General features: G+C 40.2%; 7 protein-coding genes and 1 non-coding gene across 9 annotated transcripts in view; all 8 read right to left on the bottom strand.

The window, feature by feature from the left end:
- Positions 1–9,274, bottom strand: part of LOC113114418 (ras-related protein Rab-28) — an 11,168-nt gene extending 1,894 nt beyond the window's left edge. Inside the window, exons 1-7 of one of the 2 annotated variants that reach the window (XM_026281354.1) lie at positions 8,886–9,274; positions 7,909–8,005; positions 7,115–7,203; positions 6,665–6,794; positions 1,945–2,048; positions 1,540–1,617; positions 1,188–1,288 (exon numbers count right to left, since the gene is read on the bottom strand). In XM_026281354.1, coding sequence (XP_026137139.1) covers positions 1,196–1,288; positions 1,540–1,617; positions 1,945–2,048; positions 6,665–6,794; positions 7,115–7,203; positions 7,909–8,005; positions 8,886–8,960 — 666 coding nt within the window. In that variant the 5' untranslated portion in view covers positions 8,961–9,274 and the 3' untranslated portion in view covers positions 1,188–1,195. The remainder of the gene's footprint in view (positions 1–1,187; positions 1,289–1,539; positions 1,618–1,944; positions 2,049–6,664; positions 6,795–7,114; positions 7,204–7,908; positions 8,006–8,885) is intronic. The other variant, XM_026281353.1, reaches the window with a different exon arrangement.
- Positions 9,275–14,216: 4,942 nt separating this feature from the next.
- LOC113114410 (homeobox protein Nkx-3.2-like) lies at positions 14,217–17,467 on the bottom strand. Its single transcript, XM_026281344.1, has 2 exons — positions 16,819–17,467; positions 14,217–15,928 (listed from the first exon to the last, which is right to left on the bottom strand). The coding sequence occupies exons 1-2, from the start codon at positions 17,132–17,134 to the stop codon at positions 15,513–15,515; spliced, it is 732 nt and encodes a 243-aa protein (XP_026137129.1). The 5' UTR covers positions 17,135–17,467; the 3' UTR covers positions 14,217–15,512.
- Positions 17,468–24,953: 7,486 nt separating this feature from the next.
- On the bottom strand, positions 24,954–38,174 carry LOC113114361 (biorientation of chromosomes in cell division protein 1-like 1). The gene is made up of 19 exons (XM_026281275.1): positions 38,032–38,174; positions 36,064–36,160; positions 35,861–35,981; positions 33,015–33,069; positions 31,470–32,807; positions 30,056–31,292; positions 29,914–29,969; positions 29,781–29,835; positions 29,342–29,391; positions 28,213–28,282; positions 28,076–28,131; positions 27,492–27,543; positions 27,329–27,381; positions 27,189–27,246; positions 27,032–27,093; positions 26,712–26,769; positions 26,380–26,470; positions 26,231–26,305; positions 24,954–25,583 (listed from the first exon to the last, which is right to left on the bottom strand). The coding sequence occupies exons 2-19, from the start codon at positions 36,107–36,109 to the stop codon at positions 25,484–25,486; spliced, it is 3,633 nt and encodes a 1,210-aa protein (XP_026137060.1). The 5' UTR covers positions 36,110–36,160; positions 38,032–38,174; the 3' UTR covers positions 24,954–25,483.
- A 65-nt stretch (positions 38,175–38,239) lies between these two features.
- LOC113114396 (biorientation of chromosomes in cell division protein 1-like 1) lies at positions 38,240–40,527 on the bottom strand. Its single transcript, XM_026281328.1, has 5 exons — positions 40,277–40,527; positions 39,258–39,382; positions 38,967–39,184; positions 38,571–38,876; positions 38,240–38,424 (listed from the first exon to the last, which is right to left on the bottom strand). The coding sequence occupies exons 1-5, from the start codon at positions 40,391–40,393 to the stop codon at positions 38,255–38,257; spliced, it is 936 nt and encodes a 311-aa protein (XP_026137113.1). The 5' UTR covers positions 40,394–40,527; the 3' UTR covers positions 38,240–38,254.
- Positions 40,528–41,591: 1,064 nt separating this feature from the next.
- trnal-aag (transfer RNA leucine (anticodon AAG)) lies at positions 41,592–41,673 on the bottom strand. Its single transcript has one exon. It is a non-coding gene; the product is annotated as a tRNA-Leu (tRNA).
- A 416-nt stretch (positions 41,674–42,089) lies between these two features.
- Positions 42,090–46,535, bottom strand: LOC113114394 (aurora kinase B). Its single transcript, XM_026281325.1, has 9 exons — positions 46,450–46,535; positions 46,131–46,169; positions 45,968–46,025; positions 45,824–45,857; positions 45,492–45,680; positions 45,169–45,307; positions 44,812–44,960; positions 43,116–43,290; positions 42,090–42,635 (listed from the first exon to the last, which is right to left on the bottom strand). The coding sequence occupies exons 1-9, from the start codon at positions 46,453–46,455 to the stop codon at positions 42,465–42,467; spliced, it is 960 nt and encodes a 319-aa protein (XP_026137110.1). The 5' UTR covers positions 46,456–46,535; the 3' UTR covers positions 42,090–42,464.
- A 3,964-nt stretch (positions 46,536–50,499) lies between these two features.
- LOC113114381 (tripartite motif-containing protein 16-like) lies at positions 50,500–59,970 on the bottom strand. The gene is made up of 6 exons (XM_026281306.1): positions 59,270–59,970; positions 58,695–58,790; positions 58,382–58,615; positions 57,136–57,341; positions 57,004–57,023; positions 50,500–51,788 (listed from the first exon to the last, which is right to left on the bottom strand). The coding sequence occupies exons 1-6, from the start codon at positions 59,837–59,839 to the stop codon at positions 51,202–51,204; spliced, it is 1,713 nt and encodes a 570-aa protein (XP_026137091.1). The 5' UTR covers positions 59,840–59,970; the 3' UTR covers positions 50,500–51,201.
- A 10,189-nt stretch (positions 59,971–70,159) lies between these two features.
- Positions 70,160–71,208, bottom strand: part of LOC113114383 (tripartite motif-containing protein 16-like) — a 16,561-nt gene continuing 15,512 nt past the window's right edge. The window contains exon 6 of the mRNA XM_026281310.1: positions 70,160–71,208. This exon is cut by the window's right edge and continues 254 nt beyond it. Within this exon, the coding sequence (XP_026137095.1) occupies positions 70,942–71,208 (267 nt within the window). The 3' untranslated portion in view covers positions 70,160–70,941.

Raw genomic sequence — 71,208 nt, 5'->3', positions numbered from 1 at the left:
TCTCGCTCGCACGCACGCACTCACTCTCGCACGCACTCTGCTGCACGCAACGCACTCACTCTCGCTCGCACGCACTCACTCACTCTCGCACACACTCACTCACTCTCGCTCGCACGCACTCACTCACTCACTCTCGCACACACTCACTCACTATCGCACGCACTCTGCTGCACGCAACGCACTCACTCTCGCTCGCACGCACTCACTCACTCACTCACTCTCGCACACACTCACTCACTCACTCTCGCTCGCACGCACTCACTCTCGCGCACACTCTCTTGCACGCACGCACGCACGCACTCTAGCACACACTCACTCTCGCACGCACGCACTCACTCACTCACTCTCGCACGCACGCACTCACACACTCTCGCACGCACTCACTCTCGCACGCACACACTCATGCACTCACGCACTCACTCACTCTCACACGCACGCACTCACACTCGCACGCACTCACTCACTCACTCTCGCTCGCACGCACTCACTCACTCACTCACTCTCGCACACACTCACTCACTCTCTCTCGCACGCACACACTCACTCACTCTCTCTCGCACGCACGCACGCACTCACTCTCGCGCACACTCTCTTGCACGCACGCACGCACTCTAGTATTCACTCACTCTTGCACTCACTCACACACTCACTCTGGCACGCACTCACTCTCGCACTCACTCACTCTCGCACGCACTCACTCACTCTCACACCCACTCACTCTCGCACTCTCTCGCACTCACTCACTCTCGCTCGCACGCACGCACTCACTCACTCTCGCACGCACTCTGCTGCACGCAACGCACTCACTCTCGCTCGCACGCACTCACTCACTCACTCTTGCACGCACTCACTCACTCACTCTTGCACACACTCACTCACTCACTCACTCTCGCACGCACGCACTCACTCACTCTCGCACACACTCACTCACTCACTCTCGCTCGCACGCACGCACTCACTCTCGCGCACACTCTCTTGCACGCACGCACTCTAGCACACACTCTAGCACACACTCTCGCACGCACGCACTCACTCACTCTCGCACGCACTCTCTCGCACGCACACACTCATGCACTCATGCACTCACGCACTCACTCTCGCACTCACTCACTCACTCACTCTCGCACGCACGCACTCACTCTCGCACGCACTCATTCACACACACACTCTGTCACTCACTCACTCACTCAGACTGTTATTGGACAGAGCAGATTTTGCTCTGATTGGTCTCTTGTCTGATTGGTCCCTCATCCTGAGGATAGTCCACCAACTCCGCTTTGACAATACGCTACATACACACACACACACACACAGACAATGGAAACAGAGAAATTGAGAAAAACAGAAGAGTAAAATGAGGTTACATGCATTAGATAAAGAAAAAAATGAAGATGATTTACAGATATAAGAGAATGTGTTTAAATGTGTAATAGCTGAACACAAACACACACAGTGTCAGATGTGAACTGATCGAAGTCTTAGTATGAATGTGTTTGAACAGAGGTGGAGTAAAGAGAAACAAACACAGATCATAGTCACCTGTGACTGCTCCATCTCAGCCTTATTCAGCTTTATGCCTAAAATCTCAGCTGCCAGCCTCTGGAAACACAGAAACACCTGCAAACACACCGAATAAACACTGACACGCAGCAGAACACCACAGAGAACCGCTCACATGTCCAACCCAGTCTCAGGAGAAGACATTTGTGCAATGTGGCAAAATCATGAGATTTCACAACTGTACAAAAACAAGCCAAGTCTAAACCTAACCATAAGACCAGAAACACACTTAACACAAGTATTAAAAACAGTCAGAATTGTTATATAAAAAGTAATAAGTACCTTTTTATATTTATATTCTGTTTATTATTATTTTTATATATTTGTTTGTGTGTGTATATAAATACATGTAAATACACGTTTATGTGTTTGTGTGTTACTCACAGAGTCTCCCGTCTTCGCAGACACAAACTGACTGACCAGTCCATTTTCCTGACAGAATCGCTGATGTTTCTCCATCTTCACTGTCCGCATGTGCTCCAGATCAACTGCACACACACACACACACACACACACACACACACACACACACACAGTAGTTGAGTGGCTCTGAATTCTGCTGGTTTGACTGGAATCACTGATATACACCTCTGGCCGACACACCACAGTAAAACCCAATCATCACGTCTGATTCTGTCTGCTGGCATGTAAATCAGAACGATGTGTTATTTCAACAAGCTGATTTTATGAGTTATTTGTGTCTCACACTGAAAACAATATTCAGCTGAGCTTCTGATCCACAGAACAATGACAGTCATCTGGAGTCTGAACAGAAGTGTTCTGAGCTGCTTTCACACACCTGCACACACAGGATACCAGACCTGAGGGCACACACACACACACACACACACACACGTGTCCTGTGATCACGCTGCTCAGCGTCATGTGTGATCCAGCATCACTGTCAGCAGGACTGTGATTCAGTGAGAGCTCAACAATGGTGCTGTGACACAGTGTGTGTGTGTATGTGTGTGTGTGTGTGTGAGGTCACTGCGGGGTCACGCACAGGTCAGGGCACAGGGGTCACGCAGGAGATTCACCCCAGCTCCATTTACACTGCTCTTACAGACACACACCTGTATTTGTGTGTGTGTGTGTGTGTGTGTGTCATATTTCACCATCTCTGAATAACCAAACAACCAGAACCAGCTCAGTGGTAATAATAAATAATTCTGATATAATAATAATAATAATAATAATAATAATAATAAATAATTTAGAAAAATGAAATCTTTTTTCAATCCTATATTAAATTGCAATTGTCATTTTACAAAAACTGAACTGAACTTTAAAATGAAATCATTATTACTACTATTATTATTAAATGCTTTTATTTTACAGTGAATGTTTCTTATTTCAAGATATTATATTAGTAATAATTAGAGCAAATTAATCACTTTTTTGGCCAAATTCCTCTGCAAATTGGAGCTTTTGAAATCTTATTTTAAAATATGTTTTTATCAGGAGAAACCCAGTTGGATCTGTTCCCCAGACAGCAGCGTTGTCTCCGGGACGGCCGTGTGCTCGTGTGCGGATCACTTTCACGTCACAGGATCTCAGTGACAGGCCTCATTCATTACCAGCACAAGCCCTGAACAGAAATATTTAGCTAAAAGCTATTGTTACCAAATATAGCGTTCAGATCCCCAGAACAGAGTTATTGTAGATCTCTGCTTACATCCTGAAGAACAGAGCAGTGTTATTCTGCTCCGAGCTGAGCGTCACGGTGAGACACACACACACACACACACACACACACACTCTCCTCCAGGGGCCGGCTGGAATCAGGGGCCACTTCTCTGCTCTCATCTAATCTAAAGCAGCGGCTCGTCTCTCTGTCAGACAGATCCAGAGGAGGCTCAAGATACTGAGAGACCGATGGCTGCTCCTGCCCTGTTTACCTGGAGCCCTGCACACACACACACACACACACACACACTCACACACCACATCACAGCTTACAGGCATCGGAGCCCCCACAGAAGAGAGAGGGGCGGGGTCAGCAGAGCTCATTAACATTTAAAGGGACATGCACCATAACGGCTCACAGTGAACAGAGCTGTTTTAACACTATCACTGAAACATTTTAACCAAAGCATGTTACAGACTTTTCATTACGACCCTGAAGAATCATATCAACTTGTGGAAAATGGGCATCCAGTGACTCCTTTAAAGTAGATCCATTGTCATGAATGTCAGCATTTCTGTCTTGTTTTCCAGTACAAATATCTAAACATTCTTGAAATCAAGTTACACTTAGCTAAGTGATGACAAAAGATATGAACAAAAACAGAAATACTAAAGAAAAGCACAACTTTCTGCAGAGCATGAGCTACAATATCCTCAAAAGCATGTTGAACTGATGTAAACCAGAAGTAGAGCTCAAGACTAATTTATTCTGGGGATGTTCCGAGCTGATCTCAAGTATCAGAGCTGATAGAGTATTCTTTTTAATTATCGGTATCATAAGCTGATCCTTATTTTAAGTCAGCTGTAATGCTGGTGTCATACAGGAGGTGTCAGTATTCTCCTTCCAGTAGATTTGCCAACCACCATTAAAACCAAAAGAAGAAAAGCAGGACCAGTGAGGTCTGTTCTAGTGCGTCACACACCTTTAACCTTCTGTCTTCAGTGTATCTGATGCACACTTCGGTAAGGATTACAGTCACACACACACACACACACACACACACACACACACGTGACGTCAGTGGCAGCTCTGGACATTTAACAGAGACTGACTTGACTCAAACACATTAGAGAGCATGAGCAGAGTTTACCGTCCACTCTTCTCCATTAGCAGGACAGCAGGCGAGTGAGAGGTCAAAGGTCAACGCCCGCTGATGTGCGACGCTAAGTGACTGTAAACACAGGAGCGTCGGTTCACGTCAACACTCGGGAGCTGTGATCTAGTGCAGATCCACACGAAGCCATTACAGGAGGAGAGTGTGTGTGTGTGTGTGTGTGTGTGTGTGTGTGAGAGAGAGAGACTCATACAGCTTTATGGATCCTCAGGCGTGTTGAAAGCCAACAAAAGCCCCAGTGCTGAAGAGGCCACACAAGACGCTCACACACACAGTATCAGACACACACTTTCCTTCTGTACTGGTATAGACACACACACACACACACACACATACACGCGTGTGTGAGGCGTAATGGCCCGTGATGTACCACACAGGCTGGTCTCAGCAGCACCATGTGCACCAATATTTACCCAACGACTCAAGCGGCACATGGAGAACTTTCCACACACACATGTCACTGAAAGAGATCACATGACCCTGATCCTGAGCTCTGATTGGTGCTCTGACTCGAGTCATCTGACTGCTGAATGCTACAACAAACATCAGCACACACACAGATACATGTTACACACACACACACACACACACACACACACACACACGTTACAAGTGCACACACACACAGTGTAGTGTTGTGGTCAGATTGTGTTTTATCATAGACGCTAGTAGTAGTTTATTTCAGAGAACAGGTGAAATGGCTTTCAGTGCTGAATCTGTGTAGCAGGTTTGAGCCGAACACAACAGCAGGGTTAAACTAGAGCTCGCTCAATCTTTCCTCTCTGAAGAGGTCCACATGCAGTCATACTGAAACACCATTACAGTTATGTTATGTTTGCAGGAAGCACAGATTCACTTGAATCGTTACGTTGATACATACAATAAAATTGAATAACATTCTGTCAGTTTAATACGAGCGAGAGATCTGTGCTGAAACGGCTTTATTCTGATCCTCAGATCGATGATGTGTGTGTGTGTTATGAGTGTGTGTGATAGATGGGGGGGTTTAATCAGAGAATGTATGATTCTGACCTGTGACCTCTGAGCGCCTCTGCTGACCCCTGTGTGTGTGTGTGCGCAGATTAAACATGACCAGTGCTGTGATGAAGTGCTGGAGCTGTTTGTGTGTTTCTTCAGGATGCCGTTCATGGGTTTAAGAGCTTGTAAATGATCCGCTGCTCTTCTGATCATGAGCAGACTCAAACCTCTTTCTTTCGTCTAGGACGCTGTGTGTGTCTCTCTCTCAGTCTTTTGGGAATCGTCTGCAGAGAAAGTGAGCACTGTTTTTCTTTCTTCTCTTTTTGTTTTAGTTGTTAAGCTTGTGTGTGTGTGTGTGTGTGTGTGTATATGTGTGTGTGTGTGTGTGTGTGTGTAGACCTACATGTTCCCATGAAGATGAAGAGTTGAGGGCAGACCTCACAAATATAGATTCATTTTTATAGCGGTCTCACACACACACACACACACACACGCACACACACACGCACACACAGTATAATGATGATTCTATTTAAATTCTAAAATGTAATGATTATTTACTGTTGTACAATAAAATAATTGATCACTGTACAGTATTTATTTTTAATCAAAGGTGGTACAACAATAACCAGGATGTAGACTGTATTCAAACATGGACGTAATGTCTGTGATGTCACCCACAGGTTTCAGAAGAGAGTTTTTGAAACCAAAAGTGGGCGGAGCGTCACCGCACGTCACTCTGGGGTGACCAAAAATGGGTAAAAAGGCGGGAGCTGGTGCTGAAGCCACGCCCACCTAGCGTGACGGCAGTGTCAACAGCGGAAAACCACCTGTCACTCAAGTGGCCACGCCCTTAATTATGCAGAACTTTAAGGCTTCATATAATTTAAACGGATGAGTTATAAAAAAATTCACCCTCCTACAGTTGTCATGAAGGGCAAAATTAGCAATATAGACCAAAATCTTTTTTTGCACCAGGCTGTAAACGTTTTTTTCTGCTGTAAAGTTGGGCATTTTAACATGAGGAGTGTATGGGAGTGACCCCCTTCTGCACCAGCCTCAAGCGGCCAGTCGATGAAATACAGCTTTAGTCACTTCTGTGTGGGCTTCACGAGAGAGAGAGAGAGGCTGACGCATGGTCTGTACGTCTGTGAGTGTGTGTGTGTGTGTGTGTGTGTGTGTGTGTGTGTGTGGGTCTGTGAGTGTGTGAGTGTTTGTGTGTGTGTGTGTGTGTGTGAGTGTGTGTGTGAGTGTGTGTGTGTGTGTGTGTGTGTGTGTCTGTGTGTGAGTGTGTGTGTGTGTGTGTGTGTGTGTGTACTCACTCTTGTTCCCGATCAGTGATATCGCCGGCTGTGTGTCAGACTCTTCGTTGGCTTTTCTCACCATGTTCAGCCAATCTTCAAGATTCTCAAAGCTCTGAGAATTAGTGATGTCATAGACCAGGAGCACACCCTGCTCACACACACACACACACACACACATTAACATCATCACCTGGGTTTCATCACAAGACATTTAGCAGAATTACACAAACACACACACACACCTTCCCAAAAGCAGCAAATGTGTGTGAGCAGCAGGTGGCGCTAGAACCTGAATGTGTGTGTGTGTGTGTGTGTGTGTCTGTGTTTGTTGTTACCTGCTCTCTGTCTGTGTGTGTGTGTGTGTGTGTGTGTGTTTGTGTGAGTATCTTTGTTTGTTGTTACCTGCTCTCTGTCTGTGTGTGTGTGTGTGTGTGTGTGTGTGTGTGTGTGTGAGTGAGTGTGTGTCACCTGTGCTCCGTAGATGTACTTGTCGAGCATCTTTCCTCCAATCGTCTGTCCTCCGATGTCCCACACCTGCAGCGTCACGTTCAGGTTTCCTTCGACACGAGTGAAACAGGATTAAAGCTGAACTCATCATCATCATCATCAGTGCTGAACTAATCCTGCTCTGAACACCATCTTCTCTTTAACATCCCGGTCACGACTCCAAGAGGAAGTTTAAATCTTACAGTTAAACACTATATAAAACAATCAAAGTGTCAGTAACACTTTATGTTGTTCAAATCAAGTTCTTAGCAATGCATTTTACTAATCAAAAATGAAGTTTTTATTTATTTACAGTAGGAGATTTACTAAATACCTTCATGAACATGATCTTTACTTAATATCCTAATAAAAGAGAAATGTATAATTTTGAGTTTTTGTGTATCCTGTGCTACTGTGTGATCATATAGAATGTAATATAATAATATATGACGATGATAGATGATGAAACTGTAAACAGAATAGTTTCTGTCCAGTCACTGAAGCTCCGAGCGTTCCAGTCAGTAGAGTCAGACTATACAGTCATGTGTAGATACTGCGGTTCACGCGCTTCTGTAAAGATGGGTTCTTTATTTATTCTACAGTTCAGTCTTGACGGTAAGAGACGAGCTGCTTCTGAATGTGCTGACGCTCAGAACACATCCAGAACATCACAAGATCAAACACAGACTGGTCTGGATTGGGCACTTATTATTATAGAAAGTAAATTCTGCTTGTGTGTGTGTGGGGGGGTGTGTGTGTGTGTGTGTGTGTCTAACCTGGCAGGGTGATTCTCTTGAGGAAGAAGTCCAGTCCTATTGTTTGTTTATACTGTTTCCCAAAAGCCTCTTGTGCAAATCGGATGGCCAGAGAAGTCTGAAAACACACACACACACACACACACACATTAGAACAGTTGAAATCGAATGACATTGTTCTAAGCTCCGCCTCCCCTCTGGTTATAAAGGGAGGGGAGTGGCTAAAGGATGAGAACATCTTTGATTGACAGGTGTTTCACACAGAGTGCCACAGCCAATCAGATCGTGTCTGTGTGCTGTGAGAGACGGCCCAGATTCCCATCACCACACACACACACACACACACACACACACACTGTGGTCAGGTTGGTGTGCTGATGATGGCTGTAAGTTTAACAGACAGCACTCTTCACAGTGAGACCAGCAGCAGATTCACTCACTACCCACAGACTTCAGCTTGTCATCTTAAGATTTCATTCAGTGCAACCCAACACAGTTAAACAATAAGAAATAACAGCATATTATCTAACCACTGTATAAAGTCAGGCTCATAATTCTAGTCTGATTTTGTCATCATATTAGAGTTGTAGGTTTGTCCAGAGAGGATTGTGGAGTCCTCTTTTTACCAGAAATCAGAAAACAAACACATTTCACCATGTTTTTAGGAGTAAACTGTAGTAGAAATCCTTGTGAAAGATATAAGAAAACACCTCCAGAATACAGAGAGGAGTAACACTGAGAAGTTTGGTGTTTGTAAGAGAATAAACTCTGTAAAGATTGAGATCTACAGACACAAACAGAGTAGCATACAGTGTGGTATTTCATTAGGCTATAATAACATGTCTGATTCGTGTTTATTGGTGTATATATCCATTAATGTGAAGGCTATTTGCATGTAATCCTCCGTGTGTTCATTAAGCGAGTGTGTTGTGCAGCAGGACTGAATCTGATCTGCTGATGATTGTGATCAGATGATAAGAGTTCTCCTGGATCTGTACCTTCCCGGATGCTCCGTCTCCCAGCAGCACGATCTTCAGCTGCCGCTCCTGGATCTCCTCCTCAGAGTCCGACATCCCTCGCAGATCACGACACACACACGCGGTCACGAACCGAACTCACGCCGTTAATCACGGAGAAGCGGAGATTTAAGAGCAGCGCGATGATAATCTGATCACGATCCGCTCGCCGCCATCTTTCCTCGGAGCGAACCAACACACCTTCATCAACGCCACCGCGAGCCGAGCTCCAACACGAGGTTCAACCGCTGTGTGACGTCACCGTCTCACAAATATCCAGCTAAACTCAGCAGTTATCAGTTTACTGTTTAATTCTGGAGCGAGCGCGATTTACTGTGTTTGTGTGAACAGCGCACCCTCGATGCGCAGGAGTGGACTCGTCCTCCGTGACGCTTCCCTGTCGCCATGGACACAGAGAGCGCGCGCGCGCGCGAGGGAGATGGGCGGGGGGTTAAACAAAGCCTATTTTAACATTAAATCAAAGATTTACAACAACATTGTTGTTTTATCAATTAAAATAAAATTAAAACTCCATCATCAATAACACATAAAACTTAAATAATACCCCAAATAAATAAAAAACACATTCATAAACACACACACACACACACACACACACACATTTAGTATACATGTATAATATAATAATTATTTTATTCTGTTCGTGCAATAATCAATGCTTTGACAATACTGTGCAAGTCAAGGCAATAAAGCTCACTTGAACTGAATTGAAACGAGAGATGATATTTGTTCTATTGCTCTAAAAGCATAGCCTTCATGCATGTATTATTTATTTATTTATTTCATTTCTGTTGTAGAATTAATGTAAATATGATTTGTCATGACAACAAATCACACATTACATAGACATGATAAAAAGTATATTGTACTGCCAAAATATCAAAAATTAAAACAGGTTAGAACAATGGAAATATGATTTGAACAAGATTTCGTGAAAGCATTGATGTGTGTGAAGAAAGTCACAAACATCTCTTGATGAAACAATAAAAACGGCAGACCCAAACAAAACCACTAAACTGGCTAATTACTTTAACCAAACTAACCAGAGACTAATTCTCTCTAGATGAGATGAAGTGACCAGGATCTTGGAAAACAAAAACAAGCCAACGCAGAAAGAGTGAGGATTCACTGGAGAGATCCTGAATGATGTTTTTTTAGAAAAAAAATTTTTTCAATGCAAAGTATTATATATCCATCAAATATGTTGGTGATACTAAACTCGTTGTCACGCCAAACAATATTTGAGCAGTAAAAGGGTTAAAATATAGAATATGTTAGAGAATATGAATATGTGATCTGATCTCATGAATCAATCAATAGACTTATGGATATATTGAATAAAACTATACAATATTTGATGTGAATGTTATTACTGAGAATGTACTATGTGATATATCTGCAACTTTGATTATGAGGATATTGGAGCCTTTTATTCACTAGAGCAAACAATATAATTCAACTTAATTATAATAAACTGGGAAGATCACAAAGTATCTTTACTTTACTTTATTTATCTGAACTTAAAAGTCAGGAATCAAATGATAAAACCACGGTGCATTGATACTTATACTGCGAGTAAAACCATGTACAAACACTTGCTACTTTTAAACATTATTATTAATAATAATAATAATAATATAGCACTATAGCACTGTACTTTATTTTACGATTTTAATTTATTATAAAAAAAACACTTTGTATCTGTATTATATGATCTTGGTCTTAATAAAGCACTGTTTTGGGTGTGTCTGGTGTCATATGATGAGGGAAACACACACACACACACACAGTTCCTCCTTACAGAAAGCAAATCAACAAATATCACCAGGATATCTCTTTAGATCTAACTTCATTTGACTGCATTTTCACAATCACTTGTTAAAGTGAAAATAAATGGCTCAACACATCTAAATGTTAAAGATTTCTCCACCCCAGAGATCAAATCTGTATTATCTGAGTGTGAATCTGGCTAAAAACCTACAGACCTGAGCTCTGATAACACACAAAAACACACTCCGCTGTACTCTCAGAGATCTCAGACCCTCCACAGACTCCAGATCACTCCAGAGTCCAGTCTCTCAAGCTTTCATTCATCAACACATCATCTGAGAACATTTCCAAGGTGAGATTTCAATTTGCTGTGCGAAGTCAGAATGAGAAAAACCAACAGCAAGAATAGATCTGCTCTGAAAGTTTTCTTAAAGTCATGGAGAGGTTTGACCTAATGCAGCTCCCGGGATCTCTAGACTGAAATAAATCATCAGACAGACACAGAGAGACGGTGAGATCACCACTGGCTTTCCACAAGCGCTAAACGGACCGTTACGAACTCTAGGAACATCCCTCACTATTATAACAGTATTATAACAGTCTTATAACAGTACCATAACAGCATTATAACACTATTATATCAGTATAAATGATCAAGATTCTCGGATCACTATTCCAATTTATTCAATAAACATTTGCTTGCTTTAAGAGTTTATCTGAGATAATGCACACAAAATATACACTATGCATTTGGATTATTGCAATTTAAATTATAGCTATTAAAGAGAAAAAATATATTTGCAAACTGTGCACTGACTTAGGCCTACCCTAAGACATAAACTGCAATAAGATAAATAAAAAATGTGTTTTATACTAAATATAGGAACATAACAGTTTCATAAAAAAAATAAAAAAAATATAAAAAATAAAAAAATATGCCTGAATCTGTAATGTTAACACACACGAGAGATTTGAGTTAAAAAATAAACTTGAGTTCAGATTATGCGCCTAAACTGCTGAAGAAACGCTTTTAGTGAGCTATTGTTTTTATTTTTATTCATGTAGTTGAGCATTAACATGCCATTTTGTTTCATCAAATTTATAATTACACTTATATTTATCACAAATGTATATACACACACAGAGAGAGAGACTAGAACAGAGAAAAATCACTACATACAATGATAAAAATAATGAATTGTTATTATTATTATTGACCCAAGTGTGTTAGCCTATTTATAATTATTACAAGGCATAACTGACATTACATGAGCGCTTAGACGAAACAATTGTAATAGTTATAATAATAATAATAATAATAATAATAATATTAAAAGAGTCTTAATGTGAGTTGCCTGATGTGAATTTTTATTTTTATTTAAAAGCAAGGAAATGTTTTCGGGGCGCTCTTAAATATTCCATTTATTGCAGAAACATCCCAAAAGTCAAGTTGGAGTGTAATTGGACATGATAATTAGACAAGATAATTAGAGTGATGCTGTGACATGTTAACTGCTGGAGGCGCGAGGTTAAACACGCACGCACCTGTAAAGCATTTCCACGCGCGAGACATCTGCTTCACATCACACTCTTCATCTGCGGGATTACCGACGATCCGATGACCGGAGAACCGAGCAGCTGCAGAGAGATCCACCGAGAAACCGCTGCAGGGCCCGAGCACGTGAAGAGAAAACAGAGGTTAATTCAATTAGGAGATAAATGACCGCCTCGCAGGTGGACCGCGAGAGCCAAGTGTCTGAAATGGCCATTTTCTTTCATTAAACGTGAAACTTGATCTAGAACAACAACTGGCTCATGTCTGTGCGCGGGAAATGATTGCCCTGATTACGCGCCATTATGTGTGACAGGCGCGCTCTATTAGCGTGTATAAAGAAATGGTCTTTGACGTCCGAAATTTGACCAAAAATATACAGGCATTCACGGAATAGTAAAAAAGTAGGCTACTTATGAACTGGGAAATTGCGAGGCCTCGTTAAAATTGCAAGTCCTGTCAAAATATGAAATAGCCTATAGTAGACTAGATGACAAATGACACGCGGGAAACACAACAGAGCGATCATTACACGACGACATCTAATAACTACGACAAAACTCCTTGCCCTCTTCAGAATAAAAACTTCAATTCGAATCAGCTAGAGTTTGACATCATGACGTCACCGACAAGCGTCCATAAATGGCTTTTCCATTTCTAAATACACTGGTTGTTTGTAAACAAATGAATCGATATAAAAAGCTTGTAATGAAACATTAATCTCCAGAAACATGAACTGAACCACTGGAGCTTTGTTATGTGTGTGTGTGTGTGTGTGTGTGTGTGTGTGTGTGTGTGTGTGTGTGTGTGATCATTTCAATGCCAGTAGAATTTGGAGTGGCAAAATGAAGCTCCATCTGCGAATGATTTCTAGATCAGCTCCAGCGAGTCCCGTTTGAGCTTGAGACTAAAGCTGCTCTCTCTTTCTCTTTCTCTCTTTTTTCTTGGTCATTACACACATTTTCCCGGAAAGTTGAACCGGACTCGCTGCATTTATGCTGAAGAATGTAAAGACTCGTGCCCGTCTTTGCACGTGCACGCGCTCGCTGAGAAATGACCTCAAAATATCGACCATCAATTTAAACACGTTAACCCGAATCAGAGACACGCTTTTAAAGGAAAATGCTCGTGTTGAGATTGGTTTTGTGTTTTTTAACTCCGCATGGGCCTCATAACAACCTCTCAAATTGACATAAACGGACTCAAAACTAACAGCAAGGCATTAATGTCAAATATGCCTCACATTTCCCAGCATTCATCATAAATCTGTCATTATTTTACACATTAAAATCTGAAGAAAAAAAACTGGATGAATTGCGATAAATATTCGGTGTTTTTAAATTGATATAACGCGCTCATACAGGCCTCGTGTGTAATCAAATATATTTCTATAATTATTTCAATTCAAACTGCATGCATTTAAAATGTAGCGCATTGACTCACTATTTGCATTGAAAAATATGAATTTACTGGTGTTTGGCATATACGCAGCAAGGGTTAATTATTAGTTTATTTGATTGTCTCCACACAAAACCTTATTTGGGCTCAAAGAATAAAACAATTTTAAAACAAGAACACAATGTCACCAGCTCGAGGAATAAAAGTTGCCAATCTTTGCGTGTATTAAAATGCCACGTGCTCAGAAAGCAGAGATGTGAAAGTGTGTTTCATCTCTCCATCCATCAGAACAGAGACGATCTTCATCATGTGTTCATGAGAGTTTAATGAGAAGAGACAGACAGAGTCTTACCGTGTCTTAGAGCTGCTTGTCTTTTCGTTTTTAGCTCGCAATAAAACACCATATCTGACAGGATTGAAAGAATCTGATCTGATGTAGCATTAAACAAACGCTTAAAGCTTTAAGTTTATTCCACTAGTCACTCAGTTCCGAGAATAACTCGGTATGTCAGTCAGAATAACCACAATAAACCAAGCGAGATGCAAGCTATGCTAATCTTTTATTGAAATATAATTCATACATTTATATACACAAAGTTAAACCGAATTAGCTCTGTAATATAGTCAAGTGTATTACAGAGTTGATGCCTTGATCTGATCATAAATCAAAGTGTTTGAAACGGCCGACAAAACAACATTAAATCATAACCCGATGCATGTGTTATTAGTTTCATGATTATTATTTTTGAACAGGGCTGTGATGGTTGCATAGTTTGGTTTTATGGTTTGCATTATTAATAATCTCAGTTACTTTATGTTTATTGCTGTTGCGAATTTCAGTCATTTTAATATTCCGAAGTTCCTTTTTTGTCTCCAATACATGAATGAGACTAAAATGCGTAAATGTGGAGAGAAGATTTTAGTTATTCTGAAATATGGATTCAACTTTAAAGCAGAATTCAGCAGTATGATAGCCTAAAATACCATACAGCACCCTCGGAGGAACAACATTTACATGCTTCTAAACGTGGATTTAACGATTATTCAGCGACTCTTCTTCTCTTCTGTCAAACTTACACTAGTTTAATGACTCCAGAGGGCTCGTGTCACGGGTCATTAATTCCATAATTTGACTTTCAGGATCTCATAAAATGCAGAGAAACACGACTGAAATTATGCTTTTAATGTGTGATTTCTTTTCCATTAAACAAAACAGGTAACACTAATATGAAAGCACACATAGGTGGAGTAAACGCTGAGACGTCACTGTTCTCTCGTGAGTCCATGTTTCCTGCCGTGACGAACTGTGGGAAAGTGCCGGTCTTACCGTTACCGAGAACAAACAACAGCAACGGCTGCTTTCCAACCAGAAGAGAGACAGTTTGCTAAAACCAGACATATTTTCCAAACATTGTGACACAAAATCCTGGTGGGTCTCTGAGGGTGCTTCTCAAAATAGTGAGGGGGCTCGAACCTTAATAATATCTATAAAGGTTTTATAAAGGTGCCGTCCATTGCTGTGGCGTAAAGAGCTGTTTACAATCTCTAAAACTCGCTCTTAATTATTGTAAGTTCTCTTCGATGCTCAATGAATCTCTCTACACTTCTTTATAATGAGATGATTCGTGCTGAACACAAATAGCGGAGGATGATTCTAGCATAAACGCATCTGATTGGCTGTTGGGTTCAAGAACTCGAGAGAAGTGTCTGTGATGCTGATGTGATCCGTAAGCCGTGGTTTGCCAAAATCCTCAGTGAAATGCCATTAATGCAGCTTTAGCTGAAGTTTGAGCACCCCGTAGAACCGGGCCTGGCGTGTTCAGGTAACGAATGTCTTGAGTCGAATAAATATTGTGTAAGTCCCGGTGTCACTGGCTTCCCGTGCACGCGGAGGACAGGCTCCAGGCGGGCAGGCAGTACGTGTACGGGTAGTAATAGGAGAGCAGCGGCGGTCGCAGTAGTTCTCCGGGGCTGTATTGTCTCCGGTCGTCCCGGACCAGCACCTTCACGGCCACCTTCTTCGCCGCCGGGGCCGAGGCCAGCAGATCGGCGGCCATCTGGCGTCTCTTGGTCTTGTACCGTCGGTTCTGGAACCAGATCTTGACCTGCGTCTCGGTGAGTTTGAGGGAGGCGGCGAGGTCCGCGCGCTCCGGTCCCGACAGATAGCGCTGGTGATTGAAGCGACGCTCGAGCTCGAACACCTGCGCGTGAGAGAACGCGGCGCGCGAGCGCTTCTTCCGCTGCTTGGGCTGATCGCTGCTCTTCTCCTCGGCGCCGGTGCAGTCTGCAAAACAACCCACACGCGTTACTGCATGCGCTGTTTGTAGATATAACTGTCTCTGAAGTTCAAAATAATAGAATAGAATAGAACAATATAATACCATGGTATCACCACGTGCGCGATAAACACCACCAACAACAAAGTCTACATTAATTAAAAAAAAGGTGCATGGACGTGCCATTTTGACTTGGAACATTGATACACACGTTTACAGGCATATAACCCACCTTTCTCTAACGATTTTATAAAGCATGTTCTTTTTGTACAATTGCCTTAAAAGTATCCTATATATATGTATATATGTATAATGTATAATATAATACCATGGACTTAGCACATTTGCGATAAACATAAAAGTATTTTATAGTTTGAAAAAAAAGTGCACGGCAGTGCTATTTTTGTCATTCAACCTTGAGAACACATAAACGCGTTTATAAAAGACACATTTCTCCGAAGTCGTTTTTGAAAGCGTGCGCTTTTTGCACAATTACCTCCAAAGTATAGATAATATAATACAATATTAGGACATGCGCGATAAACAAACAAACAAACAAAAGTCTACTATACTTAGAAAAGACTGCAAGGTAGGCCTACACGGTTATAAACACATATAGCCCATCTTTCTCTGATGAAGTCTTTCAAAGCATTCCCTTTTGTACAACTGCCTCTAACACCGTGATATTAGCAAATGTGCAACAAACAAAAAAGTTTATTAGTCTATAGAAAAAGATGCATGTTAGTTCTTTATATATAAATGGATGTGGATATATACATGGATATATATACACATTAAAGACTATTATAACTAAAACATAAAAATAAGTTTGTGTTTGATCAAGTATATTTCCAGACTCCGTTAATCCGTGCGAGTGTCGGACGGAGATGTTACTCACCGGACACACGCTCCCGGGCTCCGCAGTGCTCCGCCGTGGACTCCGGGTCCGTGTCTTCCGCTAAATCTGCGTCTTTCTCGGGCTTTGCGTCGATCTGCGCTTTACTGTCGGTGTCCTCGCTCATCCCGGAGTCCGAGTCGTAGTTCTTGTGCTCTCTCTCGTCGCTCCTGTCCGGTTCATCCATGCCACCGAAGATCTTCCAGCAAGCGCTTTTTGAGAAACAAACCTCCAGATCGTTCAAGTGTCGAGACTCGTCTTTTCGGTTCAGGATGGCTTGAATGGAGAACGGCATCAGAGAGTTACTGCGCACAGCCATCCTCGGCAGGAGAAGTCACTGTTGATTGTAAAGCGGCGGGGTTAGGAGCTCCAGATCCGGGTCAGATGGAGATTGAGCCCCGAGGCGGCAGCTCGCTCGCATCGCGGCGCGCGTGAAGGGGAGATCGGTGATGCGCGTCCACGTCGCCAGAACGCGAGTGTGAACGAACACAGCGCTACTGTACACTTCACCTGCGGCTGACACTGACCCTCAGCGCACTCCCATTGGCCAGACAGACACCCGTCCCAACTTCTGATTGGCTGCGGGGAGCGTCCACACATTTCAGAACACCCAGAACGCGTAACCCGTTAACCCTTAAACACCCGAGGAGAGCTGCAGCCCTGTGTGAAAAGAGATCAGTGACCCTTTAAATGACAGTGACGACTAAATACGAGCTGATGATAAAGTCGATCTACAAACACGAACAGACGCAAAAACTGAGTTTCAGGTGATTACGCATCGTTCAACTGAACATTTATAAGAAACAAAATAATTAAGGTCAACTCTATAATATTCAGTGTTCATCACATAAATCTCGCTTATGCGTGATTTTATTCTCAGGTCACTCGGATCAAATGGATTTACACTTGTAAGTAGCTATTTCTTTTAGATTAAAGAGCTGTCACTGTTTTCTTCTTTTCTTTTTTTTTTTTTTTTTTTTTTTTGGTCGCGACGGCCTTGTGTCCTTCGAGCTAATGGTGAATTATTTCTATATTTTGATTAATAATTTTAAATGTGATTATTAAAAGCACTGCATAACATATTTCGTTCATTCCACAAAAATAAAGTCGCTAATAAAAAATATGATAATAAATAATGTTTCGTCAAAATATTGTCGAATAATTTCGAACACATTTATGAAAGTGGAAATGAATGAGGCCTAGGAACTGTAGAAAATATTAATTCGCTATAGACTATGAATATGCGACTCTTGTCTTAATTTTCCATGTAACAGCAACAGCATTAGTTGTTATACTACTACTAGCCTACTACTAATAATATATATATATATATATATATATATATATATATATATATATATATATATATTTATCTTAATTGATTCTTATTCTTGATGCAGCTGATTTCGGCAGACTTTCATTCAAATACATTGCGAAGTGTCATTAAATAATTTATTTTTAGGCTATCTGGTTTAGATTCATATATAGGCTATATATATATATATATATATATATATATATATATATATATATATATATATATATATATATATATAGTTATGGTAGGCTATATTGTGAGGATTTACGACAAAAATAGTATTAGTTTAAACTGTAATATTATATTACGGCTATCTGTAAATATCTGAGGTTAATGTACATTTAATGAACCAATCCGGTTTGTTGATCGTTGACGGGTAATTATCAAATGTAATACAAAATTTTTTTAATTCAGTGTTAATTTCGATTCCGATTAATAAATCGCGATGTTGGACTTTAATCGTCATATTGTTTTTTTCGTGTTGAAGTTATAGCCTAAAGCCTTAATTCGATTCCTACATTAATAAAAGTAAAACAATGTTTATCTATCTCGCTTCTTTTCTCACAAACACAATCGCACTGCATTTAAACTGGTTTTCTATCGTTTTATTTTCTAATCCAGTATAATTGTATATATTTTCTGTCCTGCTTTTACCAAAACATCAGAACAGAAAATATAAATTCTGCTTTATTCACTATTAGCCTAATCAACACAAATAACTAAATTACGGCTGAAGTTTAATATAAATAGATCAAAGGATACAATATATCAGGCTACCATGAAATATGCAAGCCTACACTGAAAAAAATAGGCTACATGTTTCTTTTTTTATAAATGTAAGTATAGTTGCAAACAATTTATTTTACCTACATTTAATAAAGAAACTATTTTGTTAGTCAACTAAATGTGTTTATTTAAATGTATCTAAAATAAATTGTTTGCAACCACTTACCATAAAAAAATTAGTAAATTCAATAAATCATTCTTTTATTCAGTATAACACAGTTAATATCTAAACCTTCAGCAGTTAAACGGCTATGTTAATTCAGAGGCTGACATTGAGAATAAAGCACATCATTTAGCTACGAGCGAATTTAAATCTGAAGTTGTCTTTCTTTAAGGGTCTTAAAATCTTAATCTGTTAACATTATGATCCAAAAATGATTTTCTTGGTAAATATCAGTAAGTGTGCTGAACTCCAGCGCGCGCAAGACTCTCTCTCCATCTAGCGGCCGCGCGCCTCACTCACGCGCGCTGCTATCTGTCTGATAAGTGACTTGAACATTGTTGTTCTGCGCGTGACCGCAGATGTTTGCGGTGGTTCACCGCGAGCGTGCACGCAACATAATTTGCGCGCGCACGCGAAAAATAATAAAGGCTTCAGTAAACTTCAAAGCACTTCATTCCCGCTGTTTAACAAGGACGCTCGGAACCATCGAATCTACGTTTGAAATAAAGTCTCAAAGTCAAAGGTGGTGCATGCAGTCATAAATAGCCTATTTATTAGCAAATGACCCTGGAGGACAAAAGCAGTCATCAGTAGCACAGATGGACATTGGGTCAAAATTATACATTTCTCTTTTATGCCCAGAATCATTTGGATATTAAGTAAAGATCATTTTCATGAAGATATTTAGTAAAATTCCTACCGTAAATATATCAAAACTTAATGTTTGATTAGTAATATGCATTGCTAAGAACTTCATCTGAACAACTTTAAAGATGATTTTCTCAATATTTAGATTTATTTGCTCCCTCAGATTCCAGATAGTTGTATCTCAGACAGATATTGTCCTCCGAACACACCACACATCACTGAGAGATGATTCAGATACTGTATAAACCTCAGGGTCACACACATGTCGGCAAGAGTGAGTTAATCTGACTCAACTATGACCTCAGCGGGAAAATGATTCATAAAAAAGTAATAATAAATGTGCAGTTTAGCGTTGGTCTGTAGTCATTATAATTAATATTATTTTCATAGAGATCTGTGTGTGTGTGTGTGATATGACTGTCAGATGAGTTTAACAGTATCTGACGGAGCTTGTGTGTGTGTGTGTGTGTGTGTGTGCAGGACTCTTCAGGAGAAGACATTCGTGTATGAAAGTCCTTCTGTCTGGCTCTTCTTCCTGACAAAACTCATGTGCGGCGATTGAAAGCTCCTCGTCCACATGAGTGTGACCCGGTCCCTCATCCTCGCGGACACGAGCGGCTCGTCACGGACACGAGCACAGACGCGAGGGATGCTTATACTCACCTGAAAACGGAGAAGTTCACGCGCTGAACTGCGTTTAAGGCGCGGTCACGCGCCCCGCTGCTCGGAGACATTTCAACAGGAATCTATTTCCCGAAGGAGAGAAACTTTTCCACATTCACATTTCACTGTGGGATAAATGGCTCATTAGAACTGGCTTTACTGACCAACAGGAGGAAAAAAAGGTTAGGAAGTTTACTACATCGCTGCACTATTACACAACAGACCTCTGTCGTTAATGTTCGTCAAGCACACGGTGCATTCAGATCTCGGGAAGTGTGTATCGAGTTGGTTAGGGGTAATAGCGACTGGCTTTGGCCGTGCACCTTTTCCCGCATCGAGATCAAAACAATTATATATATATATTGTGCACCCTTGTCAAAAAATCCTATTGGAATTTCACTTTGTCCTATTGGATCCTACTGGATTCTTAGAATCCTATTGGACATTCTGATTGATTTTAATGGAATTTCACTTTGTCCTGTAGGATCTTACTGGATTCTTAGAATCCTATTGGACATTCTGATTGATTTTAATGGAATTTCACTTTGTCCTGTAGGATCTTACTGGATTCTTAGAATCCTATTGGACATTCTGATTGATTTTAATGGAATTTCACTTTGTCCTGTAGGATCTTACTGGATTCTTAGAATCCTATTGGACATTCTGATTGATTTTAATGGAATTTCACTTTGTCCTGTAGGATCTTACTGGATTCTTAGAATCCTATTGGACATTCTGATTGATTTTAATGGAATTTCACTTTGTCCTGTAGGATTTTATTTGATGTTTAGAATCTTATTGGACATTGTGTTTAATTGAATGGGATTTAATTTTTTCATGTAATCTTTTATTGATTTGTATTGGACATTGTGATTTTTTTTTTAATGGAAATTCACTTTGTCCTGTAGGATCTTATTTGATTCTGTCAATTACTTTTTAAGAGTAACTTTACTTAGTTTAGATTAGCACTGTGTGTGTGTGTACTTGTAACCCATAAAAATGCAGCCTACATATACACAAATATATATTTTTTTCATTCATAATACAGTAAGGCAAATATTTTAAATGATATAATATCCAAATAAGTTAAAATGTATTACATTTGACTAAGAATTCATAGAAACACAAACATCTATAATGGTTTTGTCGTGACGCTTCCCCTTTAAGAAATCCGAACGTAGTGCGCGTGACACTGTAGCGTGCATAATTTGAACGGTAACGGTCAGGGAGGAAGTTGTGAAATCGAGTGATTAATGTTGTTTAACTTGTTAAAAGTTTATTGAAAGACTCGTATATGATACTTATATGAGCTGCATCCCAAACTAACCATTCTGGTTGAAGTAATTATATCTGTTGGTGAGTTGTTGATCTAACGTTAGTTACTGTATCTGCTGATTAGTACAGCAGTAGCAAAAGCTAATTTAACAACTGATATTAATTAAATATTAATGTATGCCATTTATAATAAAATGTAATTGTATAAAACACTGAAGTAGCGAGTACAGAATGCCTGTTCTGCCACCATTTTGAGCGTTTTGAATTGTGCTTTACAGTTTTGTGTAGCGCTTTAACGTTATTTGTATTGATGGATTAATATGTTCTGTTGTGCAGGTCAGGTTTTATGTTCCAGTTAAAAAGTTTGACATGAGACCGTTCTCCCGTGATATGTGTGTGTACATGAAGACACGCATGACAAGAGAATAGATGTCGAGCCTTAGTCAGCTGAAGGACCTGTTACATTGCCTAACCAGTTGACCATATGCATGGTACTTCCGCATAAAGATAAGCCAATACTCGTAAACTTCCGGTAAAGCTGATTTAATGTTGTGGTTTATACAGGTACAGAAACATCTCCTGCCTAATTCTTGTCAGAAAAAAAACTTACAAAAAAGGTGTGCTTACAAACAGGTAAATAAAAAAAAAAAAACTGAAATAATGATTAAATTTAAATGTGTTGTACCTAAAAGTTAAATAAAAACTGTGTTGGACTTAATCTTTATTTGAGTTTAGTTATTTTTGCATTTAAGTTCAAAAGTATTGTGCTTTAACATTAATTTATAATTAAACTGGTGATTCAGCTACAGGGTCTTGTAGCACACTTTGAGAACCACTGGTTTAGGTGTAGGCTAACATTAGTGATGCTATCTCCCAAATTACATCACAATGCTCTGATTACCTTCTTACTTAGTCATGAACATTTTTTAAACCCTTATAATATTTGCCCACTCAACTCTGTAGCTGTGCAGTAAAATTCACTTTAAAGATTTTGACTCCAAATTTGTGTACTTTTTTTTGTACTGAAGTATAAATTATAGAAAGTGCAGGAATCAAAAAGTCTCATATCATTTAATAAAAATAAAAAAATGTCCCAACGCTAACAGTGTATAAGGGAGAATTATTTAAATAATTAATTAGTTAACTACAAATTAAATAAGTTAATTATTAATGGTATAACAATTAAATAATGCATTAAATATTTTTTATATTTTCAGATTTAATTTAGTAAAAAATTTTTTATTTTATCTTTAAATGTAAAAGCTGCTAAATATATTCAGTTAACAAAGACTTGTTACCGTTGTAGTTTTGTTAATCTGAATTTAGTTCAAATCACATAATGAATTTGAATTTGGCTTGTCTTCCGTTATTACTGTCAATCGAAGCAATGAGTCCAGAACAATTTAGCAGATTTACCTGCGTAATATTTAACACTAAAAAAATTTAATGGTAAATGTGGACGTTTCATCCTCTTAGATAAACAAAGATTTTCTTCAAATTGTGAATAGATTTTATTAGAGAAGCTGAGAAAAGGGCTCCCCCTTAAAGCACAGTACAACTGACTGTAAATGACTGAGCTGGCTTATCTAAAACCAGGAAGTAATCGTGCATATGTTCAATTGACAGAGCATTAGTGATTGCTTTGGAATATATTTGATACAATATTTTTCTTTTCGTTTTTTTTTCTCTGTTTTTACATTTCACAGAAATAGTACTTTATTACATTAAATGAACAGTTTAAATTCCCTTTGAGGTGTATTATACTGATTTACAATATCAAATTCTACATATTTTTTATGTTTTATTGTTCTGTGTTGTGATGTGATTGTATTTGCTATTATTATTATTGTTACAGTAAAGTGTTATTTTTATATTCAACTTCTGGTCTCTTGTATACACTTTATATGTTCCTCCTCACTCTAGATATGTTCCTCCCTTTGGGTCTAGAACTGGTTTAGTGTATATTTACATTGGAAGCACAAGTGCTACATATTGTGTGCGTGTGTGTGTGTGTGTGTGTGTGTGATCAATCCATTATCAGGGCCTTAGAAATTTTTCGTACTAATGCTGTATGCTGCACAAATCACCGCTCATGTTTTTTACAATGTTACTGAAGGTCATGCAACATACAATAAACAATGTCTACATCAGGGTGAGTTTAGGCAAACTGCAAGTACTATTTGTTCATAAAACAAATACAATGGAAAGTGTACCTTTTTAGAATAAAAAAAAAAATCCCATATAAACAGTCACCCAACTGGATCCCATTAAAATCCTATAGGACTGATCCTACAGGATATTTATGTCTTGTCCTACAAGACTATTCCTATCAGAATCCTATAGGAACGGTTCCAAAATATGATAGAAAATCCAATTAGAATCCTGTACAGTTTTCTTATTGGAATCCTTTAGGATTTTTTGACAAGGGCAGAAGCCTTCTATCATAATTTGCACACACAACTTTATTATAAACGTATTATATGCACGCCAAAGTTTATTTAGCGTATCAACAGCACGCTTTTCTGTTTTTATTTGGCTATTTAAACGATTTTCTATGAGACGGGGCTGCTCGGAAAACAGATTTAAAAGAGAATCCAGTTTCCTGAATTTGACCCTTATAACTGCTCTTGTGGTTCAGGGTCTCCCACACGATCTTCCCGATGTTTCTCTTGCTCTGTACTTCTGTGTTGTTCTGTATTCCCCGTGTGAGTACAGCTGCAGGTTCAGTTTGAAGGTGGCGCCACCGCGTGGAGAGCGCAGGTACTGAGAACAGCTCAAACTCCACAGAAACACTAGACACTAGTACATGCATTTTAAACGGAAACATTGGAAACTGACTGAATTTTAGCATTGCAGGTGTTTGCATGATATTTGTTTTGTGTATATATATTTTCATGGCGATTCGGAAAGACACACCTGTAAAAAGTTCTTAATTTTTTAACTTCAGTGGCTTTCTTTGTTATATAAAGTAAAAAAATAAAATAAATACATCATAATTAGCTTCGTGTCATTATGGTTTATTTATTATTATTCTTTATTAATTTAAATTCTACACTTTTATTTTATCTACCAAAATTAAGTGCCAATGGGATCAGAAAATAAACTCAAAGTGAGAGCATGATTATTTTCCTGACCACATCAGCAAGATGTTTATGTTTTCAGAAAAAACTCAAACCATTTTGATATCTTTCATCAGGTCACTTTGCTTCTTCGGTAAATGTTTCTTGATTTCAGAATGTTTCAGTATTTGTGCTGAAAACCAGACAGAGACACTGAGAAACATCATATGTTTTAGCATTATACAAGGGATCAGGTTTTAATTACTGTAAGCACAACTGTAAAGGTTTTTCTGTCATGTTCTGATCACTTGTGCAGTGTGTCTGAGGGACTGAGCTGTAAATGAAGGGAATAAGTGAATGGTTCATCTGAAGAGATCCTCCTGCTGGAAGAAACGAGATCACAGCTGTTTCCTGCAGCAGTAAACACCCAATAACACACGAGCCACGGATTCTGAACCACACACACAAGCTCACAGAAACATCAAATAACAATTAAAAACTTGCAAAAAAAAAAAAAAATCTAAAAACACCTAAAATTGGATCAGAGCAATATTAGGGTTTATAATAAAAAGGTAAAATATAAAATAAAAAATACTGACATTCACAGAATGAGCATCTCTGACACACACACACACACAGTTTCTGATGAACTGGATGAGTTACACACACAGCAGCTCTTCTTCCTCCGTCTGCAGATCTCCATCATGTTGATTCAGATTGATTTCCCAGTGAACTCCAGGAGATCAGGCAGACTCTTCATCGTTTGCCTCTTTTTGAAGGCGGCTCGTCAGATTTCTGTGCTCCACGTGTGCGAGGAAGTGCAGGACTGGAGTCACGCTTGCGTCCCCTCGCCGACCTGAGACACACACACACACACACACACAGTATCATTGTTCATGACCTATCATTAAAGAACACATTGCATCCCATAAACCAAAGCACATGATTGTTCTTTCATTTCCAGTGTGACGATTGAACAGTAAGTGATTTTTAACATCTTTTTTGACTCATTATTATTAGATCAGATTCACTTTCAGACATTTTTAAAAAATTTGTCAAAATGCAAAAGCGCTGTGTGCTGCTCAGTGTAGGATACAGGAGCGCCCTCCGGCGGCTGGATACGGTAATGTTTCTCTTGGTTCTAAATAAATGCGACTTACTGTATATACGTTAATAAAGTCCAGAAAAAGATATATAAAAAATAGATCAATATATAAAAATAAATATAAAAAAAACAGCAGTACTGAAAAAATGTGTAAGACACAAATCTAACAAGAATAAATATCATGGCAAAGGAGTTTCCAAATGATCGATTGTGTGATATTTTGAACACAGTGCTTCATTCTGCAGGAGATGTGAGACATTCTGCATCCTGTGTGCAGTTGGATTTGTGTGTAAGTTTTGAAAAGAACGAGGTTAGGTGTTGAAAATGTGAGTAAGCAGCTGAAACATCTGTAAATACAGTAAGAGGCTCTATATGAGCAGCTAGTTTTTCAGACTGACCGTGTGTTCGGGGAGCTTTCCTCTTTCCCGCTGAGTTTACTGAGCGCTCGAGTGGACGGTTTGCTGGGTTTATTCCTGAAACACAGAGCAGAGGAATGAGTCTGGAGAGACGGATCCGTGAGCTTCAGAGCTTCAGACGTCTGTCGTACCTCTCTGCCTCCAGACGAGACGCAGCTCGAGTCGTCGCTCTTCCTCTGCTCTCCTCTTCATCATCCTCTCTCTTCTCTGACGCTCCGGTGTCTGTGAACCACACAAACAGACTGAACACCCTCCTTACAACTCTTCTGATCAAACACTACAATACAGGGAAATTAGATTCAAATAAAATAAGATATGTATAATAAATGCAGTACTAAAACCATACAATAATGAGAAGTATACTTTAACACAGCTTCATAGAACTGAAATGTTTTCAAATAATATTTTATAGATATTTACAGTATTCATATTTTACAGCTGGTTATTAATTGAGTCTACACACCCGAGTCATCTGTGGCAGATGATGTTTTGGAGGGTCGTCCGCGACGGGTCGGTCTCTGCTGAACACACACACACACACACACACACACACACACACAGAGACACACAGACACACAGAGACACACACACACACACACAGACACACAGAGACACACACACACACACACACACAGAGACACACACACACACACAGAGAGACACACACACACACACACACACACAGAGACACACACACACACACACACACACACACACACACTAGTGTCAGTCACTCATACACCTTTGCTCGCACACAGATAGTGTTTCAGTTTGTTTGCTCACGGTCACATCTTCCTCCTCCTTCCTCTCCTCCTCTTCATCACTCGCTTTGATGGTGTCCTGATCTTCAGACGGAAATGAGCCCCAAAATGAGACGTTTAACAGAATGATCACGCTGCTCTTCCTCACACAATGAAGATTAATGTAGACGACTACTGACCTTCATCTTTTCTCTGTTTGGCAGATTGGTCTGGTTCCTCCATCTCTACTGTTGAGTCCTGCAGAAACACTCATTATAAAGCTCTTCATCTGTCACACACACACTAACACACACACACACACACACACTTGCTGACTTACTGGAGCCGAAGCAGGAAGATCGTCTGATCTCTTCCGTTTCAGTCCAGGTTTCACTAGAGAGAGACAGAGAGGTGAAGTGATGATCCACAGACGTGTGTGTGTGTGTGTGTGAGAGAGAGAGTGTGAGAGTGTGTGTGTGTGTGTGTGTGTGTGTGTGTGTCACCTGCAGGAGTGTCTCTGGTCTGAGCTGTAGAGCGGAGACTCCTGCGGTTCTGCTGAAAACAACATCAACACAAACACTTCAGTCCCATCACAAACTAGGATTCATCTGAAATCTGATCACATGACCTGGAACGAATCTCATCAGAGTCTTCAAGAATGATATTTTATTATAAGATATGAGTCCAATATTAAAGTAATGCTGGATCAGATAGTATTTCCGTCCTACACCAATAAAAACACATGTAAACACTTAAACCATCCGTAAATGTTTGGTGTGACGATGGCATCAGTCCTGGACAGTGAGTCTTTATCTACACACAAATAAATATAAACTGAAACTAGGATCTTAAGAAAAGCAGTGTCTCCCTGATTTTAAAACATTATATAAAATGATTATAGACTTTAACTTCAGTAGTCTAGGTGAACACATTCTCCAACAATTCAACACACTTCAAAATTGGGAAAGAGACAAAAAACAAGTTTAAAGCTATATGTGTAAGTCTTTTAAAAAGATAATTATTAAGTATTTTTTCTTTAAATCATGTTTTTCTCGAACTGATCAGGTGAACACACAATCAAATGCACCTCTTTTGGCTCCTCCTCCACGGCTGGCTCCGCCTCCTTGGGCTGTGAAGCAGAGCCTTATGGGAAAGAAGAGAAACGGTCACATGATCTGAGTGTGAGAGGAGAAGGGCTCGCTGCAGGCGTGATGAGACTCTTACGTGTTTCAGATGCTCTGGAGGATCTTCCTCTGCGTGTCCTGCTCGATCTCTCCTCCTCTTCATCCTCACACTGTCACATTACAGTTACTTCATTTATTTATTCACTGACAAACAGCATAGTTAAAGAACTGACTATGGAAGAAACTTAGACAAAATTATGACATACTAAGTTATGAGATGAAAAACACTAAATCGATCACAAGTGCAGTATGGAGTACCTCAAGGCACAGTACTAGGGCCACTACTCTTCACGCTTTATATGTTACCCTTGGGAGATATCATCAGGAAACATGGTGTTAGCTTTCACTGTTATGCTGATGATACTCAGCTCTATATTTCTTCACGGCCCGGTGAAACACACCAATTTGAAAAACTAATGGAATGCATAGTTGATATAAAAAACTGGATGATGAGTAATTTCTTACTGCTAAATTCAGAAAAAACAGAGGTGTTAATCATAGGGCCTAAAAACTCTACTTGTAATAACCTAGAACACTGTCTAAGACTTGATGGCTGCTCTGTCAATTCTTCGTCATCAGTTAGGAACCTAGGTGTGCTACTTGATCGCAATCTTTCCTTAGAAAGCCACGTTTCTAGCATTTGTAAAACTGCATTTTTCCATCTCAAAAAATATATCTAAATTACGGCCTATGCTCTCAATGTCAAATGCAGAAATGTTAATCCATGCATTTATGACTTCAAGGTTAGACTATTGTAATGCTTTATTGGGTGGTTGTTCTGCACGCTTGGTAAACAAACTACAGCTAGTCCAAACTGCAGCAGCAAGAGTTCTTACTAGAACCAGGAAGTATGACCATATTAGCCCGGTCCTGTCCACACTGCACTGGCTCCCTATCAAACATCGTATAGATTTTAAAATATTGCTTATTACTTATAAAGCCCTGAATGGTTTAGCACCTCAGTATTTGAATGAGCTCCTTTTACATTATACTCCTCTACGTCCGCTACGTTCTCAAAACTCAGGCAATTTGATAATACCTAGAATATCAAAATCAACTGCGGGCGGCAGATCCTTTTCCTATTTGGCTCCTAAACTCCTAAACCAGACAGAGAGAGAGGGAGAGAGAGAGAGAGAGAGAGAGAGAGAGAGAGAGAGAGGAAAACTGACCTCTTTAGTAGCCGCTTGCTCGTTTTCAGCATCAGTTCTGGTTTGATTCGCTGCCGTCAGAAAAACAGCATTTGAATTCAGATTCCACAACTGATTCAGGAATCATGACATCTAGAGTCAGTAATATGCTGTAAATATCAAAGTTTACATGAATCTTTGCTAGAACTACTAATGTTATGTAGTTATGAGCAGTGAGTGGTTTTCTCTATAAAGCAGAAGGTTTATTAGGCTGCTGTCACTTTAAGACCTAATGTACAGATCCAATACATTGACACACATCTGACTTCTTTCTCAACTGTTTACATTCACTTAAGACATAAATGACCGTGTTAACAAAGATACTCAACAAAGGGTATTTTAACATAAATTAAGTACCTACATTTCAAAAAATACAATTTTACTTCAAGCACCTTGTAAGCATCTTGAAACACATACACACCTGTCCTCTGAGCGGATGACCGTCCTCTCCGCGTGCCGCTCTCCGTCTGCTCCACCTGATCAGACAACATCATCAGTGACACACACAGGATTTCTGTTGAAAATCTGCAGATGAAATCATTCTGGTTCATTACCGTCTCAGAGGCATCTGATGACATCTGTTCCTGGTCGTCTGAGACGGATGCAGCGCCTGGATCAAACACACAGGATACACTCAGACGTGCTCCACACAATCACACTCTCACCATCAGAAACACACAACTCATCATCACTAACCTGTGTCTGTAGAGTCTGTCTGCGCTGGCTCCGCGGTATCAGTGTCCTTTACATCTGCAAAGAGGGTCTGCGCAGACTCATCAGTTTCAATCTCTTTTGTGAGGATCTGTGCAGATTCTGCTGTATCTGTGTTCTTTATATCTGCAATAAGGGTCTGTACAGACTCAGCTATATCTGTGATTTGGGTCTGCGCAGGCTCGGGTGTGTCTACATTGAGGGTCTGCGCAGACTCGGCTGTATCTGCGATGAGGGTCTGCGCAGGCTCGGATGTATCTGCGATGAGGGTCTGCACAGGCTCGGATGTGTCTGTGGTGAGGGTCTGCGCAGGCTCTGCTTTATCTGCGATGAGGGTCTGCACAAGCTCGGATGTGTCTGCGGTGAGGGTCTGCGCAGGCTCGGATGTGTCTGCGATGAGGGTCTGCGCAGGCTCGGATGTGTCTGCGATGAGGGTCTGCGCAGGCTCGGATGTGTCTGCGGTGAGGGTCTGCGCAGGCTCGGATGTGTCTGCGATGAGGGTCTGCGCAGGCTCGGATGTGTCTGCGGTGAGGGTCTGCGCAGGCTCGGATGTGTCTGCGGTGAGGGTCTGCGCAGGCTCGGATGTGTCTGCGGTGAGGGTCTGCGCAGGCTCGGATGTGTCTGCGGTGAGGGTCTGCGCAGGCTCGGCTGTATCTGCGATGAGGGTCTGCGCAGGCTCAGCTTTATCTGCGGTGAGGGTCTGCGCAGGCTCGGCTGTATCTGCGATGAGGGTCTGCGCAGGCTCGGCTGTGTCTACGTTGAGGGTCTGCGCAGGCTCGGCTGTATCTGCGGTGATGGTCTGCGCAGGCTCGGCTGTGTCTACGTTGAGGGTCTGCGCAGGCTCGGCTGTATCTGCGGTGATGGTCTGCGCAGGCTCGGCTGTGTCTACGTTGAGGGTCTGCGCAGGTTCGGCTGTGTCTGCAATGAGGGTCTGCTCAGGCTCATCAGTTTCAATCTCTGTTGTGAAGATCTGCGCAGACTCAGCTAAATCTGTGTTGTTTTTATCTGCATTGTGGGTCTGCGCAGACTCGGCTGTATCTGGAGGGACCGCTGGCGAGAGTTCAGCTGCATCTTCAGTAGTGACGGTCTGCATGGATTCAGCAGTGTCTGCAGTGAGAGTCTGCGTGGACTGAGCTGCGTCTGCATTGGTCGCTGGTGTAGATTCAGCTGCGTCTCCTGTACACATTTGAGCGTCTCTCTTATCCATCTGCTCATCACCAGTCTAAAAAGAAAAGCATAAACACATTACAGAAAACATAATTTGAACAGCAGATTAAAAACAACTTGGTTAAAAGCAGCTGCGTCTAACAACTGTGATCGACATGATGCCTCTAGAGTATTTTACTCCAGCAAGATGTCACTGCAACTCAGACAGCATTTCAACACATCATGTATTTACCTCTGATGTCACTTCCTGTGACCCGGGAGCCTCTGTCTCCATGGGCTCCGCTGCGGCGGCAGATATAGTGATTACACCGGACTCGGTCTCAGAGCACTCCAACACACTTCCTGTGTCCACAATGCCTACAGGAAGTGTCTCCACTGCGATCTGAGAGTCTGTGGCTGTGAGATCCGAGGAGCGAGTGATATCCGGATCCATGGAGAGCAGCGTGAGCGCCGCCTCCTTCATCTTCCTATCGGCCTCCGTTTCTTGCTGTGAGGTGCGGACGTCCATCAGGCTCAAGAGGGCGTCGGCTTCTGCAGACAGAGGGCGGGGCTCTTTAGGCACCGCCTCCTCGTCCTCAGATTCGGGAGTGACGTCGCTCAGGGTGGCGTAAGGGTCGTCAGGTAAAGGTGTGGTACTGGAGACGGTATCTGGCAGATTCTCCTTCCCTCCCAACTTACTGTCTGAATCTTTCTGCCCCTTCTTCTCAGTCGTTTTCTTCACAACCTTCGCGTCCTTCATTTTCTCCTCTGAAGTTTTCTTGTCGTCTTTTTTCTGTTCTGAAGTTCCTGGTTTAGTCTTGGCTTCTATTTTTTTCTCTGATTTGGGATTCTGGGATTTAGACTTGTGTTTCTCCGTTAGGGATTTGACCTTCAGTCCTTCGGTTTCCAAGCCAGATTTCTGCGGATGAGTCTTGTCCACAGACGAATCCTTCCTATCCATCCGTACCTTGGGCTTCTCTCCCGGTTTAGCCTCCGAGAGGCTCTTTGACCTCTTGGGAATCTCTTTAGGCTGCTTGTCTTTCTTCTGGCTGACCTCTGAACCTGTCTCGACCTCTGACCTCTCCTCTGAGGAGCCGGTGGAGTCCAGACGCCGGAGCTGCTTTGAATCACCCTTCGGTTTCTCCTTCTCATTCACAGCCATCTTTCCTTTCTTCAGATTCCCTTCATCTGTCGCTTCAGACACACTTGTCTTGCCTTCTCGGGAAGACACAGAACTCTTCCTGTCTTGCTTGACCTTTGACCCCTTCTTCTCATCAGCTGCTCCTTTCGCAGTCCCTCCATCTTTCTCGTCGGCCGTGGCGTCTCCGCTCTTCCTGCTCTCCGTCTTGTGTTTGTGCTTGAGCCGTTCGTCAGGGACGCCACGCTCTTTCTCCTTCTCTTTGCGCTCCTTTTCTTTGGAAAGCGAGTCTTTGCGAACGGTTTTCCGGCGTTCTTCTGTTCCCAGCTCCAGGTCCAGGATGAAGGAATGAATGCGGTTTTTTTCAGGGACTTTCTCCTCGCTGTCTGTCTTCCTCCTGCGCTGCTGCTCCTCCAGATCAGACGGCCGTCGCTTCAGACCCGCGGGCTTCACCTGCAGAGACACAGAAGTGTTCACTACAGAGAGAGACAGAGAGAGAGAGAGAGAGAGAGAGAGAGAGAAAGAGAAAGAGAAAGAGAGAGAGAGAGAGAGAGAGAGAGAGAGAGAGAGAGAGAAAGAGAAAGAGAGAGAGAGAGAGAGAGAGAGAGAGAGAGACAGAGGGACAGAGAGAGAGAGCGCTGGAGACTGAGACACACTTACATCTTTATTGACTGAATCACCTTCAGTATCACTTTTCTTCCTCTCATCCTCTTTTCTGTAGGACACAGTTGTACACACACAGCAGCGGTCAACCATTTGACGGCAAACAAAAGAGCATGGCTTCAACAACACCATTGTCTGTTTGCATGTATAGCTTGAGAAATAATTAATTGCACTTGAAGCTTTTGTAAAATTCTGATTATAAAACAGATCATCCTGGTCCTTGATTCTGATTGGCTGAGATGTGTTGTAAGTTACTCTACAAACACACACCTCTTTGTTTACATTTGTGTGTTGCTCAGCAACCACTTTGTTGCAACCACAACTGTTTCTGAGGAAATTGTTTGGTGGAAGAAAACTGTTTTTATCAATATCATTAAACTATATCTGCTCTGTTTTATTCTGTGAAACCTTAATATGTATATATGGAATAATTGTTTAATAAACCCAATAAGCCCCTGTGAAGACGTGGTTTACAGTGAATTTATAACAGCTAAGAATGTTTTAGGCGGGCTAACAATGCCTCTTAGCTGTAATAAATTCAATGTAAACCACAGTACTTTGAACTTATTGCTTGAAACAAACACCCAAAACTGCATATGGCATCATACAGGCAAACAATGTTTAAACTTGAAATTGTGGAGAGGACATGATGATGTTGGCATTGCTTGGGAATTATTTGCCATTATTTGATGATGTAAACACCTTAATCATAATATTGTCTAATTTAGAATAAGGTAAATAATTTAATTACTAATAATTTTGTAAACGTAGTCAGTGAGTAAACGTAACCGTAGTCTGTTTTCAGGGCTGAAACAATTACACAACATTATCGGAAACAAAAAACTGTCGACAAATATTTTGTAGTTGAAAAGTCATTTGATCTCATGTAAGGGCCTGTAATAACGCGATGTTGACCAGTGTGGCGCTGTAGAGCAAGACTGAAATTCGGCTCTCCTGGATGCAATTCAAGAAAAGACGACGCACACAAGACTTCTCAATTAACGAAATAAAAACACAACAAAAATGACAGCGGTGAGAAAACAGCAGTTAAGAAAGCATCTGATCATAGCCATGTGGATAAGTTTGCATGACCTCAGCAATTGGTCCTCCAGTAAATTAGGACCGATTGATAAAAAAAATAAAAACAAAAAAAAACAGTGGCAATGACACTTTCAATCAGAATTACAACCTGATTTTCTGTTATAAAACAGCTCTCCAGTGTGGTGCAAACTAATGACTAATGAATATATAATATTTTTATGTAATATCAATATTTTTACTACCTGTAAAAGCTGAATAATATAACAAAGCCTACTGATTAACCAAGTCTCTGAATTTCTGCACACAACAACCTCCTTGACAGCAAAAAATCTGGCTTCAGAAGTGGACATTCAACGGAGACGGCCTTGCTCTCAGTTGTTGAAGCTCTAAGACTGGCGAGAGCAGAATCCAAATCTTCAGTACTTATCCTGCTTGATCTGTCCGCTGCTTTTGACACGGTTAACCACCAGATCCTCCTATCAATCCTACTGGCAAAGGGCATCTCAGGAACAACACTTCAATGGTTTGAGTCTTACCTATCAGATAGGTCCTTCAAAGTATCTTGGAGAGGTGAGGTGTCCAAGTCACAACATCTAACTACTGGGGTGCCTCAGGGCTCAGTTCTTGGACCACTTCTCTTCTCTGTCTACATGGCATCATTAGGTTCTGTCATTCAGAAACATGGCTTTTCATACCACTGCTATGCTGATGACACTCAACTCTACCTCTCATTCCATCCTGATGATCCAACGGTAGCTGTTCGCATCTCAGCTCGTCTAACAGACATTTCTTCCTGGATGATGGACCATCACCTTCAACTCAACCTTGCCAAGACAGAGCTGCTTGTGATTCCAGCAAACCCATCGTTTCATCACAATTTCACCATCAAGTTAGGCACATCAACCATAACTCCTTCAAAATCAGCTAGAAGCCTTGGAGTTATGATTGATGATCAGCTGACTTTCTCAGACCACATTGCTAAAACTGTCCGATCCTGCAGATTTGCTTTATTCAACATCAAGAAGATCAAGCCCTTTCTTTGGGAACATGCTGCACAACTCCTTGTTCAAGCTCTTGTTCTGTGGCTGGACTATTGGAATGCTCTCTTGGCAGGTCTTCCAGCCAATTCTATCAAACATTTACAATTAATTCAGAACGCGGCAGCAAGATTAATTTTTAATGAGCCAAAAAGAATACACGTCACACCTCTGTTTATCAATTTGCACTGGCTTCCAATAGCTGCTCTGCACCCATTTACCTAAATTAGTTACTTCAGACTTATGTGCCTCTAGAAGCTTGTGTTCTGCAAGTGAACGTCGCTTGATTGTTCATCCCAAAGAAGCACAGTCACTTTTACAGACTTTTAAATTAAATGTTCCCTCCTGGTGGAATGACCTCCTCAACTCAATCCCAGCAGCTGAGTCCTTAGCCATCTTCAAGAATCGGCTTAAAACACATCTCTTCCATCTTTATTTGACCCTCTAAATTTAACACTCACTATTCTAATTCTATTCTTTAAAAAGTCTTTAAACTTTTTGTATTTATTATTTTCTTTTCATTTATTTTGCAATTATGTGTGTGTGTGTGTGTGTGTATATATATAAATGAATAAATGTAATGATTAATCAGTGAAATAATCAACAATTAGTCAATGAATCGCTGTAATAATCATTAGATGAATCGATTATCAAACATAGATTGTTGCAGGCCTAGTGTGTTTATACATTATATGGAGCTTCCTGAAAACCACCAGCACCAATCTGATCAGCTGACTTTAGAGAACCAAAGTGTGACCCACAAACCTGGAGTCTCTCTTTCTCTGTCTGCTCAGAGCCACTTTCTTCTCAAGAAACTTCTTCTCTTTTCGAGCCTCTTTGGCTCGAGGTCTCTGATCCGCAGAGAGACTGGCCAGTTTCTTCCGATCTGAGGAGAAGACCTTGTCAGAGATCCGATCATTGACACACACACACACACACACACACACACACACACACACTGCATGTACCCTGTTCCTCGTTCTGAGCTGCTCTCAGTCTGCGTTTCTCCTCCATTCGCTCGCGGTTCTGCTGCCGCTTCAACAGACGCTCCTCTTTGTCTTTGGCCTGAAGAGTGAAAGTGAGATTTATATCAGAATCAGATCGGAATGGTTTGAACTTGGGATTAATCGATGATTGATTAATTGTCGATAAGAGATGCGATCGATTAAGGCAGTCGATGGTCGGTTGACCAATGTAGTATAGTGCTGCGTGCGGCAACTGATATGAGTTTCAATACTGTCTTAAAAAAATGCACTTATATAGTAGACAAAGATTAAATATAATATATTTAATGCCTAAAAATGTGTATGCATGTTTGTCATCAGCTGGCAGCGCAGAGGAGAGAGAGAGAGTTTATTTAATTGATTCAGGTATTTTTATTAACAATATTGGAAAGAAAAAGTTTTTATTTAAGCCTATTGCTTTGCAATAATTTTTATAATATGGATGTTTATGTTAATTGAATTATGTTTGACGGTTGCACTTTTTTATAAACTGCTATTTGCTGCTAATAAAAGTTGTTGATATTGTTGCGCATGCTATTTTGTTATTGTTTCAGTATTAGTGTTTGGAATTCAGTTTCTGAACAGTTTGGTGATGCTGTCTGAGCCTTACGTTATAATTTTTTTATTATTCACGATAATACCGTATGCTGAGGTAAAATAGGGAGGAGGTTTGACGGTATCAAAATTTTGATACCCCCAAGCCTAGCGCATGTATATTCTAGTGATTCAAATTTACATCACAGTCTGTTCATTATCAAATTAAACAGTCAACTAAACATTTAAAAGGTTTCACTGGTCAGTTTAAATAGACCGTATACCGCTCCTCTCTGCGGTTATCCCAATGATGTTTTTGCTCATATGAAGAGGATCATCTTTTCTGTCTGTGTGCGAATGTGTAAGTAGTTTACATTATAAATAAAAGTTTAACATTCAAATACATCGGGAATATGGAAACATTTGGATTTGTGCCGAATGAGACATGAGCAGTAATCTCCAAATAAATGTAGTCAAACTCGTGCTCGCTCGTCCTCGTCTGCACACACACACTGTCAGGATCTAATGCACTGTAAGCTGGATCTTTAAAAACAATTAGGCTAGGCCTACCTGAACACAAAAATACAGAATCGGACATTTCCTAGAGTTTTGCAGCAGCATTGTTCAGACCTCAACACAAAACATTGCAATTGTGTTTTAAAATTAATATACCATTAAAAGAGGCTCGTTCAGTGGTCTCCGTGCCAGAAAACAATAAGAACAATTGTGTGGGCTGGGCTGAAAATGTGAATTTTCTATTTTACAAACATTCTTCAGTTGGATAAACAAATATTGATTCTTAAATCCTAAGATTCATCAGTGTGGGTTTTAGGACAGCCATTGTTTATATGTTTATTAAAAAACACACACATTGGAATTGAAACATAATGTAATCATTCAAATGTATTGTAACGTCATTATTATATCAACTGCTTTATGAGCAATTCAGATGTTTGTAAAGAAATATTTAACTAAATTATCAATTTTATTAATATAATAGTGTTGTTAAAATAGTCATCAGTTTGCCTAAATGTATTTATTGATTAACTGTTTTTCTAACGTTACATCGTGTAATTAATATAAAAACACTACAAAATATAGTTTACCTACACAAAATGTTTGTTTTACACATATTTAACATGTGTTTAGTACTTCCTTTTTTTATGCAAAAAAATTGATTTATAATTTTACCCCTAATGAACTTTCGAAATATAGACTGTTTCAAAGCAGCTTAATGGTGATAAACAAGATTTTTATTATGAATGTCTTCTAGTTTCATTATTCATTGTACAGTATTTGGTAAACACAAGTATATTGTATATTTCTGTGAGACCGAGCAGCTTCACACATGATTAATTCTGCGGGTGTTTGGTGAAGTGTTTGTAGAGGTGCTCTCACCACCGAGCGTCTGCGCTGCTCCACCGTCACCTCGTCATCAGAGTCGCTGTAGTAGCGCGAGTACAGGAAGGGCTTGTGTACGTATCCCTGTCTCACACCACGAGGCTTCTTCTCCGAGTCGTCCCCGGCCGCCGTCTCCCGCCCCCCTCACCTACACACACACACACACACACACACACACACAGGTGTCGGAGCGCTGCAGTGACACACACACACACACTGATCACGTGATGCGCTTCTCACCCCCCGAGCTGATCTCTCCCTCCTCGGTGGACTCCGACAGAGGCTCGTCCTCATCGCTGTCTCCCTCGAACGAGGACAGATCGCTGGTGTGGACCGAACTCACCGTGATGTCACTGAGACCGTCCAGATCAGAGTCCTCCAGAGAGTACTCTAACACACACACACACACACACACACACACACACACAGACGCTCTAGAATCAACACTTTCACTTTAATTATTAGTCACTTTTGACTCAAACTCTTATTTCATTACTTGACTAAAGTGATGAAGAGGATTCTTCTGTCTGCTGTACCTTCTCTGAGTCTCTCTCTGGTCTTCTGTTTGACGCTGGAGGGTTTCTGGGAGTCTGTGTCTGTGCGGTTCTCCTCTCGGATCTTCCCTGAGGATTTACTGCTGTTCCCGGCGTCTCCCTCGTCCTTCACCTCCTCCGTCTCCTCCTCTTCCTCTTCCTGTTTCCCAGGCTGTGGTTCCTCCGGCTGCTCCTCCGTCTCCTCGGGGAGGCTGATGTCCATCTCCTCGTCTCTGTGCTCGAGGCTCGGGTCAGTGCCGCTGGTCTCCGGGATCTGGACATCATCAGCGCCGGAGCACCCAGCCGGAGCTTTCAGAGAAACACCACACAGCCGGACTCATCCTCCGGATCATTTCTAATGAGAAGACTGTATGAGATATTCATTTGTGAGAAGCTCACCGGGATCATTTCCGATGTCTGCGGTCAGCAGTTCGACTTCCTGGTTTTCCACAGGAAGGGGCGGAGCTACAGGAGGAATCTCATCCTCTTCCACGTGGCTGTTTGGAGACAGAAACTTCCGGACGACGCGCTCCACCTGCGGCCGAAAGGAGTGATGGACCTTTGGATCGACGACCTGAGCCACGATCCGGTCCACTCCCTGCTCCAGCATCCCTGACCTGCCGCACACACACACACGGTGAAGCTCAGGACACACACACAGACGGACAGACAGACGGACAGGACACGTACTGCAGGACCAGCTGTCGGATGCTGTTTCTCAGCTGGTTCTTGTTCAGCTGTGGGCTCCATGTGTGGTTTGCCAGATGATTGGACACGAAGTTATCCACTCGCTGTCGAAGGTGCAAATACGCCGGCTGAGAGGAAGAAAACAATCACATTAAGCCTATAAAGTTACCGTATCATACCTGAGATGTGTGTGTGTGTGTGTGTGTAACGCCTCTTAATGATCAGTTCAGAGTGTTTTATCCAGTCAAAGCTCTTCTAGTGTAACTGTAAAAGCGTCCAGCTTCAGCTCGACTCAGATCTTGTCTGATTGCGATGAAGTAAAGGTCAGAATAAGGTCAGTAATATCTCCAGATGAACTCTTCCTGGACTGAAGCAGCTCAGCTTTACTGGATTCTCCATCAATCATGTTTTAGAGTCTCAAATCTGATCCTCAGGATCTTTTGAGGAGCGTTTGTTTCCAGAAGCTTTACTTTCACTGTTCCTCAGCGGAGGAATGATCTTCACAAGCCTCCAGAACATCTCAAATCTTCTGAGGAGCCTTGATTTCTTCAGCTCTCAATCTCTGTGTTATATGTGCGGATCATTTACACATTACTGGAGATATAGAGCACAGACTCATATTCAGATCAGTTTATATCAGTATCTGCTCTACTGTTAGAATCATCTCAGTGGTTTACATCACGAGTAGCAGAACTTTTTGTTTTAACAAAACATAACACCATACTCGGTCACCATTACAGGCGAGATTTCAACCCAAACCCTATCAAAACACACCCACTAACACACATCTGTGAGCTGCTGAACTGACCGTTAGCTGATAAAAGAGCGGTTAATCGATATTGTCATATAACGTAATCAATTACGTTAAGACTATAAAAACATTATTAGCTTTGTTATGGTACTATCGGAAGCACGTCACAGCAGTGACGCTATTTCCTTCAGAGAGCATCATGTTATAACAGTGTAAATCATGGTAAAAGCGTGGTACTTCGGTGTTGTTGTGAGGTAAATGTGTGTTTTGCCTTTGTGTCCACGTCTGCCAGACAGTCTCTGCGGAACTGATCGAACAGACCCTCGGTCTTCAGGTGACTGACGATCATCGACACCAGCTGCGGGTCTCCGGGGTGAAGCGCCGACATCGCGGAACACAAACACCGGCAGAACCTCCGGGACGAACCGAGCCGAACCGAGCCGAGCCGAGCCGAGCCGAGCCGAACCGAACCGCCGCCGCGTCACAGAATAAACACCCAGGCGGAAGTTTACACCGCGCGCAGGAAACAAGAGAAGAAGAAGAACACACGCGCGAAAATTCAGCGCCATCTGAAGGATGGAGTTATTAATGCTTTATTTAGTAACAATTCGCACAGTATACAATTATAATATTAATAATAGCAATAATTGTAACAATTAATAAAAATGATGATAAAAAATGATCCTGATATTGTAAAGGTATGCACTTGTTCTAATCTATTTTTACCGTCCATGATTTTTACACGAAACGCCACCCCCTGCTGGTCAAACTGTGTACATGCAACAGTCTTCTAACAAACCGATTATAAATTACTGAGGGTAAAATCTATTAAATGCAATTATTAACAGATTATTATTAAATAATTATTAATTAATTATTCTCTTTTGCGGAGCTAGTTTGTTTAAACCAGGGAAAATCTGGGGAGAAACGAGCCTTTTCGAAGCTTGGAATACTTGGATTGCTTCTCAAAATGATTCATGTAGCGACGCCTGCTGGTCAAACTGTGTAAACGCACCTAAACCCTAAACCAAATACATTACATCTACATTTACTCATTTAGCAGACGCTTTTATCCAAAGCGACTTACAGATGAGGACAGTGGAAGCAATCAAAAACAACAAAAAACTAATAAATACAGCTTTTACAAATGTTTTATTGAATATTTATGCAGTTAACATAATCCCATTAAATATGAAGTGTTTGTATAATGTGTTATTATATTAATTTGCAGGACTTGTTTTGTCTGTTACATGGAGGACAATAAGAGACTATTAGCTAGTACTCTTCCTTTCAACTCTATAAATGTCTCATTAAAATGTCTACAAAGTAATGAGCTGATCTGAGATTTAGTGGTTCACCGCTGGGGGGCGATCTCCGTAGAGTTCTTCGCTTCTCTGCAATTTCGAATCCATTTGAAACCACGTGACTTTGGCAGTTTATTAAAAGACATAATACTTATTACATATGTATCATGTCTATGGTTTGATATGCCCTACAAAAATATAATGGGCAGCTCCACGAAACTGGCATCATTAGCGATAGACGTGTTTTAAATCCGATTTTAATTAGATTGTATAAAAACGATATGGCAGCGGTGGGATTCGAACCCACGCCCCCGAAGAGACTGGAGCCTTAATCCAGCGCCTTAGACCGCTCGGCCACGCTACCCCTGCGCCACTACCCCTCTCGGCTAATCAAACCATCGCGGACATAAAAAATATATACAAATCATTAACTAAGTTTACAACGGTCTCATAATCGTCTAATTTATATCTTCTACACTATTACACAAACCTCACTGAAACAACCAAGAGCTAGTTCTTTATTTACCGTCGCAACCCCCCCTTCCCAAATAAAGGGATTCAAATATTCAAGTTGATTCACCAAAATAAAAAAGCCAACTAAATTAACTTCAGAGGAACTATTCTGTATTCCAGTATTAGCCAAACTACTATTAGACTGAACAAGGAAGTTAAAACAACGGTTTAGTGTTTCTAACTGTCTGTGTATTCTGCAGAAACTGAAACCTGAATGCATCAGGAGTAACATTCACTGTGCGCTAATCAAAAAGCTACACCACAAAACATACTTAAAACATACTGGTTTATATTTAATAGGTTCAGTAGAAGACAGATTCATAGAATATAAAACAACATGAATATGAACAGAACAGCAGAACTACAGACTCACAAGACTGTGTAAAAGAGAAGGGACTAACTTTAGAGTTCGTTTACATCTGGACTCATTAACAGTCACAATTAAATAAGTTTGTGACCAATTAATACAGCCCTCACACACACACACACACACACACACACACACACACACACACACACACGGGGAGAACTGAGCCCTCGATCCGATATTTCTGACACGGTGCAACATTCAGCTCACAGCACAACCATCACCGGTGGAGGCCGGGCTGTGTGTCTCAAACAGGTCCTGGAGCAGTGTGTGTGTCAGTGGTGTGTGTTGCAGACGGGCGGCAGGACGCGGCGGGAGTTGGCTTTGACCCAGGGATGCTCCATCACGCTCCGGAGCGGCAGACGCATGGATGGACTGTGACGCAGCAGCTTGGAGATCAGATCACGAGCACCGTCAGACACCAGCTTCGGGAACTGAAGATCCACCTGCTCACACACACACACACACACACACACACAGAATGTTACTCACACTTTCCTTAAAACTTGATTTGAATTCCTGAAAAGAACGCTTTCAACCCTTTTAATCCCATCAGCACAATAGAGACCATACAAGTTTATTTATGAAGCTCTAGAAACCTTACTGACTGATGTTTTAGTGAATTTCCTGCAAATATGGAAGATTTAGATTCTCAATGAGACCTGTTTAGTGTCACATGACCTGTTTGCACTTGAGATGAGGATAACAGCATCAAAGCTCTAAACGAAAACATGAGTGATTTTCCGCCTCTTTGGGATGAACACTAGTGACTTTCACTCACAGAACACAAGCTTCGAGAAGCACATGACTCTGAAGTAAAAGAAGTCTTTAACAAAACACTCCTCTCCAGAGTCAACTTGCTGTCAGACAGTGACTGAAACGGAGGTATTTCAGAGAAAAGCAGAGGTGAATAAACGCAGACAGACCTTAGTGATGCGCTTGTATGTCTCTGTGTGGCTGGCCGTCTCGAACGGAGGGTTCCCCACCAGACACTCGTAACACAACACACCGATGCACCACAGATCCACCTTCTCATCGTGAGTGTGACCCTCGATCATCTCTGGAGGAAGATAGTCCAGAGTCCCACACATGGTCCGCCGTCTGAGAGAGAGACAGAGAGAAACATCTCTTTACAGACAGGTTCAGTTCGGTCCGGTCTTAGGCATGCAGTGGTTCAGAATCAGAATGAGCTTTATTGCCAGGTATGTTTACACATACGAGGAATTTGTTTTCGTGACAGAAGCTCCGCAGTACAACAGAATGACAGCGACAGAACATAAAACACATAATAAAAGAATAAAAAATACAAATAAGTAGATAGTGAATGAAAATATACAAATGACAATTGTAGGCAGGTATATTACAAAATGCAGTTATGTATGTACATGTGTATTATGTGCAAAATTTAAGTGTATACTAAGTATTCATTCACTGCTAAGAAAGCAAATCTGGATCCTGTTGAATGGGTTAATATCAAACTCTTCTTACCAAAAGAATTGGAGAAAACTCTTACATTGGTTATCATATTATTGGTTATTGAAAATATATAGCATCCTTTTCAGTTTGGATTTAGATCCAAGCACAGCACTGAATCGGTGGTAAACAACTTATTTGTGGATTCTGGGAATTGTGCAGTTTCGGTACTGTTGGCTTTAAGTGATTTAAGTAGATCACTTTATCCTTTTAGACAGGTTAAAAACTGAAGCTGCTATTTGTGATTCGGCCTTAGATCGGTTCGAATCATTTTACTGTGAGGAGTTCCTCTGTGGAGATCGATCAGTCTCATTCATCACCTGCTTCTATTACTGGTGGGGTGCTGCAGGGCTCTGTTTTAGGCCCGATTTTGTTTTATAAATGCTCCCTCTTCGTTACATTTGAGTCTCACAAGGTCGCAGATCACATTTATGCAGATGATACCCAGTTGTATACGTCAATAAAACCTGGGTCAAAGTCCTTATCCAACTTGCTTGTGAAAATGACATCAAAACCTGGATGGGTGATAATTTTATCCAGTTAAATGAAAATTTTATTTGGCTCCCCTCATTTGGTTAACAGCATGTCCTGTAGATTAGGTCCTTGACAGCAAATATCCTTACTCATGTAACAAAAAAAATCTGGGGTGTTGTTTTTGATTCAGAGTAAAAATTCAACAAGCAAATAAATTCTGTTGTAAGAGCTAGTTTTTATAGGGTTTATGTAAACTGAAATCTTGTGTTTAAAGCATTACATGGTCTTGCTCCAGTCTACATCTCAGACCTTATTTGTCCAAGCTCACCTCGGAGATCTCATAGATCATCCTCTGATAATCGAACTATCCCATTGTCTCGTTTGAAATCTAAAGGTGACCGAGCCTTTTCTGTTAAATTCAAGTTAAATTGAGAAATGTTTTCCTTGACTCCCAGCTGAAATTAAACTCTTATTTCAAGACTGGCTTTCTTTAATTGTTTTAGTCAAGACTGGTTTCAAACAGCTGCTGTAAACTAGAATCATTCTCTTGAAGTGTCTGTGATAATAAACTGTGCATGTCTAGTCATGATTTATGAATGTTCGGATAACGGGACTCAATCTCTGCTGAAGAACTGAACTAAATGTCCCGGTGCATTATGGGTGTGTGTGTGTTACCTGAGAGAGGGTGCATGGACGGACCAGCCGAAGTCTGCGATCTTGAGCTCTCCCCTGTATCCCAGCAGAAGGTTCTCCGGTTTAATGTCTCTGTGGATCACCTTCTTCTCGTGACAGTACAGAAGAGCGTCCGCCAGCTCCTCCATGTACTGCAGACACAAGAGCAGCGTCATGTCACCTACAGTCTTAACATCTGAACTATAAACTTTCATCACGTTACTTCTCTGATAATACGGTGTAGTTGAAAAGATGGGGAAGAATCTAAACTAAACGCAGTAACTACTCGAGGCAGGTTTGAACGATCCGATTTTAGAAATGAGTGTCTGAACCGAGATGGTGATGGATGTTGTGACTCACGGTGGCGGAGCGCTGGTCGTCGAAGCGTCCGCAGCGCTGAAGCTCTTTGTACATCTCTCCCCGCGGAGCGAACTCCAGGATCAGAAACACACGCGTGTCGTCGTGGAAGTAGTTGTAGAAGCGCAGGATGTTGGGATGCCTGGAGAGAAGGGCTCAAACGATTAGTCAACAAAATAAATAAATCTTGATTACATTCCAAAGGTTTGACCAATTCTCGGTTTTTAACTAGTCAACTCGAAAATGTAACTACAACATTATTCAAGTAAATTTCTGGAGACGGACGGTTTTAGTTCCTGCAGGGTCATGAAGAGCGGAGAACACACCTGAGGTGAGACTGGATCTCGATCTCTCTCCGCAGCTGATGCTCCACTCCTTCCTTCTCCATCTGAGACTTGAAGAGCACCTTCAGAGCCACGATCACCTTCAGCTTCCGCTCGCGCGCCAGATAAACGTTACCGAACTTGCCCTTCCCCAGCGGACGGCCGATGTCGAAGTCTCTGATGGACAGCTTCCTGAAGGAGAGACGACGGCATGTTCTTCCTCAGTACAAATAAATACATCTAAACCTTCTTAGTGACATCAGGGCTCACATGATCTTCAGCAGGAATGAAAACCATGAAGAACAGAATATATTAGATTCCTACATCAGACTCACTTTGTGTTTGATTTCACAGGAACTCTCCCAGGACCTGAAAGAAGACCAGAGACTGAATACAGCACGTTTCTATCAGCAGTGAGACCTCAGCTATAATCTAGTGCACTAAAGTCTCTGAAGGAGGACTTGTTCTGGAGATGTTACCTGAAACAGCGTGTGTGTCTGGATTCACACTGACTCTGAGAGGACCCACAGCAGCCACCTGACACACAAACACACACACAGAGCGTCAGACACACAGTCATCCCTAAGAAGCGCACTCTGTAGTGAACCAAAGAGGAATGAGACGCTGGCGCTAGCTTCTAACCTGTGTTTGCAGAGCTCTGGGCTCCCGGTTCTCTTTATTCTGATAAAACAAACACAATACATCACTTACATCCATAAAACAGCTCTCATATGGGTAACCAAAACAAGTAACAAGTTATAAAATAATAATAAATCACGTAACGTAAACTTATCTCTGAAATCATTCTAACGTTAGCTGAGTGGATTTAGCACTCGGTCTCGTTTAACAGGAAAGACTTTAATTTGATATACATTAGTCAGCGAACAATACTAACATCATCTAAACACACATATATACGCGCTTACGTTTAAATGAGATGATTGATAATTGTTTATTTTACCTGCATGATGATTATTTAGTTCTCGTGTCTGTTTCTGCTGTCTGTTCTTCCGTTTCGCTCTTTCAACCGCCTGGATTTAAAATGAAAAGCAGATGCATTTCTATTGGCCGAGACACTAAAAACTCACCGCTGATTGGCCCATTGACGCGAACTCTCATTGGGCCAGTGACGTGCCAATCATTCTGGCCCCGCCTCAGAGATTCGCGCATGCGCTTTGAATTGGATCTTTTTATAAGTAAAAACAACAACTATAGAGTTATGAAGAGTTCGTTTGCAAAAACAGATAACTCCGTTTTTAACAACATTCAGAAATCATGTTTTGTTTATCGTGCATTCCAATTAATCTCAATCAAACTGCATTTGGGTTTTGATTAGGTTAAATAATACAACTAACCCATAATAAGTAAAACCATAATAACATAATAAAAAACATTATTTTTTTTGAAAAGAAAACAAAAAAACAGTTATCTGTTTTTGCAAATAAAATCTTCATATTTTCTAATCATATGATTTAATCAATCAAAATATATATACAGTAAATTTAAACCATATAATTATGCATATTGCAGATATTGTACAAGAGAACAAAATATGTTTTAGTTAAATTGAAATTCTGACATAAAAAGTTAAAATTATGTCATGAAAAGTCATGAGTATGAAATCAAAGTAGAAATCATGAGGCAACCACTCAGTTAGGAGATTAGTCATTTATGTTATGAAATTATGACATGGAAAATTGAAATTATAACAAAAAGTATGAATTATGAAAAATAAGTCAGTTATAAAATAAGGTCAAAATTATGAAAAGTTGTATTTATGACATAAAATTATTAGAGTTGGGGTACTCGAACTTGGACTCGAGTCCGGACTCGAGTCCAATTTTGAATGAACTCGGACTTGTCACGCACTCGGGTGAATTTGTACTCGGACTTGACACGGACTTGAACATTTTGGACTCGGAAAATATTCCGAGTACAGTCGAGTCCACGTCATGTGTAACAATAAAACCAGCATAAAATTGAAATGATAAATTAATGAATGTCTCCCCTTCTGTCATTTTACTGCACCACACCGGCAGACAGAAGTCTCCTGCTTGCAGACGAAACACGCACCACTCACTGGATATCAGTGTGGATTAGTGATGGGAAGTTCGATTCTTTTCCGCGAACCGGTTCTTTCGGACGGTTTGATTCAATAAACCGGTTGAAAAAAAAAAACAGTTCACCGGATACATAATCCATTGCGATGTATTTATTATTAAATGAACTTACGTTTCGTCAGATTGCCCTTCATTCAAGCCCTCGGTTTACCCGCACTCATTACATTAGCACAAAATCAGTTCAGAATCAATCACCAAAAGAATAAGTTCGGTTCAGACGCGCTGTGAGTCATTCGGCTTCATTCTGAATCACGCATGCGCAGTATCATCAGCTCCTCGGTTCTCGAATCGGACGCGTCCGAAAGAAACGGTTTTCGGTTAAGTTTACTGATGATCTGAAAACTGATACAACCGGTTCTTGACTCGAGAACGAGAATCGCTCAAAACCCGGGTAGGAAAATCTGACAGGGTAGGATAAAATGTCAGGACATCGGCACATGCTGCAGTTCAGTATCATCAGCTGCTCTACTCGTGTTCATGTTCTGTTTACTACAAACTCAGTTTGTGAATCTGTCATCATTAACTATAAATACAGTACAGATATTTCATAAATCATCCCTTATTCATTTTAAACATGGAGTCTTTAGAGTCTTAATTATTGTCCAACTTCCCTGAAAACCCCTTTTGCCCATACATAATCTACAATATACAGATTAGAAACATGTAGCCCCTATCTTAAAAAAAAAACGTGTGTATATATATATATATATATATATATATATATATATATATATATATATATATATATATATATATATATATATATAGTTTTATCACACTTTCCGATGTTTAACAAAATACTTGAAAAATTACACGCATGCGCAGTATCATCGGTTCATCGGTTCTCAAATCGGACGCCTCCGAAAGAATCGGTTTTCGGTTCAGTGTACTGGTGATCCGAAAACCGATGCAACCGAGTACCAAAGACAGCAGCAGCAACCAACAGATGCTGCACAGCTCAGCATTGCAGGATTTGCAAGACCAGAACTGACCAAACAAGCAATGCAACTTTATGATGCAAGTTCTCCAAGAAAACAAGAAATTCATAATGTCATCATTAAGGATCTCCTCATTGGCTGCACTTTACCTCTGTCAAATGTGGGGGAGAGGCATTAAATAACTGAAATGTCATCTTTAACTGGAGGACAATATAGTGTGATACAATAATAAAATAGGTTCATTTGTATTTTCATGCACTTGTAATACAATAAAACCTTTGAAACCTTTTTTGATAGGAAACTAGTTCTGTTGACATAAAATAAAAATGTTCAATGGCAATGACTAGATGTAACAGTGGTATTTTTTTATTACATTTTTATATTGCCATTGGTTTAATGGGTTGAAAGGTTAAAATATTAATAGAATGTAAAAATGTACAATACCAATTTATAATCTTTTTTAATTTAATTATACTTTCTGGACTCGGGCGGACTCGACTCGGACTCGGCCTTTAAGAACTCGGACTTGAGTCCAACTCGACCCCTTTTGGACTCGGACTCGGACTTGGACTCGATGTTTGTGGACTTGGTCTTGACTCGTACTCGACAAAGGTGGACTCAGACCCAACTCTAAAAATTATGACTTGTCATAATGACTTTGTAATCTCATAATTAAGTCTTTTTTTACCATTTCAAAAACATTTCTATCAATTCAATTCAAGTTTATTTGTATAGCGCTTTTTACGATACAAATCATTTCTAAAAAAAAAGAAAAAAAAGAAAAGAAAGAAGAGATTTTTAGCATTTATAAACAACAACAAAAAAGTATATTAAGGGTTTAATGTGTGTTTTAAGGAAAATCATGTTATCATGTTGCAAGCATTAAAATTGAATGTTCTCTGAAACAAATAGTTATGTTTCTAAAGCTTCAGATGTTCGAAGGACATTACTGGACACCCAATCACTTTAAACGACCCTCTGATTATTAACATGTCTGGAAGATGTGTGTTCGTCGCCAGAACTGGGGTTATTATAAAACACGTGTTTCATCGTTTAAAGAGAAAACCACAAACTGTTTCAGATAAACGGCTTGATTTCACTCTAAACACACAGTTCGTCTCTGAATCGGCTCCAAACGTCTTGAATGTGTTTAATAACTTAAATAACACTCCTCTCGCTTTATTACAGTTATTATTATTAACTGTATAGTGGAGATTAACCATATTTAGTCACATGTGTATCCGCGTTACTACAGCAACGGTCTTCCCGCTGAACTCGAGCACGAGCGCCATCTGCTGGCGCGGAGTCATTAATCAAACTTTATCTTAACCAACTTTAATTATTATTCATTCAGTCATTTCTTCACCATGTCATGTACCACTGTAATCTCGAATTTGAACTAAAATGAATGTTTCATCATGTTTCATTTATTTGACACATTATGCTGTACTGTACTCATACAGGCTTAATTTCCCCAAACTATGTAATCAAATATCTTGATTCTTAAACGTGTGCAAGTAAATGCACCTTTATCATGTTAGTTGATTTATGACGGGCGATGAGTGAAGGAGTCTTAGTGTAATCTAATAACTGCATAAAATAATATTTTTTACTTAAGTAGCAGATACGGGTGTCAATATATTTTATAGGAATGCCTTTGTATTAATGTGCATTTAATAAAAACATTGTAAGTTACTATTTAGCCTGTAACACATTCATCCTTTACAACAACGGAGCAAAGAATGTTTACATTATCAAAGAACATTTTCACTTCAGTCCAGTGAGTACATCTAGAAAATAGCATAACCTTAACAGAAAACTTGCAATAAATGTTTATTTATATTTATGCAATATTTAATACACTGTATGTATGAATGTATGTATAATTTCAGACAGCATTTAGAGGCTTTTTAAAAATGGGCACCCATAGGAAATGAATGGGTAATACTAAAGTTCAAAGCATTTTTTTTATTTGTCCAATAAATATCAATAAAACCAACACAACAGATCATACACATAATAAAGGGGTGAGTCTATACAACATTCTCAATGTGACAAGAACACACTCACACACAGAAAAAAAGAAAAAGAGCCAAAGGCCGTAAAACATCACAAACATGGATTCAAAGCTCCAGCAAGCCTGAAGGTAAATCATCAGAATATTTAGCAGTTTGTCACACTTTAATTATTGTAATTAACTATATTTCTCATTATGATCACTTGTCTTAGTTGATACTAGTAATCTATAAGACATCATATTTATGATATTTTATTAAAACCATATTAATAGTAGGCCTATACATTAAAAAGGTAATATAAATGAGTTGTTTGTTAGTATATTATATAGATGTATGCTGTATAATATTAAATTACATGTCTAACTTATACTTCCATTTAAGATGAGGCATCATCGTAATTTATTACTTATTTAATTCATTAACCTTATTTGAAAATCATAAAAGATTATCAAGATATTTCAGGACATCGGTTTATCTGTCGATCAGATGTACAATCACTGTATGAAAAATAATAATCTGTTCCGTTCATCTCCTGAAGAGACAAGAACATTTGAAATTAGGAACTTGAGCACGCAAAAGACGAGATATGTGCACGACCCCTTAATGAGAAGAGAAGAGACTCTATAACATCTCACTGTTACTGATTCATCATGCAGCTCAAAGCATTATGGGTAGAATCTCTCGTCAGTGTCTTCTGATTCATCAACAGTTTCACTGATGACTTATAACAAACCGTAAACCCAGGATAGAGCGTCTGAGTGAATGTGGTCTGGACTGTGTGGATGAGGCTCATTGTGTCAGAGACGCTGTAGAAGGACAGAGTTCCTGCTCTGTGATCCACAAACACTCCTATTCTACTGCTGATGGACTTCACAGAGACATCAGTCTTTATGTTATTGTGTCTGAATAAGTAACTGGAGGAAGAGCAGTCCAAACTCCAGGACTGATCATTAGATCCAAAAAAACACTCAACACCTCCTCCCTTCCTGCTGATGCTCTTATAAGACACTGATACACACACACCATAATCTCCACTCCAGTCAATCTCCCAGTAACAGCGTCCACACACACTCTCTCTACACAACACCTGTGACCAACCATCAAATCTGTCTGGATGATCAGGATATGGTTGCTCTGTGCCAGTGTTAGTAATCAGTCTGTTGTTCTCAGACAGACGGAGTCGTTTATGTGCTGTGTTCAGATCCAGAGTGAGATGATGGGAATCTAAAGGAGATAAAACACATCAGAATCAGGAATTATGAATCTGTTTGATCTTTTCATGTTCAGTGAATCATCAGTGTCTCAGTACAGATGACCAGATATCTGTGCAAATTATTATTTACTAGAGCTGTCCCATGTTCTGCTGAAATATGTATGTGTAGACTTGTACTTGTATGTGTATGAATATTTGATGTTATAATGTTGTTATAATCTATGTTTATGCACGTTCAATTCAAAGATCTGTATAAATACACGGTTAAGATCTATGTTTACTGAAAATACATATATCAGTGATGCTGATATGGATCTCTAGGACATCTGTATTATCATATTAGCATGTAGCTTACATGATGTATAATGATTTGATTGAGTTAAGAATGATATCACGTTGTATGGTCTGTTCTATTACTGGTGTATTTAAGCTTTGTCATTTTCAATTCCCATTTCAGTATTGCTTTAATTATTGTAATTTATTTGCAAGCGTTGTATGTTGTTTGGAAAGTTTATTTAATTTATTGCTGTTTCTTTATTTCAGAAACCACACACACCTACATGAACAAACTGATTGTGAAATAAATCACTGCTTAAGACCTGAAACTGTGATGGATCAACCTTCTGACCGAGGCTGTGGGATAGATGTTGATAAGCCAGTGCATCTACGGGCAAACATTTTAACAAAGAAATTCACATTTTAGACACTATATATCCCTGTAAAAATAATTCCATCAGAGCCACAGCACTGCTTTGTGTCTCTGAGCAACTGGAAAGTGTTTAGTTCCTGAATGAACCTAATTTATTTTATCTTTTTAATAATTTTTTTATTTATTATTTCAAATATGGCTGTCGTCGCCTCATCCAGGTGGAAGCTGCACACTGCTGGTGGATGAGGAGATATCTCCTGACCATGTAAAGTGCTTTGAGTGCTTAGAAAGTGCTATATAAATGTAAGAAATTATTATTATTATTACTACATCTAAACACCGCTTCAGATGCAGCGTCTGTGTTTCCTCTGCATTGCAAAGATACTTTCTTTTGCTTGGCAACAGCCCAAATGTCTTAATATTCTTATCTTATCCATTGATTAAACATATGAATTTGGCTCATTGCTGATGCAGACGTTTAGACAAAAATGTATAAATAAATGTATAAATGCCCATAAAATGTAAAGATTAAGCCTGGTAAACAATTACTTAAAAGAATCAAATGAATTACCTGATGTGACGATTAATTAATTAAATTAATCACAAATTAAAGTCATTGTTGTGTAAAGCATCAAACAGACATTACAAAAAGTAGCTTCAGCAAGAAATATTTAGCTTGATAAATTTATTACATATACTCTTTTGGACCATGAGGGTGAATAATTGATGGGTACCATTGAAATTGAAAGTACCATCAGAGCTATAGAGAGCAGATGACTCCTTGTGTTTCAGAACTGCTCTCGCAGTATTTTGATGTAATAAAACGATCGATCTGATGGTGATAATCAACTTAAAGTTTAACAAGTCTATTCAGTGAACCATTCATATAGTGAACAGTTTACTTCATCAATGAATGAATCAGGAATTTGCTTAAATCAAATGAATGAATTTATGACTCGATGACTTAATCACTGAGACATTAACCACCAAATGGTTCACCCAATACATTCAAAACATGCAATAAAGGAGGGGTACAATGCGGTTTCATTCATTTAGAGTCGTTCACTGTTAAAGAGTTGGATTCTCATGCTAAGCATGGCAGAGTATTTTTGTGCCAAAAAAGTTTTGGAAAGTTTTTTTTTCAATCATGCAAGAGCACGTACATCAATGCACTTGATTCGGCTTCACTGCTGCGAGGGATTTGACCGGGAAGAATGTCTCTAAAGAAGTGTTTTTTTTTTATTGCAAGGGAAAGATAATCTTGTTCAGTTTCCTGAAGAACCCAGCATTACGTGAGCAGTGGATTTAATGTAAACCTAGAAAAATGTGCGCTATTCCAGTGTTTGTGCAGAGTGTGGATGCTGAACAGTAGCACGCTCACGGCATGACCAGTGTGATCATTTGCATTTAACTTAAAGGGGGGGGGGGGCTGCATACTGAGTTTTTTACACTGTTAAAGAGTTGGATTCCCATGCTAAACATGGACAAAGTTTCAAAGATTAAGTTGTACGTTTGAAGGAGTATTTCTATTCCCAAAATACTCCTTCCGGTTTGTCACAAGTTTGGGAAAGTTTTTTTCGAGTATGGCTCTGTGTGACGTTAGATGGAGCTGAATTTCCTTATATGGGTCCTGAGGCACTTCTGCCGGAAGAGAGCGCTCCCGTATAGCAGAGCACTGAGAGCACAACAGACTTCACTGATCAGAGCGAGAGCGTCGCCAAATGTCACAAAAGAAGTGTGTTTTTGGTTGCCAGGGCAAGACAACCCTGCACAGATTACCAAAAGAGAAACAGCATTAAGGGACCAGTGGATGGAGTTTATTTTTACAGAGCATCAACGGAGTTGTGCAAGTGTTTGTGTTTGTTCCCTGCATTTAGAAGATGCTTGTTTTACAAACAAAGCCCAGTTTGATGCCGGGTTTGCACATCGTTTATTTCTTAAGGATAATGCGGTCCCAACGAAAAAGGGTCACGATCGTGTGTTGGAACCGCAGGCGGTGAGTAAAACTGCTTCAAATATCTCTGTGTTGTTAACTTAGCTATCGGCGCGTAAGCACATCAAGTAAACAACATGCGATGTTGTCATCAAACTGCACTTTCCACATGTACAGCTTAACAAAAATAAAAGACGACATAAAGTGGAACTTAGTCCTTTTCCAAAACCGCTAAGCAAATATATACAGTTTCAGTACATACCACATAAGCCCCTTTCACACTGCACGTCGGACCCGCAATATTCCCGTAACATTGCCTGGTCGCCTTCTGTGTGAAAGCAACCACGTCCCGGAATTGATTACCGAATCGAACCCGGGTCGGGGACATTGCGGTAATCGATCCGGAACGAGCGCTGTGTGAACAAAAGCCAGATCTAATGCCGTGTCGAAGTGATGACGCACGTTATCGCGCGACTTTTTTACAGGCTGTTTTGAAGGAAGATCAACATTCGCGACGAAAACATATGTGCAAACTGTAATGAAGCAGAGATCAGTTAGTTCCTCACTTTCCGCGCTGACGCAGAGATCGTTTGCTTGCTTCAGTTAAAGTATAACGTGCCAAGCGTTGTCGACTCGTACATTACACGTCACGCGCTGATGTCACGTGTCGTTACGGGATCTTCATGGGTTGTGTGTGAAAGCACGCACATATACCGGGTCATCACTGGCAGTGTGAAAGTGCAGAATCTAGCGACCAGGGAACAATTGCAGGAACACTTTACCCCTGTATTTGCCGGAATGGCAGTGTGAAAGGGGCTATAGAGCAGGGGCGGAGCCAGAAGATGTAAACATTCGGGGCTTAGCCCAAACCTAGGGGGCTGCAGGGGTGTACTCCGCAGGGGAGATTTTTTCCCCCATTTATGTCAGATAAATGCACTATTTTTCAGGCTGTTTGAGATAACAGAATGCCTAAAAATCTATACACTATATGGTAAAATGATGGTTACTCAGAAAAAAAATAAATATTCACCCAGTAGAGCCTACAAACTATTTTGTATTTAATTGTTCTCCAGCTATATTTCTCAATTAATCTATCTTCTTATCCCACTAATGTGCCGAGAACAGTTGTAAAACATGCCCTGAAATAACTTAGCATTTGATACATTGGGATATATTGCTTTTGAATCTCTCGCTGGCCGGTGAGGTTTGCTGTTACGAGTTCCTTTTAAAAAAAAATTATGTCCATAATGTTAATTTCAGGCGGTTAGTCAGTGAGCTCGCTACGACGGCGGTGAAATAAAAAGCCCACCAGCCCCTAATGACAACGACGAAGAAGATGATTTATATTCTTCTTCATTAGTTTTTATCGGCAGTTGGCAAACAAGCGAAGTGATGCGTGATGCTTTACCGTCCGCCACAACGCACAGTAATCGAGCTTTTGTTTCTTTTTTTTGCCGCTCCAGTCTGAGAGACTGAGAGGAAATGAAACAAAGTTGAAGTTATTTTAAAAAAGCTAAAAGATTCGGGGCTTTTGACAAAACATTCGGGGCTTAAGCCCCATTAGCCACCCCCCCGCTCCGCCCCTGCTATAGAGACGTCGTTGCTGATGCTGCTCTTGTTAAATTTCATTCTCTGGATCTGATTCTGGATCATAAATAAACGGCTGAATCTGACTGTTAGCCATGGTTTGTTTTGGATGATGGTTTTTCCCTCACGGTAATGTCACAGCTTCCAAACGCTCTCAACGCAAAAGTCTACTAGCGCTCGTGATTCTTTAGCTCCGCCCACACGTCACGCCTCCAGCCGCTCGTGTTTTTCCGGGAAAAAATGGTACAGACTATCTTTCTCTTATGAATATAATAAAACTAAAGACTTTTATAGGTGTACTATAAAGTAAATTTAAAAAAATATATTATAGGCTACTCTATAGGTACTCAAGATTAACAGGTTATTGAGTGAAAACGAGCATTTCACCCCCCCTTTAAAATGCTACATCATTTTTGATCATACAGACAAGAGCAATATATCTTTCGAATCTGTTAAAGGTCTACATTTATTTGTGTGCACTGACAATGACAACAAGACATTGTGCTTTTGTAAAATAATGAAAGCAGACAGGGTGCACTTTCTGCCGTCTAAACTCCATGCTTGTCTCACAGGCATGAGAAATATATCTACAGAAAGTGAAATGCCTACATTTCATGTAAAACAAATATTTTCAGATTTTGTAATCCGTATAGAACTTGCACGTCTGCTGTGATGACAAATCAGTGTCATCGACTGCAGCCGGAAATACAGAAAACATTAGTTTATTAATGAATTATTATGATGTTAGGAGTCTTCTTGCTATTTATTTTCCTGAAACATTCATTACTTCGGTGGTGCTCTGTGGCAAGCTTTGTGTATGTGCTTGAGCGCTGATAGGCAATTAAAGGGTCATTATTATGAATTTTATGGCTAATTAATTTAAATGTGTGATTAGTTGATTAATCAATTTAAATGTATGACTATTAGTCGATCAGAAAATATTTAGTCGAGGGCAGCCCTATCATTTACGTTATTTATAAAACTCTTCTTTCACCTTCTACAGGAGGAACATGAACACACTCAGAGAGTTTTTCTGCTTGTTTTCTCACTGACTTACATTTTAGGAAGTCCTTCCTGGTTCTGGGAACAATGTTGGTGAATGAGACTGTGGAAATCAACAGACATGAACAGAGTGATTCTCATGATCCTGTATCACATTTCTAATATGATGTTCTCCGTGATACAAGATGATGATGGACTGGTTTCTGAGAGCAGATGAATCTCCAGGACTTTACCTCTGTCTGAGATCTTCTTGAGCTCCTGTTTGCAGAAATCCTCCAGTTTGTCTCTCAGCTGATGAACAGATTCTCTCAGATCATCAGAAGAGAAGAGAGAACTGAAGAGATCATCATTTACATCTGTAGATTCAGGAGGTGCTGAGAGAGACTGCAAACTCTACAGAAAACAGAAATCAAAACTCATCAGCTCCACACTTCACCCAATAACCTGCACCTGTCATGACTTAGGTCTGTGTTGCTATATATTTGTCTTGTTGTCTGTGTGTCTAGTCTCAGAACACATGGGTTTTGTTTTGACAGCTCATGTGTTCTGCTGTCAGTGTTTCTTCCCCCTCCCACTCGTTACCCTTAATTCCCTGTGTTCCGTCACACCTGTAGCCACTCCTTCCTCATTAGCTCTCCTCTATTTTAGTTCCTCTCGTGCTCTGTCTTTTGTCAGACCGTTGTGATTGTTTTGTGCTTCGAGTGTGATTGTTTCAACCTGTCTGCCTAGTCCTGCCTTGTCGTGTTTTTGGATTTGTATTCTTTCCCCGGGTACTGCTCTTGTCAGTCTAGACTGGTTCTGCCTCCAGTCCCTGCCTCACCTCTCTTTTGGATCTTCTGAGACCTGACCCCCAGCTCCTCTCTGCACTCTGTCCTTTCCTTCAGGGATTTTGGTGTGACTTGACGCTGCGTCCCCCAACGACGCTCTGGTGGATGAGACCTGACGTTGCGTCACAGAAGACGCTTGGACTGGTCCCCGCTGAGAGATTTCTTTGCTCTACTCTGAGGAGTAGCCATTCTTCTGTTTTTTTTTCCCTGTTTGCCCAGTGTGGGCTAATAAACTCTGTTACCTGCATCTGAGTCCCGCGTATCCCTGACAGCACCAACATCAGATTTGATCTTTAGTAACTCATCTCAATCCAGCACTTACACAGCATCAGCTCCATTCTTCTCATATTAATAATATCACATTATAACTACAGATTCTAGTGTTTGTTACTTACACTTTGGGTGATAAAATATGTCATTATAGGGTTGAGTAGATTAACTCAGGAAAAGCAGATCAAAGGCTTTGAATTAATTTACCATTATTTATAACTTTAGAGTGGTTAAAGACACTGAAACTTCACAAGGACCCTTAACACATGCTCAGGTTTGGTTTCAATACACTGAAGCATTGTCCACTCTGATCCTGTTCTTGTAGATGTGTGTTACCTGCAGGAACTGGATGTGATCCTGTGTGTGTGAAAGCTGCTCCAGCTCAGCGTCTCTCCTCCTCAGATCATTGATCTCCTGCTCCAGTCGCTCCAGTCGTTCTTCAGCTCGACTCACTGCAGTCTTTTCCTGATCTCTGATCAGTCGTATCAGCTCAGAGCGGCTTCTCTCAATGGAGCGGATGAGCTCAGTAAAGATCCTCTCACTGTCCTCCACTGCTGTCTGTGCAGAGCGCTGTTAGGACACACAGTGATTCAGCTTCAGTGAGTCTGAACTGAGACGGAGACAAACTTCTCTTCTTCTCCAGACTCACCTTATGAGACTCCACAGTCTCTCTCAGCTGCTGGAGATCTTTCTCTCTCTGCTGGATTCTCTGCTGGAGCGTCTTCTGTGTCTCCTTCAGCTGCTTCTGCAGGACAAACAGATGATAGTGAATGTCAATAAATCATCATGAACAGATCAATCAAGTAAAAGGTAAATGGTCAATGTAAATGTAGTGTGAGGCAGTTTAAAGGTTATTTATCTAAACTGATAACAAATGGCTGTAGGTTCAAACTCCAGAAGTGATGATCGGTTGCAATTATCATACATGAATAAGTATTATTAAAGTGAAACTTTACACTGACAGTGTTTCTGCATTTTGACTGATGGAAGCATATATTTATTGTCTGTATTATATGTCAAAGAACTGGAAAATAGTGTAAAGAAAGGCCATTTTACTAAAGACTGTGTTGATAAAGGTTTACAGATCATTTTCAGGAAACTCTTCTTGCAGCTGTTGTTTATTTCTGCTGCAGTGTGAATGCTGTAAGCTGTTAATATGGAGATGATATAAACACTTATGAAATGAGTGTCAGTAATATTTCATCAGTGTCTAGTGTTAAATACCTGTTTCTCTGTCCTCTGTGCTGCAGCTGATACAGTGTCGTGGTTTTTATGGTCATCCATACACAGCACACATATACATTCCTGGTCAGTGCGACAGAAAACCTCAAGGGTCTTCTCATGTTTCTGGCAGATCATCTCCTGCAGTCGTCCAGTGGCTTCAGTCAGATTGTGTCTCTTTCCTCTAAAGAAACTCTCATGTTGTTGGAGGTGATTCTGACAGTAAGAGTTCAGACACATCAGACAGGACTTGACGGCTCTGTATTTTCTTCCAGTACAGACGTCACACTGCACATCTCCAGCTCCAGCGTAACAGTCATCAGAGAGTCTGGTCTTCTTCAGTTTCTCCACCACTTCAGCCAGCATGGTGTTTCTAGATAAAGCAGGTCTTGGACTGAAGGTCTGTCTGCACTGAGGACAGCTGTAGACTCTCTTCTGATCCTCCTGATCCCAGCAGTCTGTAATACAGATCTTACAGTAACTGTGTCCACAGGGAATAGCCACTGGATCCTTCAGGAGATCCAGACACACCGGACACATGAACTCATCCTGAGAAACTCTGGCTTCAGCCATTTTACTGAATGAATACAGAGACACAAACACACAACAGCTCAACTACACTTCAGTTTCTCTTTCCCTGAAATCATTTGATTCCTGTTTCCTGCTTCTGTGTCTGAGTCATGTGTAAAACAGGTGTGTCTGTGGGACTGTAAACCAGCTTCCTCATTCCTTCACCTGTAGTCTCTCTCTCTCTCTCTCTCTCTCTGCGCATGCGTGTGCTTGAGCGTCTGCTGAGTGAGTGGAGTGTGATTCAGAGAGTGACTGCTGTTTTTCCTTTCATCTGAAGGTCTGTCTTTTTTTTGTTTTTCTCATTCACAGTTTTTTTACATCACCTTTCTCTGTGTACTGTAACAAAGCACTGAAATTTTTAATATTCAGTTCAATTCAATTCAAGTTCATTTGTATAGCGCTTTTTACAATACAAATCATTACAAAGCAACTTTACAGAAAATAAAATTTCTACAATATTTAGTAGTAGTTTATAAATGGTGGCTGTAAGTCTGTGCACGTATGACAGGATTTTTCAGAAAAATGTATACAAGACGTAGTCAGCCAGACGATGAACATTATTAATATTATTAATAATTAATAATTATTGTATGATGCAGTCACACTTGTAGCAATATTTGTTAGTTCTTAATCCAGGGTTAGCATCATCTGGGGTCCTCTGAGGGTCAGCACTCTTCTCAAATAGAGACATCATTAGCATAGCTGCTGATCCAACAAAGTAAAATTAATTAGTTTAACCCAAGCTAATGAATAAGAATGCACATTTGATCAGATGCAACTACACTCACAATTTATGAGATGCATTATTTGAATGCTTGGCGAAAGAGATGCGTTTTTAAATCTAGATTTAAACAGAGAGAGTGTGTCTGAACCCCGAACATTATCAGGAAGAGAATAATAAGAGAATTATTGGTCATCCAATCTTTTACATTTTTAACACACTCTGTTAGTTTAGATAATAAAAATTGAAAAGCGGTTCTTCGGCTACAGGTAACAACTCTTTCAGTAATTTAGTGGGTACTGTCACGTACGGGAACACAAGAGACGGAAGATCCAAGTACAGTGTGAGTTTAATAGGGTTATCCAAAATCAAAACAGAGTCAAAACAAGCCGGGGTTGTAACCAAAAATCAGTCCAAAACAGAAACAAAAAAACAAACAAACAGGAACAGGAACAGGAACTCGAAGACTAGGAACATGAGGAAACTTGGTGACGGAAAGTAAGGACTCCATGAAGACAAATAGAAGGGACTGGTTAATATAGGGAGGATAATGACTAACAAGTGAAGACACCTGAGTGCAATTGACAGGAGTGCAATTACTGTGATGAAGGGACAAGGCTTAGTGGGAATTGTAGTGCCTACGGTGAGGTGCCTATGGGGAAGTGAGACAACTAGTGGAGACTCAGGGAAACAGAGACCAGACAGTGTGACATTACCCCCTCCTCCACGGAGCAGCTACCAGATGCTCCACCTGAACCAAAGAACAGACCAAGGAACACAGAGACCAGGAGGGAGATGGACCGACGGAGGACCAGGGGGAGGGATGGACGGCCAGGTAAAATGGGGAAACAGAGACAGAGAGTGCCAAAAAACAAAAAACAAAAACAAAAAACAAAACAACAACAAAACACAAGTCCAGGGGAGAACAGAAAGTTCAGTGGCCCAGGGCCGAACTGATAGGGCAGGAATCCAGGGTGGAGCAAGGTGGAAATGGAGCCGTGCGGTCGAGACAGAAGCCCACCAAGGCAGAGCAGAAGACCACCACAGTGGGATCGAGCAAGTCTGGATTGGCAAGTCTGAAACAGAGAACATGAACAAGTTAAGGGTGGCCTCCGTGGCCACGACAGGATCAGTTGAGTGCTCAGAGAGTTCGGCTAAGACGTGGAGAGGCTCCGGTAGTTCCGCAGAGTTTAGACTGGATTCAGGAAGATCAGTGGTGACTTGACTCTGCTCATGAAGATTGTTGGTGACTTGCATTTGCTCATGAAGATCGTTGGTGACCTGTCCTTGCCCATGAAGAACACTGGTGACTTGACCTTGACCATGAAGATCATTTGTGACTTGAATTTGCCCATGAAGATCATTTGTGACTTGAATTTGCCCATGAAGAACACCGGTGACTTGACTCTGTCCTTGAAGATCACCAGTGACTTGACTTGACTCCTGAGGTCTAACTGTGGTAGTGCTTAACTCATGAGTGTCAACGGTGACTTGACCTGAATCTGGAGGGTCAACGGGAACCTGACTCGAGTCTGGAGGGTCAACTGTGGCTGTCATCCCGTGTAGAGGCGCTGGACAAGCGGCCATCTTGTGCCATGACTCAAGACCGGCAGCCATCCTTGGCAGTGGCGCTGGAGCGGCGGCCATCTTGGGCAGAATTCCTGTGCTACACCGCCCACCTCATTAATAGCGTTATCCAAAATCAGAGTGAAAACAAGGGGTGGTCAAACCAAACATCAGTCCAAAACAGAAACAAACAAACAAACAGGAACAGGAACTCGAAGACTAGGAACGCGAGGAAACTTGGTGACGGAAAGTAAGGACTCCATGAAGACAAACAGGAAAAGACTGGTTAATATAAGGAGGATAATGACTAACAAGTGAAGACACCTGAGTGCAATTAACAGGAGTGCAATTACTGTGATGAAGGGACAAGGCTTAGTGGGAATTGTAGTGCCTACGGTGAGATGCCTATAGGGAAGTGAGACCAGAAGTGGAGACTCAGGGAAACAGAGACCAGACAGCGTGACAGGTACAGGATCTAATAAACATGTTGTAAAGTTTATTTAGCTCTTCCTGTCCTATATTTGTAAAGCACTGCAGTTTATCTTTGGGTGCGATGGATGAAACTGAAGTGTTAGACGCTGTAGAATCTACATTCGCTATTGTATTTCTAATGTTATCTATTTTATCAGTGAAGAAATTCATAAAGTCATTACTATTTAACGTTGGTGGAATATTTGAATCAGGTGGCATCTGGTAATTTGTTAATTTAGCCACTGTGCTACATAAAAACCTTGGATTGTTTTGGTTATTTTCAATGAGTTTGTGTATATGCTCTGCCTTAGCAGTTTTTAGAGCCTGTCTATAGCTGGACATACTGTTTTTCCATGCAATCCTAAAAACTTCTAAGTTAGTTTTTCTCCATTTGCGTTCAAGACTAAGAGTTACTTTCTTGAGAGAGTGAGTATTACTGTTATACCATGGCACAGTACATGTTTCTCTAACCTTTTTCAATTTGATGGGGCAACAACTTCTAATATATTAGAGAAAATAGTGCCCATGTTGTCAGTAATTACGTCTAATTCATGTGTGTTTTTGGGTACAAATAGCAGTTGAGATAGATCAGGCAGGTTATTTGCGAATCTGTCTTTGGTGACTGGAACAATAGTTCTGCCCAGACGGTAACGCTGCGACATATAGTTAATATCAGTTATACGCAGCATGCACGATACAAGGAAATGGTCTGTAATATCATCACTTTGAGATACAATATCTATAGCAGTAAGATCGATTCCATGCGATATAATTAAATCTAGTGTATGATTAAAACGATGAGTGGCCCAGTGACATTTTGCTTGACTCCAAAAGAGTTTATTAGGTCAGTAAACGCAAGTCCTAATGCATCATTTATATTATCAACGTGAATATTAAAATCTCCCATGATTAGCGCCTTATCAACTGTAACTAGAAGGTCTGAGAGGAAATCTGCAAATTCTTTTAGGAATTCTGTATACGGCCCTGGTGGTCTATACACAGTAGCCAGAGCAAGAGATACATTAGATTTCTTTTGCATGTCTGACAGAGTAACATTTAGCAGAAGTATTTCAAAAGAGTTAAACCTGTATCCTGTTTTCTGGGTAACATTGAGAATATCACTATATATTGTTACAACACCCAACACATGGAGTAGACTCATTTAGACCAAAATAATCATTTGGTTTTAGCCAGGTTTCAGTCAAGCAGAGTACATCAAGCTATTATCTGTGATCTACCTTTGTGTGTGGCTCCATGCACATGGTGAGTCAAGTCAAAAGTTTTTAGAGTCGTTATCATTTCTTTTGTAATTTTGTTTTCTGCATTGTCTATGTGAATATTAAAATCTCCTGCAATAACAGTCAAACTCTGAGGAAATTATTGATAACATTCCTGTGACCTCTTCAACACATGCTGGAGAGTATTTTGGAGGCCTGTAAATAATAATAAACAGAATGCGTGGTGCACCTTTCAGCACAATCCCTAGATATTCAAAAGACAAGTATTGACCAAATGACACTTGTTTGCATTGATAGACATCTTTTAATAGAGCAGCTACACCTCCACCTCTCCTAACAGTCCTGCAAACACTCATGAAATTAAAGTTAGGAGGCGCTTCATTGAGGATTGTTGCATTGCAGCTGTCTTCTAGCCATGTTTCATTTAGACATTTTTGAATGGGTTTTGTTTCACAATCCTCTCCAGGGTTACCCCTATTGCTTGTACACTTTTTTCTACCACATCTTTTCGCTCCCTTCGCCTCTCTATTAATATGCTTGGACACAGAGCTCTGTGAACAGCTAGCCTCTTTTGCAATGACCTTTTGTGTCTTGTCCTCCTTGTGCAAGGTGTCAATGGTCGTCTTCTGGACAACTGTCTGGTCAGCAGTCTTCCCCATGATTGTGTATCCTACAGAACTAGACTGAGAGATCATTTAAAGGCCTTTTCAGGTGTTTTGAGTTAATTATCTGATTAGAGGGTGGCACCAGGTGTCCTCAATATTGAACCTTTTCACAATATTCTAATTTTCTGAAATGCTGAATTTGGAATTCTCCTAAGTTGTCCTTTATTATCACATATAAGAACAGATATATAAAAATTAAAGAAATAAACATTTGAAATATATCAGTCTGTGTGTAATGAATGAATATAATATACAAGTTTAACTTTTTGAATGGAATTTGTAAAATATATAAACTTTTTGATTATATTCTAATCACATGACCAGCAACTGAAGATGTTCTTATTTTTTTTTAGTGAAGTGACATTCAGCCAAGTATGGTGACCCATACTCAGAATTTGTGTATCATTAACACAATTCATATTGTTCTCACACAATATTCAGTTAATTAACACGTTTCTAAAATGCTTTGTTCTTTTCACACAAGCTTACCCCATACCAAAACTCATGGATCTTTTATTTTTATTTATTTATTTATTTGAAAGTTGAAATATAGTGTAAAGTCTCTACTTCTGCAGTAAAAGCAGCTCAAAGAGTTACTAAGAATAATTTTAATTACAGAGCTGTAACCCATCGTGAGTCACTATGCACTAACTTAGATCACTTTCAAAACTTATTACACTCCTGGTGATAGCACTTTTACGGAGCCAGTTCCAGTTTTTCATAGTTTAGTCATAGTCTCGCCTTGCCTGGTTTCCTGTGTTCAGATTCTTGCCTGGATTACTCTTTTGTCTTGCTGTTTCGGATTCTGTTTGCCCCTGCTTGGATTATTGCTGTGTACCTGGATTATCTCTCTTTGCCTTTACCCTGTTGGATATTGTTCACCGTTGATCTACCCATGCCTGTTTACTGGACTACTTATGTCTTGCCCTCAATTTTATAAGATTGATTACCGATCAATCTTATCAGATTTACTTTGATCGTTCAATCTTCCGTGACTGCAGCACACCTGCAAAGCGTTAGCACTCGTTAGCTTGTCATTAGCGTTTTCTTTTCTCCTCTCCTCTCCCACGCTGCAGTTTTCCACAAGTTCATCAAACAACCGCAGTAAGAATATTTCATCAAGCACGGTGAGTAATGGCTTCTCCTACAATTGTTATTTGCACCTCTTGCCACATGTACAGTTTATCTATCTCTGTCGCTGATGAGGGATTCACATGTGATAAATGCAGGGAAACAGTTAGGCTGACAGAGAAGATTTCAGAATTAGAGGCACGCATCCAAACTTTAACTGAGGACAGTAAGAATGTTAGGGCTCTAGATATGGCTTTGGATGCGTCTAGCTCAGGGACTCCTGTACATTGTCCGGTTCCAGCAGAGCCCCTGCAGCAGGGCAACTGGGTGACGGTGAGGCACTGTGTCTGTTCCACGAACTAGAAAATACAAAAAACGTCCAAACCAAGTTAAGGTTAACAATTTAATTGAGGTTCAACAAATAAAAAACAAATGCAATATGGATAAACAAATGATAAAGATTGGCTTATTGAATATCAGATCCATTTCTACAAAAACACTTTTTGTAAATAATATGATAACTGATCATAATATAGATGTGCTCTGCTTGACAGAAACCTGGCTAAAACCTGATGATTACATTATTTTAAATGAGTCCACCCCCCAAGATTATTGTTATAAACACGAGCCGCGTCTAAAAGGCAAAGGGGGAGGAGTTGCTTCAATTTATAATAACGTTTTCAGGATTTCTCAGAGGGCAGGCTTCAAGTATAACTCGTTTGAAGTAATGGTGCTTCATATAACATTATCCAGAGAAACCAATGTTAATGATAAATCCCCTGTTATGTTTGTACTGGCTACTGTATACAGGCCACCAGGCCACCATACAGACTTTATTAAAGAGTTTGGTGATTTTACATCCGAGTTAGTTCTGGCTGCAGATAAAGTCTTAATAGTTGGTGATTTTAATATCCATGTCGATAATGAAAAAGATGTATTGGGATCAGCATTTATAGACATTCTGAACTCTATTGGTGTTAGACAACATGTTTCAGGACCTACTCATTGTCGAAATCATACTCTAGATTTAATACTGTCACATGGAATTGATGTTGATAGTGTTGAAATTATTCAGCCAAGTGATGATATCTCAGATCATTATTTAGTTCTGTGTAAACTTCATATAGCCAAAATTGTAAATTCTACTTCTTGTTACAAGTATCGAAGAACCATCACTTCTACCACAAAAGACTGCTTTTTAAGTTATCTTCCTGATGTATCCGAATTCCTTAGCATATCCAAAACCTCAGAACAACTTGATGATGTAACAGAAACTATGGACTCTCTCCTTTTTAGCACTTTAAATACAGTTGCTCCATTACGCTTAAGAAAGGTTAAGGAAAACAGTTTGACACCATGGTATAATGAGCATACTCGCACCCTAAAGAGAGCAGCCCGAAAAATGGAGCGCAGCTGGAGGAAAACAAAACTAGAGGTATTTCGTATTGCTTGGCGGGAAAGTAGCATATCCTACAGAAAAGCATTAAAAACTGCTAGATCTGATTACTTTTCTTCTCTTTTAGAAGAAAACAAACATAACCCCAGGTATTTATTCAATACAGTGGCTAAATTAACGAAAAATAAAGCCTCAACAAGTGTTGACATTTCCCAACACCACAGCAGTAATGACTTTATGAACTACTTTACTTCTAAAATCGATACTATTAGAGATAAAATTGCAACCATTCAGCCGTCAGCTACAGTTTCGCATCAGACAGTGCACTATAGACCCCCTGAGGAACAGTTCCACTCATTCTCTACTATAGGAGAGGAAGAATTGTATAAACTTGTTAAATCATCTAAACTTACAACATGTATGTTAGACCCTATACCATCTAAGCTCTTAAAAGAGGTGCTTCCAGAAGTCATAGGTCCTCTTCTGACTATTATTAATTCCTCATTGTCATTAGGATATGTCCCCAAAACCTTCAAACTGGCTGTTATTAAGCCTCTCATAAAAAAACCACAACTTGACCCCAGAGAACTAGTTAATTATAGACCAATCTCGAATCTCCCTTTTCTGTCCAAGATACTAGAAAAGGTGGTATCCTCACAATTATATTCCTTCTTAGAGAAAAATGGTATATGTGAGGATTTCCAGTCAGGATTTAGACCGTGTCATAGTACTGAAACTGCTCTCCTTAGAGTTACAAATGATCTGCTCTTATCATCTGATCGTGGGTGTATCTCTCTATTAGTTTTATTGGATCTTAGTGCTGCTTTTGACACAATTGACCACAACATTCTTTTGCATAGACTTGAACACTTTGTTGGCATCAGTGGAAGTGCATTAGCATGGTTTAAATCGTACTTATATGACCGCCATCAGTTCGTAGCAGTGAATGAAGATGTATCATATCGATCACAAGTGCAGTATGGAGTACCTCAAGGCTCAGTTCTAGGGCCGCTACTCTTCACGCTTTATATGTTACCCTTGGGAGATATCATCAGGAAACATGGTGTTAGCTTTCACTGTTATGCTGATCATACGCAGCTCTATATTTCCTCGCAGCCCGGTGAAACACACCAATTTGAAAAACTAATGGAATGCATAGTCGATATAAAAAATTGGATGACGAGTAATTTCTTACTGCTAAATTCAGAAAAAACAGAGGTGTTAATCATAGGGCCTAAAAACTCTACTTGTAATAACCTAGAACACTGTCTAAGACTTGATGGTTGCTCTGTCAATTCTTCGTCATCAGTTAGGAACCTAGGTGTGTTACTTGATCGCAATCTTTCCTTAGAAAGCCACGTTTCTAGCATTTGTAAAACTGCATTTTTCCATCTCAAAAATATATCTAAATTACGGCCTATGCTCTCAATGTCAAATGCAGAAATGTTAATCCATGCATTTATGACCTCAAGGTTAGACTATTGTAATGCTTTATTGGGTGGTTGTTCTGCACGCTTTGTAAACAAACTACAGCTAGTCCAAAATGCAGCAGCAAGAGTTCTTACTAGAACCAGGAAGTATGACCATATTAGCCCGGTCCTGTCCACACTGCACTGGCTCCCTATCAAACATCGTATAGATTTTAAAAAATTGTTTATTACTTATAAAGCCCTGAATGGTTTAGCACCTCAGTATTTGAATGAGCTCCTTTTACATTATACTCCTCTACGTCCGCTACGTTCTCAAAACTCAGGCAATTTGATAATACCTAGAATATCAAAATCAACTGCGGGCGGCAGATCCTTTTCCTATTTGGCGCCTAAACTCTGGAATAACCTACCTAACATTGTTCGGGAGGCAGACACACTCTTGCAGTTTAAATCTAGATTAAAGACCCATCTCTTTAACCTGGCATACACATAACATACTAATATGCTTTTAATATCCAAATCCGTTAAAGGATTTTTAGGCTGCATTAATTAGGTAAACTGGAACCGGAACACTTCACATAACACCCGATGTACTTGCTACATCATTAGAAGAATGGCACCTACGCTAATATTTGTCTGTTTCTCTCTTGTTCCGAGGTCACCGTGGCCACCAGATACAGTCTGTGTCCAGATCAGAGGGTCACTGCAGTCACCCGGATCCAGTACGTATCCAGACCAGATGGTGGATCAGCACCTAGAAAGGACCTCTACTGCCCTGAAAGACAGTGGAGACCAGGACAACTAGAGCCCCAGATACAGATCCCCTGTAAAGACCTTGTCTCAGAGGAGCACCAGGACAAGACCACAGGAAACAGATGATTCTTCTGCACAATCTGACTTTGCTGCAGCCTGGAATTGAACTACTGGTTCCGTCGGGTCAGAGGAGAACTGGCCCCAACTGAGCCTGGTTTCTCCCAAGGTTTTTTTCTCCATTCTGTCACCGATGGAGTTTCGGTTCCTTGCCGCTGTCGCCTCTGGCTTGCTTAGTTGGGGTCACTTCATCTACAGCGATATCATTGACTTGATTGCAAATTAAAACAGACACTATTTCAACTGAACAGAGATGACATAACTGAATTCAATGATGAACTGCCTTTAACTATCATTTTGCATTATTGAGACACTGTTTTCCAAATGAATGTTGTTCAGTGCTTTGGCGCAATGTATTTTGTTTAAAGCACTATATAAATAAAGGTGATTGATTGATTGATTATAGAAGTTTTGTCTGTTTAGTGAATTGTTTTGTGTGTTTTGTAAGAAATCAGCTTCTGATAGGGACCCCAGCACCTCTCCAGTGCCATGGATTAATTTACCTTAATTTTATATTTTGTCCTAAGCATATACCACATGATCCATTCATTCAATTCCTGTATGTAAGGCAATGACTGAGGGAAAGTGAATACAGGTAACCCATTAGTAATTAATAAAAATATATCAAATAAGTTAAAACCTGAAACAGTATTCTAAAGTGAACCTATTAGTGAATAATAATTACTACATCATTTTGGCTCAAGTCAAATATACACTCTAAAACAAAACCTATAAAAGTAAGAAACTTTGTAAAATACACAACAACTTGTTTATGATCTTTATTTCAGATGAAAATATTAATACAGCATATTTTATTCAATTTTAACATGTATACTGCCCAGATTTAAACTAATTTAACAAACATTTTATAATCAAAAGTTAAACATTTAGAAGCAAACAAAATGCACATTTCATTTCCATTATAGGCAAGTAAACACATCTTCCTTAGTAGTTAACAGTAGTGAGTTAAGTCTTTTATGAATAATCAACTGTTAGTTTTTCAATAATTTCTTATTAGTTATGCAGTAAGTAAGAAACAGTATTCCAAAGTGTTACCATTCTTTTTAAACATCTACAATAATATCTGAAATTAGTAATGAGTGTGCTGTCTTCTATTTTAAATGTATATTTGTAACAACTGGATAATTTGTATTAACAAGCTCTAACCCCCTTAATGCCCTCTTTTTTGCTTCAGGCCCCTGTCATGCTCTGATCATTAACATGTTAATTATACAAACAAATTTTTAGCATTTTGTCTCTAGGAAAAACAAAAATCAGGAACGATTGATGAGCATATATTCATTTATTGTAGAGCTTCGTACTCCGTGAAGCAAATGTGTCTGAAATATCACAACATATAGTAGAAGAGCATGCGGTAGGGTTTGTTACTATAGCAACAGTAGACTCACAGGCATTGTGTTATAAACATCAAACAATCATTGTGAGAAAAACAACTGAGAAAGCAAGAAAGACAAATAATCATAATCTGTAATGATTAGCTGTTCCGTTCATCGCCTGAAGAAACAAGAACATTTGAAATTAGGAACTTGAGCACGCAAAAGACGAGATATGTGCACGACCCCAGAGAGAGAAGAGACTCTTTAACATCTCACTGTTACTGATTCATCATGCAGCTCAAAGCATTATGGGTAGAATCTCTAGTCAGTGTATTCTTATTCACCAACACAGTTTCACTGATGATTCACTAGAACCAACATAAAACCCAGGATAGAGCGTCTGAGTGAATGTGGTCTGGACTGTGTGGATGAGGCTCATTGTGTCAGAGACGCTGTAGAAGGACAGAGTTCCTGCTCTGTGATCCACAAACACTCCTATTCTACTGCTGATGGACTCTACAGAGAGAATAGTGTGTATGTTATTGTGTCTGAATAAGTAACTGGAGGGAGAACAGTCCAAATTCCAGGACTGATCATTGTATCCAAA

The sequence above is a fragment of the Carassius auratus genome, chromosome 14 (genome assembly GCF_003368295.1).
Source record: "Carassius auratus strain Wakin chromosome 14, ASM336829v1, whole genome shotgun sequence".
In the NCBI taxonomy this organism is placed as follows: domain Eukaryota; kingdom Metazoa; phylum Chordata; class Actinopteri; order Cypriniformes; family Cyprinidae; genus Carassius; species Carassius auratus.
The sequence above is the reverse complement of the archived record's forward strand: the minus strand, read 5'-3'. Positions and strand labels throughout refer to the sequence as shown.

Bases quoted from the DNA above. Each gene is read 5' to 3' on its own strand.
- LOC113114410 (XM_026281344.1), bottom strand. From the start codon at position 17,134: ATGGCTGTGCGCAGTAACTCTCTGATGCCGTTCTCCATTCAAGCCATC. The intron at 15,929-16,818 runs GTGAGTAACATC...GTTGTTTTGCAG, and splicing joins AGCCCGGGAGCGTGTGTCCG to ACTGCACCGGCGCCGAGGAG.
- LOC113114361 (XM_026281275.1), bottom strand. From the start codon at position 36,109: ATGGAGGAGAAACGCAGACTGAGAGCAGCTCAGAACGAGGAACAGG. The intron at 27,247-27,328 runs GTAAGTCAGCAA...GTGTTTCTGCAG, and splicing joins ATCTTCCTGCTTCGGCTCCA to GACTCAACAGTAGAGATGGA. The intron at 25,584-26,230 runs GTCAGTCTGAAA...TGTGTGTCTCAG, and splicing joins GAAAGCTCCCCGAACACACG to GTCGGCGAGGGGACGCAAGC.
- LOC113114396 (XM_026281328.1), bottom strand. From the start codon at position 40,393: ATGTCGGCGCTTCACCCCGGAGACCCGCAGCTGGTGTCGATGATCGTC. The intron at 39,185-39,257 runs GTACGTGTCCTG...TGTGTGCGGCAG, and splicing joins ATCCGACAGCTGGTCCTGCA to GTCAGGGATGCTGGAGCAGG. The intron at 38,425-38,570 runs GTACAGCAGACA...TGTGTGTGTTAG, and splicing joins CAGAGAGAGACTCAGAGAAG to AGTACTCTCTGGAGGACTCT.
- LOC113114394 (XM_026281325.1), bottom strand. The intron at 46,026-46,130 runs GTTAGAAGCTAG...TTTGTGTGTCAG, and splicing joins CCAGAGCTCTGCAAACACAG to GTGGCTGCTGTGGGTCCTCT. The intron at 43,291-44,811 runs GTAACACACACA...TCTCTCTCTCAG, and splicing joins GTCCATGCACCCTCTCTCAG to ACGGCGGACCATGTGTGGGA.
- LOC113114381 (XM_026281306.1), bottom strand. From the start codon at position 59,839: ATGGCTGAAGCCAGAGTTTCTCAGGATGAGTTCATGTGTCCGGTGTGT. The intron at 57,342-58,381 runs GTAACACACATC...TGTTTTCTGTAG, and splicing joins ATCACATCCAGTTCCTGCAG to AGTTTGCAGTCTCTCTCAGC. The intron at 57,024-57,135 runs ATCTTGTATCAC...TGTTCCCAGAAC, and splicing joins TCAGAAACCAGTCCATCATC to CAGGAAGGACTTCCTAAAAT.